The sequence below is a fragment of the Carettochelys insculpta genome, chromosome 5 (genome assembly GCF_033958435.1).
Source record: "Carettochelys insculpta isolate YL-2023 chromosome 5, ASM3395843v1, whole genome shotgun sequence".
NCBI classification, from domain to species: Eukaryota; Metazoa; Chordata; order Testudines; family Carettochelyidae; genus Carettochelys; species Carettochelys insculpta.
Window position 1 is genome coordinate 43,786,840 of NC_134141.1, and position 72,089 is coordinate 43,858,928.

Genomic DNA, 72,089 nt, shown 5'->3' on the forward strand with positions numbered 1-72,089 from the left:
ATCTCTGAACCCCAGAATTTGCCTTTTGCTGAATAGTAGCTTACGTGTGGTCTGCTTCCCACTGGAGGAGGAATTTGTGATGTAGAGTCTGGGTATATTCTAAATGTAACTTGAGTTAGTTACACTCCTAAGTCATGCCTTTAGAAGAGGTAGCCAACATGTGTCCAGGAATCTCAGTACAACACCAATCCCAGGTTCTCAATAAACAGTTTTGCCTCACAAATGGCCTCTAATTGGAGCCCAAGACAAAGAACAAACTGTTCCTGCTGCTCCAACAGTGCCCTTTATCTTCTGACGTATGGTCTTGCCTAACCAGAGCTAGCACAGCATGTCTTTCCGAGAATCAAAACTTGCTCACAAACCAAGAAAAAAGATTTGTAAAGCTGTGGGTAAGCGTGCCACATGCCATAAACTATCATTTCGGCAAATATTTGGTAAAGGTGCAAACGTGGTATAGTTTGGGCATCACTTGGTTTTTAAGGATCCCACTAGAGCGATGCAAATAACTATAATTTGTATTGCTTGCCAGCTGAATTGGAAAATAAATTGCTTAGGGTTGACCAGAAATAATTATAATATTCTTTAGCAAACAAAATGTTGGCAAAAAATTCAAAATTGTATTTTCTTTCAATACACACAATTGAGAGTTTTTTTGTTAAATGAAACCTCTTTGAATCAAAACAATATATACGGTGCAATTTTTAAAACAACAAAGCAGTCAAGTAGCACTTTAACGACTAACAAAATAATTTATTAGGTGAGCTTTTGAAACCAATCGTGCTGACTATGGTGGATCTGAATTTGTATTTTGTGTGACAATTTCTGTTCATGATAGATCTTACCAGTGCTCATTAATATGGCAGGTGATTGTGCTTTTGGTTGTGTGAGCCTTGTAGTGTGGAACTTGCTACCTACTCATTTCTTATTCCATCACTCTTTAGGAAAGCATCTTAACACTGCCTTCCTACCCACAACTGTACAGTGTTTTTTTGAATACTTGAACTACTTTTCTAATCCAGTTCTTTCTTCTGTTAAACTTTGATCCTGCATCTTGAAATTTAGACTTAGATAGGCCCCTTTTGCTGAGATTTCCATTGACTTTAGTTGGACTTGGTTTATCCGTGCATCAATCCCTCTGACTGAATCCTTTCTTAAACTGGAATCTTTCACTAGCTCTTACACATTTATATTTTAGAAGATGGGGTTTTGTTATTGTTTCATTGATAGCAGCTGTGATGGGAGGTAGAGAGGAGGCAATATCTAAAACGTGTTTCTAATTCGTAACCCTTTTTAATGTTCATCTTTATTTAACTAGGGACACTCTGATACTGAGCAAAGAATAATTTAGGATATGGTCTGAAACTATGCGATCACAATAGTCTGAATCCTCACTCAGTTTTGTGTGAATAAGGGCTGAGCCCAGAATGAATGAGAACTACAGGATTTGGCTTGGGGGCCAAAATATAGAACTGTAACAAATCACTTTTACCAATGGAGCCATATAGAGAAGCCTAATGGCAACCACACTGACATGACAATCGCAGAGCACTGCAAAGTAAATGCACCATACTACAAATGAACTATCAGTTGGAGTATGGAGTATGTGGTGCTGTGGAATGATTTGTGCCTCTGCATAGTGGTAATGGTTTGATTTAATAAAATTTCCAGCACAATATTTTTATGTATTTGTTAACCATTTGCTGAAATGGTTTGAATTCTATAGCTCTCTCTTTAAAACTTGCATGATTGATATTGCTGCTCTCCAATTCTGTGTGTAATCCTGGGTGGTGGAAGGGGTGGGTATATGAATTCCACAGAACTAGAGTATTTTGCAGTCAGTCAGAAATGTGAGTGGAATATTGTTTGCATACGCATCATACAGTTTGATGGAGAATACTGGACGTGGACTTGAATGTTGTAGGCCTAGTGTTGGTATTGGTGAGAAAAGGTTTTGGGAACTGTCTTGACAGGTGTAGTATTGTGACCTGATTTTTACTCCTGAAACATGGAGGCTGGCATTGAAATTTCTATTAGCCTAAGAAATTGTGTGTCTACACTAGCTAAAGAAGGCCAATTGCTGATACGCAATTCTAGCGACTTACCTGGCCAACCTCACTGAAGAAGGTTGAAGGGAGAATTTCTGCTATCGACCTCCCTTACTCTTCTGTCTTGTGAGGGATACAGGGGTGGATAATGACCCCTGCTTGGTAGGGAAGCATGAAGTCAACCTGTCATGCAAAATCAAACACCAGAAGACTGACTCTGAGTGGGTCAATGTTCTGGGGTAGTGTAGGCATAGCCTTATACTGGAAAGCTTATTATGGGTATATTGGGCTTATTGTATCCTAAAGTAAAAGGATTATACATATCTCAATGTCCTCTATTACTGCAAATATCCATTCTTGCTTCCACTAGCTCAAATTTAGTTTGCAGCATTCCTTCTGTGAATATTTGTGTTTTAATAATGTGTGTTTAGCTTTGAATGCTTCCTAGAATATAGTACCTGAACCTAGGAGAAATACCTTAGAATAACTGAGGACTGTCTAAAGGGCCCCTCCTCAGTGAAGAAATTTTGTCTGAGGTCCATTACAGCTCAACTATTCCATGCCCCTTGACAAAAGTTAGTTACACTAGGTATTGAAAGAAAAGAACAAAGGTAACTTTGTTTTCCTTGAAGTGTGGGCTCTGTGTGAGCTGTTGTGCAGTTTTCTAAGATCAATAAGCAAAAAGTCCATCAGCAATGACAAGTGAATGGGATAGTTAAAGCACAGTAGACGATTGCTGTAAACACGCTGATGGTAAAAATGGCGTGATTTCACTCTTCCATAACAAACTCCTGATCTAATAGCACTAAAATGTTTTGGCTTTATTTCTCATTGTGAAATACTTTTTGATTCTCTCTCTTATTTGAGTCAAGGGAAAGTAGAGATGGGAGAGAACTCTGTATGTATCCTAAACATTTACTGTATCCTCTGTGAGAAATAATCTTTTAAACAAATACTAAGAGAGATGGAAGGGATACAAGCCTCAAACCAGTGCTTAGACAACAAAGACCAAAGGCATTTGTGTTTGTTTCAAGATAGTTGAGACCAGAGTGGAGGTCTGGTATTTTGCTGGTGACTGTTGAAGATGGATTTGGCTGCTGGCAGAACATAAAGCAAAGCTGACAACAAAGCTTTCCTTTCATGCTAGCCAAATGAACACATTTCTAATCTGAAATTCAAATACTTGACAACAGTGAGCCTGTGAACTGGGCTTTGAACAGGAAATTGCTTCATGGCTTTAGCATAAGGAATTAGGCAGTTAGACTAAATCCATTTAGAAGGCATAGAACGCTTGCAAGGTCCTTGAAAGAGCTAAAAACCTGGCTAATTTCCTAAATTTCTCATGACTTGAAAAAATCTGAAATGGTCTGTGCAAACGTGCTTGTTCTGTTTGACATCTAGCAATACACACATTCTTGTCGTCTATAACATATGATCTGGAAATAACTGCACATATTAAATGTTAGAATAATAAAATGCTCTAAATAAAAGCTGGGACATATAAAAATGTCATTCCTTTTAACAGTATAAGTGCTGTAATTAATCCTGACATTTTCTGTTGGTCAGTTGCACTTTCTGTAGATGCAACATTAGGCTGGAAAAGAGACTGGGTGGATGGACACCAATAAAATCAATCCACGGGGCTCAGTTTACGCTCTTGTGTATCACACTGATAATAGACATCTTCAGTTCAGTGTTTAGGCTACACTTGGACTAGCTTGTCATGATTGTCTTCACATCCCTTTAAAGGGACTAAATAGAGTCAGTGTCACAGGTAGCAGCGCTAGAGATGCTGCTCTGGAATTGGGAATGAGGTTCTATTGTTTCCTTTGTGTATGATACTTGACCTTGGAAATCATTTGGCAGCTCCACTTTGGAGTGAAATGTTCCATTCTTCTACACTTTGCTTAAAGCAAATAATCTCAAACAGTATAAACTAGCATGACAGTGTTAAATTGCATCTGTTGTTTGCAGAAATATTTTTTTCATTGGTAATGTCCTGCATTTTATAAACATGCTTTGGAGAACATAGAAAAATTCTCAAACTCTTGTTTTCTGATTCTGTACTGCCAGCCCAGAAGACAGACTTGGAGTAGAGGCAATAGCATAATTGCACTTCAACAAAAGCACACAAATAGATAATAAAGCATGACATTCTTGTATTCATAACTTACTAGGTATCACAGCAGAGCCATTTTGTTCCCCATGGAAACAAACCACATAAATAAATGGATTTTATTTTAACACATGGTCTTTAACTTTCTACTCAGAACACAATACAGTGGAACAGTTCTCGTTGGCATAGTGATAAAGGGATTTATGATGGATTATTTTCTGGAAGTTTTTTAAATAAAAATCATTGAGTGTCAAGCCTCTAATTAATATTTACAGTTAAGAATGTAAAGGAAATCTGTTCTTTCTTGCAGCTGCTAAATATGAATTGGTCTTCTCCCCTGCCCTCCCGCCATCCTTGGAGATGCATACTGAATATATGTATACAAGCAACTTAATAGATGCATGATGAATTAAACTGAGGAACACTGACATTTAAATGCATTAGGACTGTGCTGAGCTGGAATAATAATTATCTCCAGCAGCACAATATAAATATTTAAAGATACTGTACGTATTCAGAGGCTGCTGAGGAAACAGTCTGAATATATCAAAACTCAATTCTGAGTGATACCTCTAGCAAAAAAAAAAAATTGGAAGGGAAACATCTTTGAATCATTAATATGGAAGAAAATTTTATTTTGTATTATGTGTACTCCTAGATACCTGAACAAACAGCGTTCCCACACTGAAGCTCTTTAAATAAACAAAGGTACAAATATTGGGCAGTGCGGACCTGTTCAGCTTTTCTTCCTTTATTTCCCAAACGGTACTTATTGACCAGAGCAAGGGAGGCAAAAGAGTGAGACACACAGGATAGATTTAAGCATCAGGCTGAAATGTTAGTAACTTAGGACTGGAATAGGGACCATCCACTCTGCTCTCACAAACCTGATCTTTAAATGGGTCTAGTTTGGAGTTACTAGGCTCCTCCTGTGCAAACAAAACACTTAGGACTCCACTTACTTCTGAATCTCCAGTACAGAGGAGAGGTTAGAAGTTACCTCGGGGGGGTGGGGTGGGACTTCAATCCACACAGACTCCAAATCTCTCCTTAGCCTATAGCCTGGGAGAACATCCACCAGTGAAATCCAGGGTCTCCTTTATCCCTGGGCCCTGTCAGCACTGATCTGCTTTAGGCACTGGATGAAAGTTGTGATAAACTGGACAATCTGTTACTAATCTTTTGAAGTCCTCTTGTTTTCAATGCAACCGTGCGTACGTGATCCTGAAGGGAAGGCAACTGTCTCCACCAAATTTTTGCTTATTTGGCCCAACGGGAAAAATTAGTTCCTAATCCCCGAAAATGTGGTGAACAGATTTGCAACGCAACAGAAAACCATAGCTTCCATGCTACAACTTGGGGGATGGTGCATGTGTACGAGAGAGGCCCCAAATGCAAAAACCAATCCGTTAAATCTGTCTCCCCTTCACAGCCAATCAGAAGGCAGCAGATCTTAAACTGGGGGCAGTCCTTGTTAGGCATGTGCTTTCACATTCCTCCTTCTGGATGCTGTGCTGCAGCCCCTGTAGTCCCGTGGAAGTCCCCTTCCACCAATTTGATGGCAGGGGAGAGGGCCATTTGTATACATTACTTTAGATAAAACTGCATCCAGTGTGCCCCTTATCAGGCAGTTCCAGCGCTGCCATTTAAGAACTAGCTGTGAAGAAAATTGTTAGAGTAACACTTTCCCTTACTTTCTTGTAGAGATGTTGCATAATTTTACTGGAGAATAGTGTGTGGCAGGTTGCCAGGCAATAAAGTATTCATGTATGCTAGTATAAGAACAATTCATAAAGAAAAATACAAGGCTATCTTGACTATTGACAGAAGGCAAAGCATCCAATTTAATGAGCAGCTCCAATGGCATTTAACTTTACATTGCACTTTACCACACATCACATTTCTGCCTTGTTTCCTCTGAGTTCTTGTGCCTAGAAAACAATTTGTTTCATGACTGTTAAAATGGGCATTCTGTAGAAATCTGTCGAAATCAGCCATCTGTTGAATCCCTTGCTCAGGCAAAACTCCTACTGAAATAACAGGGATTAGGTTGAAGCTGATGGGCATTGTCTGTATCTGTGGCCTGCAAGGTTGAGTCCAGAATCCCCATCTTATCGTGATGTCTTAAAGCCAAATCAAAAGATAATGACTGGATGCTTAGGTTACAAGGAAGGCCACCGTGTTACGTGATGAGATTCTGAATGCTGTCAACTTCAGTAGTAGCAAGGTCACTTAGCACCTTTCATGCAGGTCACAGTACATCATAGTATTGATGCTAACAAGAATTCCAACCAGAACAGCAACCTTTCATATGTGAAATTCTATCTTTTGGAACTCTCAAATAACCAGCATTTTAATCACAAGTACATTTTAGTTACATTTTCCGTAAGTGCAGGGTAATGAAACTAAATAGAGTAAAAGTTTACAGTATACAATTCTAATGTTGGTAAATAAAGTAGTTTGCTTATATTTTTGTTTCTTAATATCTAATCTTGTTTTTCTTTTAGTTCTATACGTTGCCAGGTATACCTCTCTCTTATCCACAATCTTTGAATATCCGGCAACCTCCCGGCCCGGGGCTGCCAGATGTGAAAGAGTTTACTGTATAACTAAGAGTCATGTTTGCCAATTAGTTGCATTTTTAAAAAAGGTTGTAAGGAATATTTTCCAGCACTTTTAGATTCTTAATCTGTTTTAAACATTAAAACACACCAAGCTACCCTTCATTTTGCTTTGCTGCTGGGTGCTTAATGTGAAGAATCAATGATGCCAGCATTAGTGAAAGAGATTACCACCTTTTCCTTCTATCTGACAGAAGTAATTGTCTCTTCTGCCTTAATTTATCAAATCAAATCCCAGTGATAAAATTTCTGAATAAAATACTGGCCATTAAAGTGTGGACATACACTATTTTATTTCTAGATTTCTACTGCTTACATTGTTTTCTAAACATTAAATGGCAAAGTACAGCTATACCAAGCCATAGTCCTAGACAAGTGAGACGCAAGTATTATCTTTGGCACCACCTTGTAACCGTGACTTGCATGAGTACTCCCATTTGAGTTGGGAAGAGAGATTTTGTGCGGCAGCAAAGAATGGGCAGCCAAATAGAAGTAGGGGGCTTTACAGCAACATCAGCTGTCCAAATCCTGGGCTGCCATGTGGACTGGCTATTCCCAGGATAATTTAAATCTCCAGGGTTGTCTTTAGGGCACTTTGGTATCCTTTGCTATGGGGTAAGTGGCAGTTGTCTCCTCAGACTTTGATTTGCCCTCTCACTTTTCACAGGCTTATGTGGTTCATTAGCTCTTCCTCCCCATTCCTGTCAGTTTTGGGCATAATCCTTAGGGAAGCCAACTTTGCACCTGCTCCCAAAATTTTTGGAAATAAATATTTCTGTCACCTGGGCTGCCTTATCAGTCGCAACACAACCTAGAAACACTGACGTGCTCTGTGCTTCAGCCTTTCCACCGACACAACTACTCTGTCACATTCTCTATCCTGGGGCTTTTGTGGGGTCTCTGCAGGAGAGTTGTATGGCTGTTTTCCATCCTACCTGCTCTGGGACAGCCCACATCTGCCAGAGCTGGACCAGCGGGGCCCAAAGCAGCGTGTTGACAGTGGAGGCTATAGTCAATTGAAGTGCCAGGCCCTGAAGGAACTGGGCTCAAGGAAACTGCCTTGCCCTATGGCCAGGCCTATATCCAGCTGAATGTTATGTATTGGCCATTTTACATGCTTGGCTCTCTTACCCAACATCAGGGAGGTGGGGCAGTGAGGTGGAAAAAGGCTGCATGGTCAGGCCCCAAGTCACCTAAGGTATCTGTTGGCAATACTGTTTGTTTTCTATAGTCCCTTCTAATATTTTGTTAAACCTGAGAGTGATTTGCCTTCTACTTCTAAGTTCTGGTTCCAGAGCTATAAGTCAGTTTCTTCCTTTTACTTTTAGTGTCAACTTATACCAAACAATTATTAAAAAAAAAACACCTCATTTCTCAAAAACTTGTTAAAATATGGCTTGAGAGAGAATTTTGACTTTAAAGAGCAAAAAAAAGTTACCAAATGATTTAATGTGTGGGGTATCACCGTCTGCAGCATGCTATAGTGACCTTATGGAGGGCAAGTAGGTGGGCAGTTGGGTCAGTACCTTTTGTTTCCCCGGGACTGAGGCTTGTCAAGGATTAGGCTCAAGAAGCAGGCTAATCCAGCCCCTGGGGCCAATTAAGGCCTAAGGAACCTTTTTATGAGGCTTCCCCTCAGGTAAGGGAGTGGGCACAGAAGAAAGGGGATGGACCAGGAAGGAGGGAAGAACATCAGAGGAGAGCTTGCAAGGAAAGGCAGCAGCCAGTGGTAGGTACTGAGGAAAGTGTCTGGGGAAGTGGCCCAGGGAGGAGGCTGGTGCACTTTGGGCTGAGGGAGAAAGTCCCTCCAGCAGCAGCTACCTAGGGTCCCTGGGCCAGAACCCTGATCGAGTGGGAGGGGACCAGGTTCCCCCCAGACTGCCTCACACCCTTGGGGGCAGTTTGGAAGGGGCAGGAGGAGACCCAACATCCACAAGGGACCTCCCCCTGCCACTTATGACTGTGCTGATAGCGAGAAGGGATCAATAGGCTGTGCCCTGCCCTGGGAAAACTGGGAGGTAGGGCAAAAAGGGAAACAGTGAGCCTCTGAGGCATCTCTTTAATTGCCGCAAAGCACAGAACCCACAAAGAATACCTCTGGACTTTGTCACACATCTTTGACAAATCTGTATATTGGGCAATCAGGTTTTGGGAAATATAATAAAATATCCCCCTGTCAGCAGTGAAGATTTCAAATTAAAAATATTAATGTTCCAAAGCACACAGCTTTTTTCTTCACATTGGAAATGTTCATATGGGGGAAAGTTTTGATTTAAATTTTCCCATTTATTGCAGTTAATATAGCCACATGTAAGTTTAGACGTGTTTGTTACTGACGGTAGAAAGTTAATACGTTTGAAAGCTAAATATATGTTAAAGAGAACTCCTTCAAAGCAACTCAGCTTACTAGTGTGAGATGATCTGAATTTTAAAGCATTTCAGTAAAGCAACCTTTGTGGCAAATTTACTGTAGTGTTAATCCAATACCATCCCAGACTGATTAATTCATTAAAGGGAATTCTCCTTCTGTCTGTTAATTGTCAGAAATGTTTAACAGCTTAGAAATCAAATAACTACTGCTGCAGAAAAACTTTCAAGAAATACTAGAAGAGAATTAAAACATAAAGGTTATACGCAAATATCAAATCCATCAAGCTGGTAAACATTGTTTAGCAGTAGCCCTGAGTACTTCTTTTTTTTTTTTTTTTTCAGTTACAAAATGTAAATAGGTTTATAAAACCGCTTACTGGTCGGATGATGGATAGGATGCCCGTAACGGTTTAATTAACTCCAGTTTCCTACATGTTAAAGGTTGCTCCAGTCCACTGGCTCATGTAACAAACCCTCTTAGGATTTCATTAGCTGTTGCTTGATATGAAACATGGTATACCTTCTTAAGGGGTTACATTTTGCCCTGGCCTTCTGCTGAACTAGATGCCTTATCAAAATACAATCTCCTGTTTTCTTTACAAGTACTCAGGCACTTTAAAATTTCAAATGTAAGTTTTCTTTATTTTCTTTTGCTTTGTATTATCAAGCTGAAATAAAAATCAGAAGCATAAGTACTTAAACTGGTGGTCTGTGAACAACTAAGTTTTTTGTAAATAAGTGATTTGCATGCTAGTAATGAAAGCATTTTCACTATATGGGGCAAATTCCTGAATTTCAAGGCAACCTTGCTGGATAAAAATTGGCACAGAACTTACCACATTACCTTCTCTCCCTCTCTTTCTCATAGAACTTAGACAACAGAAGAGAAACCTTCCTTGTTCCAACCAGATGAAAGTGAGTGCAAGAGAATTCACTCTTAAGCAACAATAAAAATGATTTTTCTGTAGATAGTGTGAAGTCTTCATTTACATTTCTTCCCCTTATCAGTTAAGGATATTGTATGTGTTCTGTCAGCAGTGACAAATTTTCATTCAAAACAGTAGGTGAAACTGTAGCTGTGGAGGGCTTTTCTCTGTGTTTTGAAAAAAAATGGAAAACAAATGTATTTAAAAAAATCAAACTAAGTTCAGTTGGGATTTATCATTTGTAAATAAACATAGTATGTCTCTCTTAACCTCACCAGAGTAGCTTGATGTTTAGGTTAGAAAAGTTAAAAATAAACCTGTAGCAACTTCAGGAAAATTGTCCTTGACTGCTATTATAGAGGAAAAAAATATATAAAATCTCAATTAATAAAGATCTATTTACACAGCTACTTAAAGAAGCAGACTATTATAATGCTCATTAACACCATTTTCAAATGTTCCCATGGGGAAGGTTATCAAGCTGTCTGTTAAGGACTTGCTTCCTTTACACTAGTAATCACTGCCCTATGCTGTGCAGAGGCTATTATGAGCAAGTGTGTTTTGATTCTGTCATGGAATCATTTTGTTACAAGATGAAATGACAAACGTATTTCACGTGCTTTGGCGATGGCTTGCAGACGCTCTGTTTAAGCCGCTTCCCAATATCTCCGGACTTAGTCAGGAATGCATGATGATCCCTGTAAACAAAAATTTAGAGGAAGAAATTTAACACTCCAGATATGCTGCCTCCATGTGTCAATAATTTTGTACTTTCCTTGCCCCCTGCTATATTATCAGTCATTTATGACGCATGGGAAATGCTGCAAGTTTGAGGTTAAGATTCCATCTCCAGTGATTTATCTTTTAGCAAACACAGTAGAGTCCCAAACAAACCTTATCTGCATTGAAAGCAGCCATAAATAGGGACAACTGGTACAGCTTTCTTCCCCATTGACACAAATGTTAAGATTAATACCTTCTTTTATTTTTGTTTTGGCCTTTTTCCAGCACTAATCAGTAAGTTTAAATTGTGTTTATATTAACCCATTTAATCAGAACAGTATTCTGATAGGGAGAGGGGTTTGGGATGAAGATCCACATCTGTCACCTTGGAGGAAAAATAACTCATAGATGCAAACATGTTTTTCTGACTCCATCACCTTCATATTTTCCTATCAGACACTTTTTAATTGTACAAGAATCAAATGTGGCTCATAAGTAAGGGTATGACTACTCCTGTTATATACCCCATTCCTTTGAACAATGGTGGAGACAAACAGTAGTACTCAGGCATATCTCTTCTCACAGACCTCAGTCCAGAAACCAGTACTCAGTTCCCAGGGAGCAACTCTGCCCCAAGTATTTAATCCGTGTGAAGACATCAAGAATGAGAGTAAATGCTTGGGTTATGTCTACAGGAGAAGCATCTGGTGACAGAAGTGACTGTCAGAAGGTATTTCCAAGCAAAACCTCTGTCGACAGATTTTGTCTTCACATAAAAGCGGATTGAAAGAGCAATCTGCTTTTTTGACAGAGAGCAGCCAGACTGCTTGGCCCTCTCTTGACAGAATGGCTGACTGGCAGCTCTGCCTTGTGAACCGGAAGCCCTACCTGTAAACAAAAGGGCCCCAGAGTGTCTGCATGGCTGTTTTTGTCAACAGGAAACTGTTGAAAAAGGCATTATCCCTGAATACGAACAGGTATAATGCTGCCAGCGGACGTGCCGAGTTTCGTTGACACTGTTGACAAAGCACACTTTGGTTGCGTCTCCGCTTGCATTCCTGTTCTGAAAGAGGCATGCAAATGAGGGAAATCGAAAATGCAGTTAAGTGTTGGTTTGCATATCTGTTACCTCATTTGCATGCTCTTTTGAAAGAGCTTCTTTCGAAAGAAGAAAAGCAGTGTAGATGCAGGTGTTTTGAAAGTAAACGCCATCTTTGAAAGAACCTTTCTTCTCGTAAATAAAGAGTTTTGCCAGAAAGCCCTCTTGAGTAGACGTAGCTTGAGTATTTGTCACAGCTCTCCCAATGACTTAATTGGTATCAAAGACGGTTGGTTAAGTAGAATATTGATATGGCTTTTTCAGGAAAGAGAGGCACGGTGAAAAAGGAGGAGATGTTACAGTGTATATCCAGAACATATATTCTTGTTGTAAGGTCAAGAAGATGAAGAGAAGCAGACCAGTTGAAAGGGGTAAAGATAATAGGGGAAACTTCATGGTAGGATCAATTATAGCCCACCAAATCAGCAGGAGAGGGATGAAGCATTTTTAGAACAAATGGAAATATCCCAAAAGACTGGTAGTTATGGGAAGACTAACTACCCAGGTACATGTTAAAAGTAATACAGCAAAACGAGAAAGCTCCAATAAGTTCTTGGAATGTACTGGGGACGTCTTGTTTCAGAAAGTGGAGAAAGTAACCTGGCTGACAGCCATTTTATACTTGAGTCTGACTAACAGGGAGGAATTGGTTCCAGCTGGTAGAAAGCAGCATGATCATGAAATGAATAATTAAATGGAGAGAAAAGAATGAGAGCAGCAGAATGAGGACAATTTCTTTTTTTTTTTTTTTAAAAAAAAGCAGACTAACTCAGAGACATTGTAGGTAAGATCCCATGGAAAGAAAACACAGGGAATTCAGGACAGCATGCATTCTCTTACGAAGACCCCATTAAAGGCAAAACAGTAAACTACCCTGAGGTGAAGGAAAGCTGGAAGAGGCCAGTATGGCTTCATCAAGAGCTGGTTCGTGACAAGGTAATAAAAAAAAAAGTCCTATAAAAAGTGGAAATGAGGAAACATTGCAAAGGAGTATAAAAGAATAGCACAAGCATCTAGGAATAAAATCAGGAAGGCTAAGGCACAAAATGAATTGCTTCTAGCAGATAATGTAAAAGGCAGTAAGATTTTATAAATACATTAGGAGAAGAGATTGGTGGGAAGGAGAGCTGCCAATTGACCTCACAAAGGTCAAAGTCATTTTTATTTTGCTTCAGTCTTTAAAAATTTATTGTCTCTGGTCTCACTTGACAAGTGGGTATGAATTCAGGCCCAGTTGGGGGAAGGAACAGGTTAAATAATATTTAGATAAAATAGATGTATTCAAGTAGTCAGGTCCTGATGAAGTTTCTTAGTATTTTTAAAATGCTAGCTGAAGCAATCTCAAAACTGTTAGTGATTATCTCTGATAAGTCATTGGGATCTCACCTGACTTCCTCAGGATTGGAGAAGTGTAAAGGGAAAAGTAGTAATCTTGCTTTAAAGAGAAATGTGAAAACCTGGAAAATCACAAGCAGTTATTCAACTTTTATACTAGTGAAGATAATGGAACAAATGATCAAGCCAACAATACTGTTAAGCTGTTGGTATGAGCCAATATTAATATGTCAAGCAAAAGTCTTTCCAAACTCACTTAATTTACCCCTTTAATGGGTCTAGTATATGGGGTGGAGGGAGACAGCTGTAGCTGTGATATTTCAGTAAGGCTTTTGATATAATGCAATATCCCATTCTCATAAACTAGAGAAATATGGTCTAGGTTAGTGTTCCTTAAACTTTTTGAGACCATGGAACACCAAACAATGTTTTTATGCAGAACAGCTATGAGAATTTTCTTCAAAAAATATTGTCAAACAGCAACCTATACAGCAAAAACAAAATGAAGAAATTTTAATTGGGTATCACAATGTTACTTCATTATATCTGGTTTTAATAACAGAAAATATATATCATCAGTGTATGATATCAAAAGTGCCAGACTCTCACAGCACACCTGTGAGTAGTTCACAGAACATAGTTTAAGAAACAGTGATCTAGATGACACAAGGGGGTGTCATGCCTGGAACATGGGCAGTCATATCTAGTGGTGAAATAAAGAGCTGTCAGTCAAAGTCTGAAACAGGCCAGTGACCAGATCAAGATCAGGTATCAGAAGGCAGGCTGGATCAGATTACCAGGAGATCAGGATCAGGTGCCAGACTAGATAGTAGTCTAATAGCAAACTCAACAACAAACCAGTTGAAAACTGTATTTTAGGGTCTATCAGTAAGAGGAGCAGGGAGAGAGAGAGACATCCATCACCTGTGCTGTTGCTGAGACAGGTCCCCTTCATAGCTTCCATGCATCTGACAAGGTGGATCTTTGCCCACAAAAGCTTATGCTCTAAATTATGTTAGTCTGCAAGGTGCCGCAGGACTTCTTGTTGTGGTTTTAGTAATTGTACGAGTCAATCAGTGGGTGGTGATTCCTGCTGAACCCAGCCTCAGAGTCATCTTGTAGGAGCATGCTCTACGCCTCCATGGGTAAGGCAGAACTATCAGTGGCCCCAAACCACTATGGTTCTAGGTTCCAATTCTGTAAGTTCTTCAGTAGGTGCTCAACTAGCATAAAAAATCCTTTTGCAAATGGTTGACTGGCAGAATGGGAGGGAATATCCAGTTGAGTACCCCAGGCACCAGCACTATTTAGTATTTCAATTCATGTGTTGGGTAAAGGAATGGAGAGTGGGCTTATAAAATTTATGGGTGGCACAAAGCTGGGAGGGCTTGCAAGCATTTTGGAGGACAGGATTAGTATTCAAAATTACCTTGACAAATTGGCAAATTTGGTCTAAAATCAGAGAAAATTCAATAAGACCTGTGCCAAATATTAGACCTAGGAAGAAAAAAATCAAATGCATAACTACAAGATGGGTAGCTAGGCAGTCATCCTTCCAAAAAGTATCAAAGCATTTTAGTGGATCACATTGAATATAAGACAAAAATGGGATGCCACTGCTAAAAGAGCTAATATCACTCTGGGACGTATTAACAAGAATGTCATATACAAGATATGGAATATAATTATTCTGTTCTACATGTTATTGGTGAAGCCTCAACTGGAGTGCTTTACCCAGCTGTAGGTGGTGTACTGGACAGACTGGAGTCCACAGGAGAGCCACAGAATTGACTAATGGCTTAGAAAACATCATCTCTGAGGAAAGGTGAAAAAGCCTGAAGGTTAAAAAGACCCAGAAGATTGATGGAGAAACCTGATAACAGTCTTCATATCTGTTGGAAGCTGTTCTAAAGATCATGATCAATTGTTCTCCAAGTCCACTGAAAGTAGGACAAGTAATTAACTTAATCTGAAGCAAGGGACATTTCGGTTAGGTATTAAGGAGGCGTGGAGTAACTATAAGGGTAATGATACACTGGGAGTGGGGAGGTGGAAAGCTTCCACTATAGGTTGTAGAATCTCTCTCCTTAAAAGGGAATAACAAACTCAGGTCACATTTACTTGGCCCTGCCTCAGTGCAGGGGCTGGATTAGGTGACTTTTTGAGGTCTTTTCCAGCCCTGTATTTCTAGGATTCTATGAATCCCTTACCACAGAAATAGATAGGACTGAGCCTCCCTTTAACATAGTTTCTGATATTGATGAAAAAAAAAATCTTACACTTATCAAAAATACCCACACAAAAGGTGGGTAGAATTTTCTCAGTCTGCTTTGCAAATAATTTCATCTAGACAATACTGACATAGTGAAGTTTGTTTATCATTACCACATGAACTACTATTTTTTCCCCCAAGGAAGAATAAGAACTGGGAACTTTGGAGAAGAGCATTGATTCACAATGTACCCAAGATGAGTATTAACTTAATTGTGCTACTATGCAAAAATATGAAATGTCAAATCTTAACAAAGCTATGGGTATGAATTAATATGAATAGACATTTGTAAGGTTATTTCCAAGTCACCTCACACATTCAGAAAGGAAAGGTCAATACGTCACAATCATTAATGTCTCCCTTGTGCCATATTTGCATTTTTCAGCTATGAGTGATTTGCTAATTCCATATAAATTTGCAATTTCAAAGCCACCATTAAGTGAATAATTTCTGTCTCTGAAAAAACTGAGATTATTTCATTCTCTTAGGGATTTCATTGAAATAGAAATGACTTTCATGTTGTTCAGTGCCTAATAGAGCAGCCATTATTATCAGAACGGTCTTAACTTACTCATTTTATAGGAAGTGTTCTTAATGGATGAGCAACATGCAAATCCTTGGCTATGTTTACTAAATATCAAGAGAGAAACATTTTTCTGTTCAGCAAATGAGTTCAAAGATGGAAGTGTTCCACAGACTTGGACCATTACAGTTTCATTGTAACGATTTGTAGATATGTTGAAAAATATGTTTTTAAAAAGGCATTTTGGAACTATTACTGCATGAGTCGGGAAGCAATAAATATGAAGTAGCTGATAGTCCATCTTCAGAGAGAATGGAGTTGATGTTCAAAGAAGTTTACTGCTCTGATAAGCACATGAATAGGAACTGCTCATGCAAATATGCTAACATACACCAAATTGCAGGTTGTATAACCAGGTGGGTATCCAGGTCTAGTATTTTTGAGACACTAGTAGCTTTTTAAAAAGTCAGTGTTTATTAATGGAAGGACTTAATGTGTAGGTTTTCCATGCACACAGCTGTCATTGCCTTCCGTGCAATTGGAGGGGCAGCAGGGTTGGACATAAGGACTGTATTGCAAGGAGAGTTCTTTGTAATCGCACACAATCACAGAATCTTAGGGCTGGAAGGGACCTCAGGAGTTCATCTAGTCCAGGCCCTTGCTTCAAGCAGGATCAACCCCAACTGAGTCATCCCAGCCAGGACCTTGTCCAGCCGGACTTAAAAACCTCAAGGGATGGAGAATCCACCACCTCTCCAGGCAACGCATTCCAGTGCTTCACCACCCGCCTGATGAAGTAGTTTTTCCTAATATCTAACCTACACCTTTCCCTCTTCAACTTCTGACCATTACTCCTTGTTCTGCCATCTGACACCACTGAGAACAGTTTCTTACCCTCCTTTTTAGAGCTCCCCTTCAGGAAGTTGAAGGCTGCTATTAAATCACCTCTAAGTCTTCTCTTCTGTAAACCAAACAAGCCTAAATCCCTCAGCCTATCCTCATAGGTCTTGTGCTCCAGCCCATTAATCATTTTTGTTGCCCTTCACTGAACCTGCTCCAGCAAATCCACATCCTTTTTATACTGGGGGGGCCCAAAACTGGACACAATATTCCAGATGTGGTCTCACCAGTGCCGAATAAAGAGGAATAACTACTTCTCTAGATCTGCTCGAAATGCTCCTCCTATTGCACCCCAGTATGCCGTTAGCTTTCTTGGCTACAAGGGCACACTGTTGACTCATATCCAGCCCTTCATCCGCCATAACCCCTGGGTCCCTTTCCATTGTACTGCTGCTGAGCCATTCGGTCCCCAGCCTGTAACAATGTTTGGGATTCTTCCGCCCCAGGTGCAGGACTCTACACTTCTCCTTATTGAACTTCATCAGATTTCTTTTGGCCCAGTCCTCCAATTTATCCAGGTCCCTCTGGATTCTCTCTCTACCCTCCAACGTATGTACCTCTCCCCCTAGTTTTGTGTCATCCACAAACTTGCTGAGGGTGCAACCTCATCCAGGTGATTAATAAAGATGTTGAATAATACCGGCCCCAGAACGGAGCCTTGCGGCACTCCACTTAAAACAGACTGCCATCCAGATATTAAGCCATTGACCACTACCCGTTGGGCCCGACCATCAAGCCAGCTTTCTATCCATCTTATAGTCCAAGGATCCAATCCATATTTCCTTAACTTATGGATAAGAATGTTGCAGGAGACCGTATCAAAAGCCTTGCTGAAGTCAAGGTATATCACATCCACTGACTTCCCCATGTCCACAGAGCTTGTTACCTCGTCATAGAAGCTGATCAGATTGGTCAGGCAGGACTTGCCCCTGGTGAATCCATGTTGGCTACTTTTGATCACTTTCCCCTCTTCCAAGTGCTTCAAAACGGATTCCTTGAGGACTCCCTCCATTATTTTCCCAGGGATTGAGGTAAGGCTGAAGGGTCTATAGTTCCCTGGATTGTCCTTCTTTCCTTTTTTAAAGATGGGCGCTATGTTTGCCTTCTTCCAGTCATCCGGTAATGAGGATACTCACCTTTTTATGTTAGAGAACATTTTCTCTCTTATATATTTTTGTCACAGGTATGTTTGTGTCTAACAAAGATGTTATCCCAAATATATTCTGGCTTTCATATTTTTGTGCCGGGACAAAAAGGAATGGGATAATAGACTTGATTTCATATGGTCCATCATAGGGTTGCTATATCTGAACTTTCAGAAAAGAGGACGGTCCCAAGATGGAGTGTATCTGTATCAGCATCTACCAACTCATGTTGTATTAATGCTTATAGTATCTATGGTACATTAATACAATGTGAGTTGGTAGATAGTGATACAGATACGCTCCATCTTGGGACTGTCCTCTTTCAAAAAAAAGTTCAAATATGGTAACCTTCATCTATAGCTACAGTAACCAGATGAATGCTCTCAACTTCTATGCAAGTCAATGGGAGAAGAAGGTGCCTACTAATTTTGTGGTATAGGTGGAGGATATTTTCAGGGTATAGTCATATTTAAGAACTATTTTAATATACTATCAATCTGAGTTGAGTTTTTTCTTTAGAAGTGAAAGTAAAGCTGAGTGTTCTAGAATGAATCTGAGAGAATGGAGAACTGTAAGGAGCTATGCATAGGATAAAGCTGTGTTTACTTGGGAGCCCACTTTCAAAAGGCCAAAATCAAAAGCTAGTAATCGAAATCCAGGCTTTCAAAAGCATTTCACCACACACCAAAAGCGCACCGCAGGTTAGACACATCCCCACCCGCCTTTCAAAATTCTACTCCATTCTTTTCAAAGGAAGCGTCCACACGGGTACATGTGGTGTTTCAAAAGCACGGAACTGGAGATTCCACAGATGGGATCATGTGGCTGCCTAGCCCTTCTGGGGCCTGCAGCTAGCAGCATCCTTAAAGTGCTCCCCCAAACACCCCCACCCTGCATGAGCTGAGGCCTGCCAAACTGCCAGAACCACTGCAGACCCCAGTGCAGCTGCAACATGGCTGACAAGAACCTGCTTCTGGCTCTGGATGTGGAGATAGTGGACACTGTAGCCCACCTGATGTGCACAGTCACTGCAGCCATGCCCTCCTCCTTGGGATACAGAGCAGTCCCCGGGGGATGTCTACACCCCAGCCTGCACTCTGCCCGCTGGTGCCCCAGTGCCTTTAGAGCCACTCCAGCAGCTCAGACTGGTGGCATCAGCTGGTCCTTGAGCAATGGGACAATGCCACACACTCACAAGAGCGTATATCCTCCACACCATAAATGTGATGCTCTTGCATCGGGTCATTCATGTTGGGGACCTGGATGCTGCCATCAGGGGATTCACAGCACTTGGGTTCCCAAACTGCTTCAGCACCTGGATGGGGGACACATCCTGATCCATGCCCCGCCATACACTGCTGGCCATTATATCAACCGAAAGAGCTACCACTCAGTAGTCCTTCAGGCTCTGGTAGATCACAAAGGTCAGTTCATGGACATCTATGTGGACTGGAGAGGCTGAACACACAATGCCTGGGTTTTCCACAATTCTGGCCGATGCTGGTGCGTGGAGGCCAGCACCAACATCCCCCAGTGGGAGCTTCTGGTAGGGGACACAACTATGCCATTGTGCATGGTGACAGATCCCTACTGCCATGGCTCATGAGGCCCTATACCGCCCACCTGGACCTTAGCTGGGAGGCCTTCGACACCCACCACAACCAGGCTCAACATGTGGGCCTTTGGGCTCCTGAAGGGGTGAGGGTGGTGCTTCCTCACATGCCTGGAGGTCAGGTGCCTGACGTTTCATAGGTGGTGGGTGCCTGCTGTGCCCTCCATAACACTGTGAAAGGTAAGGGGGACATCTTCATCCAGGGGTGGGTGGCTGAGACTGGCTCCGGGTTTGAGCAGTTGGCCACCATTGCCAGGAAAACCAGGACATGATTTGGGTCAGGAAAGCCCTCCGGGGCAGCTTTGCTCCTGGGCTGCACTGACTCTACCCCTGCAGCTCCACCTGTCACTGTCCCCCTATGCATCTCCCCCTTACCACATGCACAACTCCCTGCTACAAGATCATCGGACACTGGCATAGGTGTGCAATGAAACCTTTATAACATTCAAACTTCAGTCAGTATGCATCCAAACTAAACTATTTGCAGTGGGGGTGGGGGGGGGGGTGGGGGGCCAACTATGTACATTATGGGGCTGAGAGGGGTCTGAATTGGGAGAGGGGTGGGGGTTGCAGGCACAGAGCCCAGTCAGCCTTAGGATCCCCTCCCTCCCTGGGTTTGGGGTCTATGGTGAGGCTGGGATGCTGTGGGAAGCACCAGCAGATAGGGATGTGGGGTGGCCTCAGTGGGAGCTTGGTAGGGGCTTCTGTGGGAGCCTGGTTGCGGGGGCATCACAGTGGACTAGGAGGCATGCCACATTGTTCATTTGCTCCTGGAGGGTCCGATGTATGTCCTCCAGGTGGGACATCATCTAGTCCCAGGCCAACCTTCTCCACCCAGAGGTGCTGCTCCACCGCCTCGGCCTGGCAGAAACTGGAAGCGTCGTCCCCTGACTGCCGCTGCAGTTTCCGGCTGTGGGAATAGCATGATGGTGCCCCTGGAGATGCCTGGCCCCCGGTCTGCCTCCTCCAGGGGGTTCTCCGGGACCACCAATGGTATGGGACCATGCTGGCCCTCAATTGCTGCAGCTGAAAGGAGAAAAGGATGACATTAGGACTCTGGACCCACTCCTCTGTCCCCCAGGGCATGGGATGGGCATGGTGTCTGAGTGGTATCGGGGCCACACAGGGGTTCCCCACCTGGTGGGACTGTCCCTGGGTGTGGCCCAGCCCCACCTATGTCTCACCGTGCGTCTGGTGCATGGAGCTGTCCATGGGTCTGGATGCTAGCTGGCATGGGTGGGCGTCATTGGTGTGCTGGGGGCTATGGCTGGCCAGGATATCTGGCCCTAAACCACTTGGCTTGTGTGTGGCCCACTGGCAGCTGTGTCACCCTGGCCCACCTGGTTGGGGTGCACACCCTGTGGTGGACTTATCAGGGGGGTCCCATGATGACCTCCAATGACACCTGGCTCCCCATTGCCCATCTGGAAGACCACAAGGGGAAGTCGATTATGAGATTGCCTTCCTTGCTGGACAATTCCAGGATGGCATCCGGCCCCTGGCTCACACTGCCTGGTCCCAGCTCCTCCAGGGCCTCTGGCTCAGGCTGGTCCACAGAGGTGTCAAGGACCACTGGTGATGGGGAGCCTTCCGGGGGCCCCAAGATGGAGTGGAGCTCCTGGTAGTTGGGGCAGGTGGAGGGACCTGCTTCTGAGCACCCCACCTCGTCCCGGATCTGGGCATAGCCCTGATGGAGCTCTTTACCTTTGCTCCTTACTTGATCTGGGGTCTATGCCAGGTAGCCATGGCTTGTCAGTCCCTCAGCCAGGCAGGCAAAGGTGGCGGCTTTCCTCCACTTGACTCCCATCTCTTGGAGGAACCCCTCCTCTTTCCACAGTCTGAGGAGGTCTTGGAGCTCGGGCTCCATCCAGGAGGGGGGTCTTTTCATTCTCCAGGGCTGGATCTGTCATTGGGTTGGCTGTGAGCAGCTTGTGCTCTTGCTGCTTGCCCACTCTGCGCTTCCTGCCATGGGGTTTCAGGGTCTGTGCAGCTTTGAGAGTGCCTGGACGCAGGGATCATAGAGCACTGCTGTTGCAGAGCGGGTCATCTCCGTGCTCCAGCTGGCTGGTGCCATGAAGGACTCCTCTTTCAAAAGAGCGGGGTGTGGAGCGTCTACAAGTTCCTTCTTTCGGAGGAGATTTTCTAAAGGGGGTGCCCTTCCTAATATGGGGTTGAGGTCTGGCTTTCGAAGTCTGAGCTGCAGTCCTCCGATTTCATTTTGAAAGAGCACATTGTACATGTAGATGCTCCCTGTGCTCTTTTGAAAGAGGGTCCATCTTTTCAAAAATACATGCACATGTAGACACAGCCTAAGAGAAAAATGAGGCAGCCGTTAACATCTTGGTAGTAGGCGTACAGAGATATGTGATACACTTGAGAGTTTCATTTTGCTTTAGAAAAATCCAGATCAGTTCTTCACCAACATTTTCCTTTCCTCCCTTCTTCCCAGAGTGCCAAATATATTAATGTGTGCAGTCAATCATTTTTACTACTTTGTTGTCTCTTGTGTATGCAGTTTTGTATATGTCAGATTAATTCATGTCACAGGACATAATGCAACTTGATGCAATCAAATATTTTTTAAAAAAAAACCTGAATTTTTAATAATTTTATGTAGGAATTCTCATATACTGTAGTTACTACTGATACTGAACCTTTTATTTTTAGGCTTTTTAATAGCTACACTCTTGCACACCTTTAATTTTTTTTTTTTTTTTTTTTTTGCTGGTGTAGGTGTGGGTGTCTTCATATGACTCCTACACTTTCAAGGGTTAAAAATGAAAATACTGAGTTCACATTTCTATGTTAATTGCTTTCCAGCTCATGTTAACAGCTTACAAGTATATTGCTTTGGCAGCCAATAATGACAGGTAAACATTATAAAAAGTACTTAAAATTAGGTCTAAAATATAGTCAATAACACAGAAATTAAATTTTCAGAGCATTTTTCATTTTAAAAACATTCATCTATATGTGCTGCTGTTTCATTTAATTTAAATCTAAAGTTACACTCTAAATAGCATATTAAATGTGTCCCTCTGTGGAGGAAAAAATCAGTTTTAATTGAACATACTTTTTTCTCATTTTTGCCTTCAGGCTGTTTTCTTTTTCTTTCTCGAATGCAAACTTTAACAAATACTTTCTTTAACTGCTTAACTTTTCTGTTCAAATTTTAATCAGATAATATTTTAGAGAATTGCTTGAATCTCTGTTAAGTAGTTAAAAGCTTCATCACATTGTAGTAAAATTTAGAGAGGATTACATGGTTCAGGCAATTGTAAGCTGTCTATAAAGCATTTCTTCTGTGACTCAGTTCTGGAAAAAAGTTAGTCATTACTGAGCTTCTGGAAACGATTTGTCCATATCGGTATCACACTGGTTTGCAATCTAGACAATGGACAAAATGAGAAAAGAAACTGAGATATACTTTCACCCACCGAGACTGGAAATGAGTCTCATGGGTAAGGCAGGGTTAGAATGCTTACATTGTTGAAGCCTCTGGTGTATTACAGATGATTCAATAATGGAGGATGAATATATTTGCTAACAAATATCTTGAATTTGATTTGCTTTTAACTAATGCAGTTATACTGTTTGTTATTTGCAAGTATTTGTAAGGTTGCTAGTATTTGTGACAAGGTATGCAGTCCCTAAAGTTTTACAGGTTTTGTACCCAGTTTTGTAGGATGCCATATGCATTATTGGCTATTTGTCAAGCTCCACTGAAAAGGCTGGAATTCAGTCAGGGGCAAAAAATATACCATATGACCAATCACACACTGTGACTAGTAAGTAGTTAAAGTGAATACACTTATCCCTCAATTTACAAATGCAACTTAGTCCATGAAAACTGTTTGTAAGAAAATTCATAAATTGAAAATGACTGGTTCCCGACTCCCCAAAAAATCACCCAATATTTTTCCCACATATGTTACAACACTATACAATCCTAAAAATAAGAACAGTGCTACTTTATTGCTGCTAGTCAGTTCTTAGATAGCATTGAAGAAGATGATGTTGATGTGAGTTCCATGGGATCATCTGCATCATCATGGGAAACAGCTCTTCAGTGACTTCATCCTACTTAATTGGGATTTTATCTTCAGCTTTTGAGGTTGAGGGTTGTGGATCAGCTGACAGTGATGGGGGTTTTGGATGAGGTGATAAGGTTGAGGGGTGAAAAATGACAGCATTGGCATTTGTACTGCAGCCCTCTTTTCTGTCGTACAGCTCCTGATAGCATCATATGATTTCATGAATTTGTCACTGACATAGTGGACTCCATTCTAAGTTTGGGTCTTTGTCATCAAGAATGTGTGTAGCTGCCTCCAATGCAGTGAAGAATTTTGAGAGCGTTTCTAGTGCCCAGCATTTTTTGTGGTTCATCCAATTCTTCCTCCTCCTTTTCTGATAATCTTTCTGCATCCAGCTGAATTAATTCTTCATTAGTCAATTCTTCACTGTGTGACAATACCGGATCTTGAACATCATCTGTGTCTACCTCACTGAATCCTGCTTGGGTTGTTAGCTACGTAATAGAATGTGAATGTCTTTCACTTCCCCCTCAAAAACATGGAAATCATGAACACATTTTGGCAATAGTTGTTTCCAATCACCATTCAGGATACTTTGGATAATTTTATTCCATGCAGTTGTGATATTTTCTATAGCCATATTGACAATGTAGCTCTTCCACAACTGCTTAATTGTTGGTTTGTCTTCACCGTCCGATGCAGATATGAGATAGTAAACTTTAAAAGTAGCAATGATGCCTTGATCCATTGGCTGAAGGATGGACTTGGCATTTGGGAGCATAAAAAAACCCACGCACTTGAATGTTATTGCTACCATCTTTGACATTGATAGAGTGACTAGGAGCGTTATTGATGATCAGCAGACAATTATTATCCAGATTATTTTCAGCACAATATTTAGAGACGAATGATGAAAGGTAGCTTGTTATGTAATCAGCAAAAACCTGCTTAGTCATCCATGTCTTTTGAATAGAATGCCAGATCATAGGTAATGATGCCTTCTTTAAGTGCCCTCTGATTTTCTGAATGGTAAACAAAGTGAGGCTTCAATTGCACATCTCCTTCTAAATTTTCACCAACAAGAAAAGTCAGTCAGTCCTTCAAGGCCTTGAAACAGGTTGCTTTTGTTTTATCCCTGGAAATAAACATTTGAGAAGGTGTTCTTTTCCAGAGAAGCCCCACATTGTCAACATTAAAGATTTGTTTTGGTGAATATCCACCTTCATGAATTATTTGTTGCAATGGAGCTGGGAAAATGTTAGTTACCTGAACATCAGCAGATGCTGCTTCACCTGTAACATGCAGACTTTGATAACGTGATTTCACTTTAAAGCACTGAAAGCAATCATGACTTTCTTTGAACGTTACTTCGGCAGACCCAACTTGCCTCTCTTTCTTGTGTTTCTTCTTCAGGTACTCAAACAAAGACAGGGCTTTCTCCTTTAGGATAGGGATTCTGAAAGGCATGTTACGTTGTGTTGCTATCGATCCAATGTATTAAGTCTTTCAAGTGTACCCATTATTGTGTCCCTGGCCTTTGTTATTTGATGCAACTTTTAGCCCCACCAACATACGTTTCTGCCATTTTAAAAAATCTTTTCTGTCTGCATGAAGCTTTGCATGCACTGTTGATGCTGCCAAGTTCGCTGCCAAGTTCATTGCCAAGCATGTGTCTTTTGATTGCTGGCCCTCTTCAATTCTTTTAATAACTTCAAGTTTGGTATCCACAGATATTGCTTTCCTTGGTTTCTTGCCTTAGTGACAGCTCCTGAAGAAACTTTTACGTCTAGAAACCATGATGATCACAAATAATAAAGATATTTGAAGATTAATATGACTCACAGTGAAGAGGGACATGAATACAATGAAGCATGTGAACCAACTGGGAAGAGCTAGGTGGCAGAAGGAAATGAGTCAGCCTTGCACTGTGTACTGCTGTATTTCTCCACGTTGTTACTCATGAAACGGATGCTTAAGTGAAGTTTGGTTCTTCTGTAGTGAAAATATGTTTGCAAATTGAAAAACAGGTATAAATTTACATTGTAGCAAAAATTCATAAACTGAAAATTTGTAAATTGAGGGACAGGTGCAGTTGATGACAAACCCATAGAAAAGCATTCATCTAAACTATATATTACTTATAATTATATTGTGGGTTGGTTCTTTACAGGCATAAATTTCATCCTAGGTGGGCTATTCTAAATAATGCAAATAAGACAGACATGAGTACTTGTGGAAAATAGATCTGTTTCCCTTAGTGATTTAAAAGTTTCTCCTTGTATTTTTCCAAGTGGCAATTTTATTTGCTGTTCCCAGAATTTTTCCCCATGGACTGCCATATATTGTATATACTGTACAATTACGGTAGAATCTTCTGTATTTGTACTGCCACAGAGTGTAGCACACTGCTGATGCAGGACCAATTACTATACAAATGCAGTATATAAGTAACAGGAATGTAAACATGGATATATCTGATCTGTTGCTTCACTGGTGAAGTAAGCACTGACCACTCCTGCGTACCAAAATTGAGAGGTTATAAGCTTGTATTCCAGTTTTTTTTCTTGCTTGTGCATAGTTAGTGTTGAATATATTATTGTCAAATCACTTGAAAATCACGAAAACATTTAATAAACCCTATCTCATTCAAGCAAATAGTTCAAAGATGAGATCATGGCTCCGTACTCACATATTACATTCTTCATCTATGGTGTAAAGTCTTGCCTATGAACTCTGCTGGAGAGCCACAAGGTTTGTTAGATGATTCATTTTCTGACTACTATTTAGATCTACCTTGACTTATAAACAATATGTATGTTATGGGTTAAATATAGTGTATGCATAGCAATTTCCATGGAGCTGCACTTATTTATACCTTGACTGAATTTCTGACATGATAGCCTATATGTATGTGGCTGTGGAGATACAGAGCTATATCTCTGTATAGGTATAGATATACACCACACAACCAAACACCACATACAGTAAACTCTTGAATTGGGCAGATTCAAGTTGTGCTTAACTCACATAAACGTGAGTTAAGTGCAACTCAGAATCCTGTGTGGCCCTGGTTCAATCCCCATCTCAGCTCCATTCACCACCTGTGCACGGCTCTGGCTCACCCCCAACCCCAGCTCCTGGTTCTGGCTCCAGCTCACTACCCCTCATGCATGACTCCAGCTCATCCTCCGTGGCTGTCCTCACCACCCACACACGGCTCCAGCTCAACCGCCCCCTGTTCCCACTCCCCTCGCATGGCTCTGGGTCACCACCACCACCACACACAGCTCTGGTTCAACCCACCACATGCGGCCCTTGTTCAACCCCCACACGTGGCCCACCTCAGCACACCTGCCCATGGCTGTAGCTCAACCCCCCTGCCTCCATTCAATCGTTTTCCCCCCGCACATGGCCCTGGCTTTCCAGCCCCCATTCCCCTGCAGCCCCAACCCACCCCAGGTTTAACCCCCCTGCCCACCATGCATGGTCCTAGCCCACTGCCAAGCTCAACACTCCCCAACTGCATCCCCAACCCCAGGACTTACCTTCCAAAAGGAGCTCCAGGTACTCCTGCTGCTTCCCCGGATGCTGAACGTGCATTCCGCCGGGGAAAAAAGCCGCCCCTTGACTTAAGCAAAATTCGAGTTGTGAGGCATGTGGGAATGCAACCCTCACATAAATCGAGGGACTACTGTATAGAAAAATCAGGACTGGGCAATGAACTAATTGTATATTTGTCTAGACACTTCTTTGCAAAGGAGGGCAGATCTACCTGCTTGTGCTCCTGATCAGGCTGGATGATCCAAAAACTTGTTAATGAAAAGCCATGTTCTGGCAATTGAAAAATTTTGTGGAATATTTTTGACTATTGAAATGTTTCCATTTTTGACAATTCAAACTCTCACATTTTTTTCATTTGAACATTAGTGTTTTTCTGAGGGTGGTGGTGATCAAAAAATGAAAAAAAAAAAGCTGGAGAAAGGACAGAAGCATCTAAAAAGGAGAGACAATGGAGAAGAAGCACAATTTGGGGGGTATTATCCAATTTTTCATTGAAAAATCAAATTTTATTACATGAAAAATTGAAGAAAAGATTCACATTTTTATTTCATTAACTATTTTCATTGTACCTAGTTTTCAATCAGTCCTACTTTGTCCTTGTCTCTCTTCTTGCCTTCCTGCTCTGCCTTTAAACGCAGGAGTGAGATGGATACAGGACAGAAAAATGCTCCCTATTGTGCCTCCATAAGTGAGCACATCTATCTTCATGTGATGCCTTGACAGCTGAGGCCAGCTTAAGGTGCGTGAGCTCATAGTCCACGGGTATATACATAAAGAGGCTACAGGCAAATGATCTCACTGAACAGGCACTTGACTTTGAAATCTGCTTCCCGCCTTAATCAATGGAGACTGACAGGCCTCATCTACATATGAAAGTTAATCTGGAATAAGATTCAATTTGAATTTAAAACTAATTAACTATTCCTGATTATATCCATGTGTAGATGCTCTTATTTTCAGAACCAGCGCATGCACATACAGTTCATAAGCAATAGCTATTATGAAATAACACTGGAACAAGACAAGCTGCAAGTAAACTGACTTTCTGCAAAGCCTGTCTGGATTCCCAGAGTGTTTGAGAATGGGTTAGGTTAGGGAAAGTGGTAGTGATGTAATGCACTGTGTCTCTATGGTATGAGTTGGATTCATATTTAATTTATGCAGACATAAATTAGGAGTAGCTGTACTAAAGCTGCACCACAGTAAAGAAAAGAGGTGGTTTATGCATGAAATGTCTGTTCACTGTTGATGCAGCTAGCTATACATGACAAATTATTTTGTACCATTATTACATCTGAGTGCGCCCGTGATGGTCAAAGGTGTCATTATGTTAGACACTGTACCAACACAAACCAAAAGACAACATTGAGGAGGGCTTTAAACTAGGTTCAATGGGGGCAGGGGAGCAAAGCCTGCAGGTAAGTGGAGAGCATGGGTACCTGGGAGATGAACTTGAAATGGGAGGGAGTATGGGCTACACTGGGAGAGTAAAAAGAGGGCCAGGGCAAAACTGGGAGGAAAGACCAAATCAATGTCTGAGATGCCTATATACAAATGCAAGAAGTATGGGAAATAAACAAGAAGAATTGGAAGTACTAATAAATGAATACAGCTATGATATCGTTGGCATCACAGAAACTTGGTGGGATAATACGCATGATTGGAATGTTGGTATTGAAGGGTACAGCCTGCTTGGGAAGGACAGGCAGGGAAAGAAGGGAGGAGGTGTTGCCTTGTATATTAAAAATGTACACACCTGGACAGAGGTGGAGATGGACATAGGAGATGGACGGGTTGAAAGTCTCTGGGTTAGACTCAGAGGAGTTAAAAACAAGGATGAGGTCCTACTAGGTGTCTACGACAGGCCCCCTAGCCAGGTGGAAGAGGTGGATGAGGCTTTCTTTAAACAGCTAACAAAATCATCCAGGGCCCAGAATTTGGTGGTGATGGGGGACTTCAACTATCCAGGTATATGTTGGGAAACTAATACAGCAGGGGACAGACTGTCCAATAAATTCTTGGACTGCATTGCAGACAACTTTTTATTCCAAAAGGTTGAAAAAGCTACCGGGGGGAAGCTGTTCTAGATTTAATTTTAAAAAATAGGGAGGAAATTATTGAGAATTTGAAAGTGGAAGGATGCTTGGGTGAAAGCGATCATGAAATCATAGAGCTCACAATTCTAAGGAAGGGTAGAAGGGAAAACAGTACAATAGAGACAATGGATTTCAGGAAGGCAGATTTTGGTAAACTCAGACAGCTGGTAGGTAAGGTCCCATGGGAAGCTAAACTGAGGGGAAAAATGGCTGAGGATAGTTGGCAGTTTTTCAAAGGGACATTATTAAAGGCCCAAAAGCAAGCTATCCCGCTGTGTAGGAAAGATAGAAAACATGGCAAAAGACTGCCTTGGCTTAACCAGGAGATCTTGCATGATCTCAAACTAAAAAAGGAATCGTATAAGAAATGGAAACTAGGACAAATTACAAAGGATGAATATAGGCAAACAACACGAGCATGCAGGTGCAAGATTAGAAAGGCTAAGGCACAAAATGAGCTCAGGCTAGCTACAAGCATAAAGGGAAAAAAGAAGGCTTTTTACAAATACATTGGTAACAAGAGGAAGACCAAGGAGAGGGTAGGGCCATTGGTCAGTGACGAGGGAGAAACAGTAACAGGGAATTTGGAAATGGCAGAGATGTTTAATGATTTCTTTGTTTTGGTGTTCACTGAGAAATCTGAAGGAATGCCTGACATAGAGAATGCTAGTGAAAAAGGGGTAGGTTTAGAAGTTGAAATACGAAAAGAACACATTAAAATTTACTTAGAAAAATTAGATGTCTGCAAATCACCAGGGCCTGATGAAATGCATCCTAGAATCCTCAAGGAGCTGATAGAAGAGGTATCTGAGCCTTTAGCAATCATTTTTGGAAAATCATGGGAGACAGGAGAGATTCCAGAAGACTGGAAAAGGGCAAATATAGTACCCATTTATAAAAAGGGGAACAAGAATAACTTGGGAAACTACAGGCCAGTCAGCTTAACTTCTGTGCCAGGAAAGATAATGGAGCAGGTCATTAAAGAAATCATCTGCAAGCAATTGGAAGGTGGTAAGGTGATAGGGAACAGCCAGCATGGTTTTGTTAAAAACAGATCATGTCAAACCAATCTAATAGCTTTCTTTGATAGAATAACAAGCCTTGTGGATAAGGGAGAAGCAGTGGATGTGATATACCTAGACTTCAGTAAAGCATTTGACACGGTCTCACATAATATTCTTATCAATAAACTATGCAAATACAACTTAGATGGGGCTACTATAAGGTGGGTGAACAACTGGCTGGATAACTGTACCCAGAGAGTAGTTATTAATGGCTTTCAATCCTGCTGGAAAAGTATAACTCGTGGGGTTCCACAGGGGTCTGTTTTAGGACTGGTTCTGTTCAATATCTTCATTAACGATTTAGATATTGACATAGAAAGTACACTTATTAAGTTTGCAGATGATACCAAGCTGGGAGGGGTTGCAACTGCTTTGGAGGATAGGGTCATAATTCAAAAGGATCTGGATAAACTGGAGAAATGGGCTGAGGTAAAGAGGATGAAGTTTAATAAGGACAAATGCAAAGTGCTCCACTTAGGAAGGAGCAATCAGTGTCACACACACAGAAAGGGAAAGGACTGCGTAGGAATGAGTACAGCAGAAAGGGATCTAGGGGTTATAGTGGACCACAAGTTAAATATGGGTCAACAGCGTGATGCTGTTGCAAAAAAGCAAACATGATTCTAGGATGCATAAACAGGCGTGTTGTGAACAAAACACAAGAAGTCATTCTCCCACTCTACTCTGCGCTGGTTAGGCCTCAGCTGGAGTATTGTGTCCAGTTCTGGGCAATGCAGTTCAGGAAGGATGTGGAGAAATTGGAGAGGGTCCAGAGGAGAGCAACGAGAATGATCAAAGGTCTAGAGAACATGACCTATGAAGGAAGGCTGAGAGAATTGGGCTTATTTAGTTTGGAAAAGAGAAGATTGAGGGGGGACATGATAGCAGTTTTCAGGTATCTAAAAGGGCGTCATAAGGCAGAGGGAGGGAACTTGTTCTTCCTTGCCTCTGAGGATAGAACAAGAGGCAATGGACTTAAATTGCAGCAGGGGAGGTTCAGGTTGGACATTAGGAAAAAGTTCCTAACTGTCAGGGTGATCAAACACTGGAACGAATTGCCAACGGAGGTGGTAGAATCTCCATCACTGGAGATATTTAAGAAGAAGTTAGATAGATGGCTTTCAGGGGTGGTCTAGAAAGTGCTTGGTCCTGCCGTGGGGGCAGGGGGCTGGACTCAATGGCCTCTCGAGGTCCCTTCCAGTCCTACTATTCTATGATTCTATGACCTGAAAAACTTACATGATAATGTGTATCTAGAAACACAGGTCACGTCTGTCTCATCTCGTCACTCTACCTCTGCTTAGGTTATCTAAGCCTGTCAGTCAACGAAACTACTAGTTTTCATTACATGTTTTTGAACTCAAAATCGTATGTTATCATTTGTCTTTGCAAATATCATAAAGTAACACATTTTCATTTTTGCTTGGTGAATACAGTACTGAAGAAATGGTGAACTTTGACAGATTTGCCTTAAACAAGTATGTGACAATGTTGCTGGACAGTGGCACTATTTTGGGTGCAGATCTGAGATGGAACAAATTGTTTCAAGAGATTTTGTTTTCTTCTAGAAAACACAAGAATTTACTTTTTTTAAAAAAACCTTTCATATAGGCTAGCCACATCCTCCCTTTCTGATCCATATTTGACCTATTTATATGCTGTAGTATAATAAAAGGAATGTGAGCTCACTACTAAGCAGCATTTGATGGAAAACCACCTGTGTAACAAAGATCTTTGTCTGCTGAAGTAGTGCAGATGACTATAAACAAGGCAATATATGTTTCAGAGCAGTAGCCATGTCAGGGTTCGTCTACACAGCACAGTTATTTTGAAATAACAGCTGTGATTTTGAAGTAACTAACATAGCATCTACAAGATGTAATCACTATTTCAAAATAAATTTGAAATAACGATTGACTTATTTTAAAATTAATAAACATAATTTCAAGAGGAATAATGCCTATTTTGAAATAGGTGCTGTTAAGACAGGCTATGGCTATACTATAGCTGGTATTTTGGGATACAAATGTATCCTGAAATGGCAACTTCCTGGCTAAACACTGTGGTCAAAATAGCAGTGCTATTTTGAGTGAGGTATTCCAGTTCTGGCACCCCTCATCATACAAGGGGTACTGGAAACTTCAAAATAAGTTACTTCAAAATCAGTTATGCAATTTGTGTTGTGCAAATTGAGCAAGTTATTTCAGGTTATGGCTGCAGTGTAGCTGTAGCCACAGGGAATAGCGCCTATTTTGAAATAACCCATAGTGTGTCCACAGGCTCTATTTGGAAATAGGCTTTATCGGTCTAAACAGTCAAAATCTTCCAGAAGGTTGTGTCTACACATAAAACTTGGTCCAAAAGAGTTCCCTCTTCTTCTAGAGAAGCATATCTACACAACCACAGACGCTTTTCTGGAAGAAAAGGGAGCCCTCCAAGAACTCATCCCCGGATGGCGCCTCTGGATGGATGGTCCAGGCTATTCCTCACTAGGACCTGCCTCCCTGTCTGGTGCAGCAGGGGGATCCGATGATGCGGTCTCCACTGTGTTGTCGGGTGGGGAGGTGTCATCATCCGCCCAGAGGTTGTGGAGAACCCTGAAGTAGGGGCATGTTGCTGGAGCCAGCCCCAACCATCTGGTGCTGTCCTGGGCCCATATGTATTCCTGCCTCAGCTCCTTCACCTTGCACCAGACCTGTTCAGGATTCTAGGCAGGGTGGCCTGGCCAGTGGCGAGGTGAGTGAAGGCTGGGGCATTTCTCTAGTGGCTGGTCATGTCCCTCAGAACCTCCTTATCTTTCCAGAGCCCCAGGAGGTCCTAGAGCTCTGGTTTCATCCACGATGGGGCTCTCCTTTTTGTGCTCAGTTAGAGTCCTGGCTGCCCTCATCCAGCTCCTGGGGGCATGGGGTGGCTGGCTGCTGGCCATTGTGGAGGTCAGTGGTCACTGCAGGAGTGTGTAGAGAGAGGTGTGTGCTGCAGCACTGCACGTGCTGCTTGCCTCCACACCCTCACTTCCTACCATGGGGTTTGTGGGTCCTTGCAGCTTTAAAAGTGGCTGGAGCCAGAGACTATAGAGTCCCACTGGTGCTCACAAGGACATCTCCATGCTCCAGCTGGCTGCCACCAGGGCAGACTGCTCTTTTGGAAGAAGGTGTAGCACAGCACCTACACGTGTTTTCTTCTGGAAGAATCTTCAGGAAGAAGGCACTCTTCCTGGTTTGGGAGTGGAGTATGGAATCCGGAAGAAGTGCCGTGTTCTTCCAGATTCCTGCCAGAAGAGCACCTTTTATGTGTAGACACTCCTGGTGTCTTCGGGAAGAGCACAACCTTCTGGAAGATCTTGAATGTGTAGACACGGCCTATGTATTTGGACACTGTATTTTGAAATAGCTAAGAGCTATTTTGAAATTCATTTTGGCTGTGCTACCTTAGTCCCCGCCTTTCGAAAGGCGTATGCTAATAAGCCACTTTGGTAGATGCTAATGAGGCACTGCCATGATGGGAAGAAGGGGCTTTTGAAGTATGGGTGTGGGGGGGGTCTTTTCAAAAGGCACCTGTCTACAGGAGCAGTGTGCATTTCGAAAGTGGCACCTTCAAAATGCATGTGGCTGCCATTACGCAAATGAGGTGCTGCATATTCATGGAAGTGCCTCATTAGCATCTGCTGAAGTGGCTTATTAGCATACCCATTTCGGAAGGTGAGGCCTAGTGTAGCCACGGCCTTTGTGAGTAGCAGTGTTATTGTGAAATAAACTATTTTGGAATACCTATTCCAGAATAGCTTGTTTCAAATTAAGGCTGCTGTGAAGACGTACTTTTTAGTCTTTTTCAGAAAATATAGGACTTCTGTTGTAGCTTAAAGACTAATAAATTTATCTGGGCATAACATTTCATGAAAGCAAATAAATTTGTTAGTTATTAAAGTGCCAGAGGACTCCTCATTGGTTTTTAAGGCAATACATGTTGGTTTTCATTTTGGATTTTACTGCCAATACCTGAATAAGGCACTTTAGGGAGGTCAAAATCCTTCAAAGAATTATAAATTATATGTTAGGTTAATGAAAATTATATTACATTTATCCACCTTGTCTACATTTTCCAAGAGCATCATAGATGCTGAGTAGATGACAGTTTATTATATAATACTTATTTATTAATATAGCAAGCAAATTACTTCCTTCAGCTAAATGGCTTGTTTTTCTCTTAACATCATTTATCACTGCAGGACTCTTCTGCTTTGTCATCTCATTACTGTCACAGCAATAAGAGCTGTCATACAAGGGTTATCAATAAATCCAATCTACTTTTCTTTCTTTGAAAATGGTGGATGCTTAAAATCCTTTTGATAACCTCTTTATGGAGACTTTTCTTTCTGACCCCCTGCTTAACATCATATTATACAGCATGATTGATCGATTGAAATATTACCTTGCCTACTGCAGAGTAAACAACGTATCATAACTGTGGGAACCATGGGTGCAGGGGGATGCTGCAGCGGTCCCCAGATTTTGTGCCCCATGCCATGATCCCAGCCACCCCCAGGAGTCCTGCTTCTGCTGAGGATCTACGCCACCAGCTCCTGCCAGATTCCAGCTGCTGGCCCTGCAGACACTAGAACTGATCCCAGAGTACTGGCTGCTGGGGGCTCTGCTGCTGCCCTGGATCCTGACAGCTCTGCTGCAGGTGTCAGCATCCTGACTACCAGCCCCATCTCTGTGGCTGTACAGTTACCCACAGCTGTAGCCCCAGTCTGGGGTGGTGTGAGGAGCAGGTGGTATAAGGTGTGTTGGGGAAGCACCTCAGAACCACCACTCTTAAAAACTACTCCAGAGCCACTAGTAGGTGTTGTGCGTTTTCATTTGTCTTACAGTTCTGCGGATAATATGCATCCATGAGAAATTGTTTTAGTGACACTCATGGAAGTGGGCCACTGATTACTCTGGTCCTGGGTACAAGTGCTAATTTAGCAAGAATCACTCAGGATTGGATATCCTCCTTCACCACCTCCCTTGAGTCCTAGCAATCTGTTGCTGCAATGGTTTTAATTCTTATAACGGTTGTTGGAGTAGCATCAGAGTCCTCACTAAAATGCCTTTCCAGCCAGGGATTTTAGCATTCTTATTAGTTGGATATCTTGTACTGAATGAATATTCATCTTACTCAAAATGGTCAAACATTTGGGGGGAAATTTAAGTTCTTCATTGTTCATAAGATGACAGATTGAATGGAGGCAGCCACCAAGATGAGCTCCCTTCACATAGGCTATGTAAAATACAGACTCCATTCTGACTCTCAGGCTGCGTCTACACTACGAGATAAATTGGAATTTATTAATATCGATTTTGAAATTCTGGAATTTATAAGTTTTTGAATTTGGCCATCATCACTTCCCACGTGATCCTCACAAAGTCAACTCATTGCTGCCACACTCAAATTGGCAAACATTGACTGTTGCAGTAGTACGTTGTGGGAACCTATCCCACAGTTCCCTCATCCCCATAGCATTCTGGGTGTGCTTTCTGGCCTTTGACATCATCTTCCCACATTGCATTTTCCTCCTTCCCCTCCTGGGCTAAGCAAATGTTTATTTTTCTTATTGAAAGGAAGGAAAATTAGGGCCTCCACAGAGAGGGCAAAAAAGTTTACGCAAATGTCTCTCTTCTGTAGCTGAATTCTCAACTGGCCATCCTGTGATTGCATCCGATCCCTGAAAATACGCCAGTCCCTGAAAATAGTCCAGGGACTCTGACTGTATTCTCAAAGTTAGAAGAAAGAGGATTGAAAAGTCTAGGAAAAAAGAATTTTTGACTTTCCCCTACACTACACAGATAATGCCAACATGGTTGGTGTGAGTGAAATATCATACGCTGACCTTATCAGGCAAACCGGAATCTCAACTAGCCCTCCCACCCATGATTCTGAGACAGTCAAAGCATGAAGACAGATAGCAGATATTAGCAAAAAGATTTTATAAGCAAAATATAAAACCAGAAGGTGTCTGCAATGGACAGCAAGCACCCAAAAATATTTTTGGTGAGGTATGCAGGGGGTGCTGTGGTCTGTGGCAGCTGATGTAGTCCCCCTGAATATCTTAGCTTCTGGGGGAGACTGCCCCATGGTGGCAGCAAGCCCTAGTGGTCCCATGCTATGGGTGTGGGGAGGGGGGGCAGTTGAAGTGGTCTTCCCTGAGTATCTTAGCTGCCAAGGCAGACTTTCCTATGGCAACTACAAGCCTCCGAATATCTTTCCCGCCCTTGGATCCCTAAATGCACACAGCCTATCAATGTGCTGCCTGAAAGCATGGTCAGCACTGAAGGGCAGGCACATCCTTTTATGCAGTTAGGGGCTACCCGCGGATGTGGCTGAACGTGGGAAAGACTGAGACCGCATGGCGCCTGTGGAGGGGGGGAAGGGGGTTCGCACACGAAAGTAAACTGCTGAGAAGTTGTTTCTCGGCGTCTTATGCAAGAACGACCCCCACAACAGCCTTGTTGCCCTGTAGTGCAGTGGGGCAGTGTTTGGCACCAGGCAGCGCAGAAAAATATAACAAGTGTGGAGACAGAACCACAGTTTCCCTGCAGGGGCTATTTGTAATGGGTAGGTGTGCTCACAGTGCAAATAACAAAGAAAGAAAGAGACATTTCTCAAGCTCCCATACAAACATGAACTGACATCCAAAGGCTTGCTGCTCCTGCTTGGAAATTCACGGTCTTCCTGTTATTGGAGAGCAAAGGCCAGAGAGGAGCAGAGAAGGGCATTGTGGGTTTCATACGGGACACCTCTGGAGGCTAATAAATTTGCTTCTAAGATTAACTTCCACACTGGCCTGTAATTGAACTTTTGAATTCAAGCTTGATGCTGTACCCGTCAGGTAACTGCAATTTTGTAATCTTGATATTAGTGCTCCCAAAATCGAGCTAATGCTATTTACAGTGAAGACAGTCATGGTAATATTGAGCTAAATGCCTTAAATTTGAATTCATCGCGTAGTGTAGATGCAGCCACGATTGAACTTTCATGAGTGGAGACAGCCAAATGCATGCAAGTGGGCAGAATTCTGTGTGAGTGGTTTGGGAAGATGTACTATTTGGAGAATTTTGGAGCTTTGAAAAAAGTGCTCTGATGCCAACAAGATGGCAATTTATGTTGAATGATGCTGTCATTAACCGAATTTGGCTTTCTGTTTTAACCTGGGTTCAAGTCCCTTCCAAGAAGGGAAAATGAAAATTCAAAAGAAAAGGCAAAAAATCCTTAAATGAGGCACTTTTACTTTTTAGTAACATGAAGAATTCACAACTCTATGTACTTTACCTATTCCTAGTCCAAAGCAATATTTAGGAATCACAATGTTTATGCAGAGAAACAAAATAACAAGTAGCTCTTAAATAATAGCCTATCATATAATTCAATTACAATATAATTTCAATATAATCAGTTTGTACAGAAACACATTAAAAGAGAGAGTCTGTCTCATTAAAATTCAATGGACATTTCACTTTCCTGGAATAGGACTTATTTCAGACTCATAAATACTGAATTTTCAGAGATTACAAATATATGGGCTTACAGAAATTAACTATAAAATGTAAGAGCTGAAGTACTGATATTATTATGGTGGCTGCATCTGTATATTTTTATGACATACTACACATTGCCTTTTCAAATTTGAGGAAATTACAGTTTTGCCAAACCATAATTACATTGGACCATACTTGATGGTTGTATTTTATAATGCTGAGCCAATATTAATAAAGTTTTTTCTAAATTTCTTATGTCACATTGGTGCTTATGTGCTTTGAGTAATTATAGTTGTCTATGATTTTTCTTTGAAAAGACAGACCTCTTCAGTTTTTTTTAAAAAAGACGTCTCTTTGTATGGTATGCTTCCCAACACTGCAATTATAGCTTTTGCAGCAGTTATGTTAGCAAACAAAAGAAAATCACTTGCCTCACAACTTTAGGATTTTTGTATCAAAAGTTCTCTTTTTATGATAATGGATGGAGTCCATATTACAGGAGAGACACAGGGGGCCTTATGATATTGTTATCCAAGTAAAACAATGCTGAAGAAAGGATCTTTTGTGTCTAATCTTCCAAAATAGGCCTCTGTGTTGGTACAAAATAAATGTGACATCTACTAACAAACCTTTAAAGTGGGGTGACCTGAACTGGACACAGTATGCAAACTGAGGCCTCAGCAGAGCTCAGTAGAGTGGGATGATTACATCACATGTCTTACAGATTACACTGCTGTAAATAGAAGAATATTAGCTGTTTTTTGGAAATGCATCACATTATTGACTCATATTCAATTATTGATCAACTACAGCCTCCAGCTCCTTTTCAGGAGTACTTCCAGCTAGCCAGTTATGTATACCTGTGGTTCCCAAACATATTCAAGTTGTGGAACCCTAGAGTGCCAGGGCATTTTCTGCATAACACTTTCTTTTGTTTTACATCATACCAGCTATGAGGGACATTACTATTGGAAAATATTTTATAATAATATTAATTAAATTATTGTATGGAAAATGCAACTCAACAAATAATAATGAAGCCAGACATTAACAAAACAAATATATCAGGGGTGACAGATAAAACATCCCCAAATTATTTTTTTTTCCCTGAGAATGGGGAAAAGACTGCCATTACTCAATTCCAATGGCAGAGCACTTCCATAGCTCATGGAATACCAGTGTTCTGCTGGAACATAGTTTGGAAACCACTGATATTGTTTGGAGTTGTGCATTAGATTAAAAGGGAGGCCACCCCCACCGACAGTAATTCAGGTAATTAACTCCTTCTAGCAAGAAATAACTTCTCTGTTTAACTCCAAGAGGGGTTCCTGGCTGGGAATTGCAAGCAGAAATAGGCACAAAAGTCCGTAGCTGTATGTACATGCCCTGCCCCCGCCTTTTAGAAGGAGAATGCAAATGTAGCCAATCAAAATGCAAATAAGGTGCTAATTTGCATAGTGTACGACTCCTTAGCATAATGGCGGTCACTTGGTGTTCCGGAAGTGTTGTTTTCAGGGGGAAAAAAACAGCTGTGTAGATGGTGTTCCTTTGAAAACACACCCTATTTTCAAAAGATCCCTTCTTTCTATTTTTGTTTCAGAAAGAAGGGATCTTTCAAAAACAGGGTTTGGTTTTTGAAGGAATCCTATACAGGGCTGTTTTTTTCCCTGAAAAACAGCTGCATTTGCATGAACCTATCTCCCATTGACACCATCTACACAGCTGGTTTTTAGTCCCTGAAAACACTTCAGCCGTGTCTACACTAGCCAAAAACTTCAAAATAGCCATGCAAATGGCCATTTCAAAGTTTACTAATGAAGCGCTGAAATACATATTCAGCACCTCATTAGCATGCGGGCAGCTACGGCACTTCGAAATAGACGTGGCTCACCAGACGGGGCTCCTTTTCGAAAGGACCCTGGCTACTTCGAAGTCCCCTTATTCCCATCTGCTCACAGGAATAAGGAGACTTCAAAGTAGCCGGGGTCCTTTCGAAAAGGAGCCCCGTCTGGGTGAGCCGCGTCAATTTCGAAGTGCCGTGGCTGCCCGCATGCTAATGAGGTGCTGAATATGTATTTCAGCACTTCATTAGTAAACTTCGAAATGGCCATTTGCATGGCCATTTCGAAGTTTTTGGATAGTGTTGACACGGCCTTCCAGAACACTGAGTGACCGCCATTATACTAAGAGCCTTCCTACTTCACATTTGGGATGTTATAGATCCTATTCTTAGTTGCCTATAGCTCTCCTGGGCTGGGTCTACACGTGCCCCTTCCTTTCAAAAGGGGCATGTTAATGAGCAGGTTCGAAAGATGCTAATGATGCACTGCAATGAATATGCAGCGCCTCATTAGCATAATGGCGGCTGCGGCAATTTGAAAGTGCGGCTTTTTGAATCGCGCGCTGCCCGTGGAGATGGGACCTTCCTAAAGGACCCCCCCAGTTTTCGAAAGCTCATCTTCCTATCTGTGATCGGAAGAAGGGCTTTCGAAAACCGGGGGGAGGTCCTTTCGGAGGGTCCCATCTCCACGGGCAGCGCGCGATTCAAAAAGCCGCACTTTTGAATCGCCGCGGCCGCCATTATGCTAATGAGGCGCTGCATATTCATTGCAGTGCATCATTAGCATCTTTCGAACCTGCTTATTAACATGCCCCTTTTGAAAGGAAGGGCAAAGGTAGACCCAGCCCTGGAGAACAGCGGTCAGAGTGGAGCACTGAGGGGCATTGTGGGTCAAATATGGGACACCTCTGGAGGCTAATAAATTCGATTTTATGACGTGGTGCTTTCACGCTGGCCTTTAATTGAACTTTTCAATTGGAGCATGATGCTACACCCAGCAGGTACTGATGGTATGATATTGATATTTGAGCAACCTAAATTGAGCTAATGGTATTTACAGTGAAAACAGTAATGTGGTAATATTGAGCTAACTGCCTTAAATTTGAATTTATCTTGTAGTGTAGATGCAGCCTCTGAGAATTTCTTATTTTCAGTATTCAGCTTTTGGAAAAAAGCCTATAGAGGAGTCTGATTAGATAATGGAAATGCAGTGCAGAAACTGATGCTAACCAAGAAGGAACCACAGGAGGCACTAATTTTCAATAGGGATTGGGTGCCTGTTAAAAAGGAATTGTCTCTTGGCAGAGAGTGCTGGATGTCATAAATGTCATAAAGAGACTCTCTTTTCTAAAATCCCTCCAAACAGAGGAAAGACTGAAGCTATTTTCCTGAACCTTTCTGAAAAAGGAATCTGTTTGTGCACATTGCCCTGCCTCAAAGAAGAGAGCTTGCTCCTTTTGCCCGTCCAGGAAGAGCTCCCCCCCCCGGGGACGGGGGGAATGAAACCCTGTCCCTAATGCTGGACTTTAGACTTGATGGTTACTTAAGTTGCTCTTTTTCTCTTTTCAGTTCTTTTTTCCCTTCCAAACCCCATCTTTTTTGGTTGGCAGCCCTTACTCCATGGGGTGACAGGTTGTAGTGGTATCTTCATTGCACTTGCCTTTCAAAATTTACTTTGAATATGCAAGAAAATCAAAATATGGCAGTTTGATTAATGGTTAAAGAATAATAAATTGCCTAATCAGAACATTAATCCTCTCAAAATTAAATTCAGCCAGGCAAGGCATATTTAGTCTGTGTCTTCACAAACCAAAAAGCAGTCATGTAGCACTTTAAAGAATAGTAGCAGTAGGCATCCTTCAGTCTGCATAGACTGTGGATCGCGCCCTTTAAAGTTTCAATTGAGGACTTCATTTACAGCATCTATTGTGACTATGAAGACCCACATGAGAGCGACAGTCCTTGTTGCATCTCTTGCAGACGTAGTGGGTGTCTGGCAAGTCCTTATTGTGCTTTCTGTGCACTCGCTTCTCCTCTGCTAGGTGTCTGATCTTCAACTCGCCCTTCTGAAGGCCCTTATGTAACCCCTGCCTCCATCTGGTGCGGTCGTCTACTTTAAAGAATAACAAAATAACGTATTAGGTGATGAGCATCCATGGGGCGACCCACTTCTTCAGATCCAAAAGTGTGTCTGCCTCACGAAAGCTCATCACCTAGTAAGTTATTTTGTTCGTCTTTAAAGTGCTATATGACCGCTTTGTTTTAACACAACCGTTATGCAAAGGATTTTTAAATATGTAACATTGTTTTATTTTCAAAGGCAAATTATTAATATAAAGCAGGGGTGGCCCAATGGTTGCATACAGCACTTTGAGGTGCTATATGTGGCCCAGGAGACATTTTGTTTACTCTTGACCACGCGCAGGGTTACCAGATTTTGCAGGTTTTTGTCTGCATCATTTTTTCCTACCCGTCTAACAAAAATGATACATGCTTAAGGCAAGAGCACATGAAATGAAGCGCATATTGATTGTACTCAGAATTAACTGTGAGAACCATGTTCCTCCTGCATCCGATTGAAGTGCTGCTGTGGTTCATTCAGCGCACCCTGCAAGTTCTACATACTCAAGTGCAGTTAGCAAACTACCTTATCCCAGGGGACCCTCTTACTACAACAGTCTTAGGGCCCACTGAGACTGAGGAGAGCTATTCACGCAGCTCACTCACTAGCCTAAGCTGCCCCTCATTGATGGAGTTTGAATCCTCTTTTTTTTTTAAAATACCTCTGGTCATTCCTGTTGTGTGTTTCAATGGCATGCAGTTTGTATTAAGCTACAAGGCAACTATGTACTCCTCAGTTTTATGTCTTTAGCTCCTGTGGGTAAGGTAACTTTATCACATCACCAGTGCTATATAGATTATTTGTACTGTAGTGGAAGGAACTAAGAAACCAGTGAAATGCAGCTGCTTTTGAAAAAGAGCTGAAAATCAATAATGTTACCGTTCTCTGTAGCAGTTTGCGTTTCTCATACGTCCCCTCTGACATGTAGATATAGCAATAAATTAATTTAGTTTGAGACTTGCTCTGCAGTGACTAGTGAATGTGTATTAGTAATATAAAAATAACACAGCTTGTCAGGGTAGCTTTCTAGGAGCTGCAGAATACTGCAAGTTATTTCTATAGTTTAATGAGATATAGGCTTGTGTTTCCAGAGGGAGATGCAGTGAGCAGAACACTCTATAATTTACCATTGTAAAATGATCAGGATTCATGTTGTCTATAAAACATGAAAAACATTCTTCATTCCTTACCAATTAGATCATAGTTACAACTCTCAGTTCCTCTGAGCTTAAAAGAAATTTCTAACTGCTAGACATAAATGAATGCTGTGGTTAAATTAAACTCTTCAACAGCCCAAACAGGCTTGAAAGAAATGCCTTCTGGATGTTATTAACATGCATATTTAAGTGCTATTTTTAAAATTTAACTGCAAGCCATAGCAAGCACAAATGTTTATAATAGCTATTTCAGAACCATAGCATTACTTTGAAAGCATTTTCATCACTGCTAATTTCTGTCCAACAATTTTATTTCTGCTTTTACTATTAATTTTTTTTTTGCATGTGATAACAGGAAACGAATTAAAGGAACAAAATTTTGTATTTTGGCAGCTGAGAAACTGTTACATAGTTTTAACCTCAGGCCCTGATTCTGCAAATACTTGTGCACGTGCTTAATTTTGCTATGGCCATGGTTACGCTAGCCCCCGCCTTTTGGAATGGACATGCTAATGAGCCACGTTGGCAGACGCTAATGAGTCGCTTCCATGAATATGCAGCGCCTCATTAGCATAATGGAGGCTGCATGCATTTCAAAAGGATCCCCCTCCCCCCCCGGACTTCAAAAGCCCCTTTTTCACAAAACTAAATGGGAAGGAGGGGCTTTCAAAGTCCAAGGGGGTCCTTTCAAAAAGTCCCCATCTACATGGGCAGCATGCATTTCAAAAGCAGCATTTTAGAAATGTATGCGGCCACCATTATGCTAATGAGGTGCTGCATATTCATGGAAGCACCTCATTAGCATCTGCCAAAGTGGCTCATTAGCATGCCCCTTCCAAAAGGAGGGGGCTAGTGTAGCCACGGCCTACAGTAGTAGTTTTATTGATTTCAGTGAGTCTATTCACTGTATTAAAATTAAGCATATATAAGCGTTTGGAGGATTGGGACCTTTTTCTTGCACTAATAAGAACAAAAAAGGTGATTTTTTATGAGTTTATTAAAGTACTTGTGAAATGTGTATGGTTTGGAAAGTGTATAGTGACCACACATTTGCCAGTCAGTATGTTTTGTTTTGTTAATGGATGAGTCCCAGATTCATGATATGATTATACATGTGAAATTTGCTAGACTGTGTGCTCTCATGTTTGCAACAGTTTAACTGAAAAAAATAAATTACTCATAGCCTGCCCTGTAACAGTGAATGGCAAAATTAGTATAACAATGGGTAACAAGGGACCTAGGGTTTTTGAAGCACAGGTTATTGATGTGGAAAATCCTCTTTGGTTTAATGCTTCACTTTTTCAATGTACTTCTACTTCGGATACACTGACAACATGCAAACATTCCTTGTCCTTTCCCAGAAATGCTGATTGCTAGAAACGAATGGATGCAGTGGTGGCTGCAAAGTGACCTTGCAAGTCTTCTAAATATCCAAGTGTGCTATTTAAATATCCATGGAAAATAGCTTTCGTAGCCCACTCCGGGGCTTTGGTCATCTAGAAAAAAACCCCAAAAAATGTGCTTAGATCTTTGCAGATAATCCTTGCTCCCACCTCCTTTCCTGCTCTCCCTCACCACAGCTGAGTCCTGAGAACAGCCTTTAAAGGTGTTGCTAAGACAAATGTTTAGTGGGAGTTTCTGTGATCTGTTTGCTTATGTGATGTACTGTTTGGGTTACTGCAACCTGTGAATGAAGAGCTTATCTCAAAATATATGTGAATCAGCTGCCCTATTTAAGGCTCTATGTATGCTAGAGGGTTTTGTCAGCAAAATGGCTGTTTTGCCAACAAAACCCACAGAGCATCCAAATTCCCAAGGCATTCTGTTGACAGTAAGTTGACAGAATGCAGCACTTTTGTTGACAGCTGTACCCTATTTCCCATGAGGAATAACACCTCTGTCGACAGATCTGTTGACAAAAAGCTGGTCTGCACATTCCAGGGGAACCTCTGTCGACAGACAGGGCTTCTGGGACCCCGGGCAGCCCTGTCTGCTGTACTTCTGATTGGCTGTTTTGCCAACAGAGTGCTGGGCAGTCCAGACATGCTCTGTTGGCAGAGCAGATTGCTCTTGCAATCTGCTTGGAGGTTGGGTCATGATCTGTCAACAGAAGTTTTGTCAGAAGATATCTTCCGACAAAACTTCAGTCAACCAATCACTGTAATCTAGACATACCCTAAAAAGGGGGCAGGGAAAGAAACCAAGCAATTGCTGCATTACCAGACTGCCGGTGGGGTCTTCAAAATGGATAACCTAAGTTGCATGCAAATGACCACCAGCATGAACAGCTGAAACAAGCAGTCTTGAAAACTGATCCCTTGTCTCAGTTCTATATTAAGGGCCAGCATTGCGCCCTTGGTTTTCATGTCTACTAATGGTTAGGCCCAAGATAATTTTTAAACAAACCAATGTGTTATGGATGGGTTAATCGTGATCTGGTTTTTGGAGACCAGTGTTTCCTCTTCACAAACAACAGTTTTCCTTAACAATTTTTTAAAGGGGGGGAGGTAAATGATCTACAGCTTATGCAAAGCTTGAGCAAAATGTGACATTAAACCTATAAATATAAGCATTTTGAGATCACCACATGAAGATGCTATAGAAGAGTCAAGCATTTTGTGTGTGATTAGTTTACTACTGTGTTAACATAGTGTTTAAAATGTTTATAAGACTAAGTGATTCTCTCTTTTAATGCCTCTACCATATTTTAACTCTCATTTAAAATGTCAATAAATTATGACGCAGGGAAGAGAGGAGTCGGGCATCTGTGCTCAAGCATGCAATAATGTTTATGTATCCATGCAAGAGCTCCCTACTAGGGCTTACTGGTTGCACCTTTTGAAGACAAATAAGATTAACTTTATCTTTAGGATACTACTATACCTGATTTGCAGTAACTAATGAATGATACAAATACTTTGCACTTCTATAATGCCTTCCATCTGAATAGTTCAAAACACTTTTAAATGCTAATCAAGCTTCACTCTATCCTGTGGTATGAGCACATACATAATATTCCCATAAGCAAAACTGTCACCTGTGAAGCAATCCTGAGCCTCTCTTGCGTAGTGAAACAAGCCATGCACTACTTTGCTGTGGCCAGTAGAAATGATTACACTTTCTTTAAAAAAGCGAACCTTGCAACCTCTTTGAAATATGTGCACATCAGGACCCCTTTACATTACTCAAGGAGCATGAAGGGAACTTTCGTAAATGAGAATGTGGGCCACAGATTGAAATAACAGAGCATAGTATCGTTCACTGGGCTTATTTACTCAGCTTTGCATATCTCACTCTGGCTCCCTCTCACAGTATAACCAGAAGAAATAGCATGGCATTTTTCTCATAACATTTATTAGGTGAAATGTTAGACTGAGCGCATAATCCTACTAGTGGGGGACATTTGACCTCTTGGACAGAAGATAGTGCGTGTCTATTTTGGAACAGAGGCAGGGAAAAAAGAATAAATGATGGAAGTTCGTGGGTTTGGAGAGTAGAACTGCCTAAAGAATATGAAGTCAGCCAGGTGAAACTCTCTCTAAATATCAGCAGTCATGCTGCACAATAAAAAACTAACAAAATAATTTCCTAGGTGACGAGCTTTTGTGGGACAGAGCCACTTCTTCAGATCATAGCCATACCAGAACAGACTCAACAATTTTTGCACCTCTGTGCTTTATACATTAGCAAGTTTGGCAAATCAGAAGAGCAGAGAGATGTGGGGCAGGGGTGGTGGTGGTGGTTTGGGGTGGGGAAGTTGAGTGAGGTCAAACATCAAAATATGTAGAAGAGTCCTTATAATGGGCCAGGTAATTGCTGTCCCTGTTCAAACCATGTGTTAATATGCTGAATTTGAATAGGAATGTTAGTTCTGAGCATTCTTTCTGTAGACTGTTAGTTTCTTTTCAGTAGAACACAGACTCTCAGGTCTTTAACAGAATGGCCCACTGCATTAAGGGCCGGCTGACTGGTTTGTGTATTTGGACTAACACAGCCATCTCTGTCCTTTTAAATATGTGAATGGTGCAGAGAAGATTGCCCACACTCTTCCTTCATTGAGGAGTCATGTCTCACAAAAGAAGTCCACCATGAAAACTAGTTTTAGCTGTCACTGGCTGTACGGATAACACCTGCTTTGATCTTACACTTGCTCAAACAGCTTCTTCCTGTTCTACTTCAAAGTTGGGTTTTATAACTTAAGGGCATTTTAATACAGTATCTTCAAAAGTACTATGTTATTGGTCATAATATGAGGAGGCTTCACATCTTGCCAGGTGATTCAGTGGCAGAATCACAGGAAAGCTTGTGTAAAAATGAGCACTTTGATATCGCAGGAATAACTCTTGTTAATGTGCTTTCTTGGTTGTCCCTTTTTTATTTTTTTATTGTCATTCCTTAACTTCTGCTCCTGGAAAAGCAATGTTGTACATGCCCAGCCCTGCCCCTGCAACACACATACACTCTGCTCACCCTCGCCCCCGTCAAAAAAAAAAAAAGGTTAGAATGATTAAGTGAAAATAAAACAGAGGGAAAAGAAAGTATATGACAGATAGTTAATCAAAATTTGAGGTCTGGAAGGTATAAACCAATTGTGATGTGTTTGGTTTTCAAAAAGACCCAACTGATATATGGCAACTGAGAAACTACGAAGTGGTGAGGTTTTTGTAAACCAATAGAAAGGGTTTAGTTGAGTCCTGAAATGTTTATATTAAATGAGACATGGTAATTGATTCTACTGACTCAAAGCTAACTGAGATACACAGATCAGAGAGCTGTGGTTTTTTTTTTTTAAAAAGTTTGCATGCCATTAAACTAGGATTTCTTTTATTTTGCAAGAGCTGTGAAGATTTATATTGTGTATGTGTGTGTGTGTATTTGTGTGTGTGGTCATACACAAAATTTACTATGAGCCAAATCCTGCCTGCAGTTGCCCAATTTGTGGGACAGCAGGCCTGCTATATCTATTGGGCAAAATACAATAAAGGATCTCATTTTCAAAAGCAGACTTTGGGCATGAACATGTTGCTCTGATCGCCTACATCCCTCCTGAGTTTTGTTTCACTGAGATGTGGCTGTAACAGCAACTATCTTAGTTTCTTTGCTATTCAGCCCTGTTCTGGTTAGGAGTGGAGGATAGCATTGGGATTCTCATCAACATCTATCGTACCTGGTTAGAATAATCAATATCACAATGCAGTACTGCATATGGAGCAAAGCAGTGTGGCAGGTCAACACAATGCAGAGCTAAAAGGGAAGTGGGTGTGGAAGATGCAGGGTCAAAAGGAGAACTAAGAAAATTCGGGAGTGGAGCTCAATGAAGAGTAGGAATAGCAAAGTGCAATACTTTATTTCAATGCAAAATGAACTTTAAGATTGTATTCACTTAGCTGCATGGCTGCATTCTCTAACACTGAAGCATTTGTAATATATAGATATTCGTGCCAAGAACACTTTGAATTGGGTGTGCTTGAATATTCACTGAAAGCAGATTCTGAGTAGTAAAATTTAATTAGACTATACAAAATTTGTTCTGTGAAGATTGCCAATGTCATTTAATCAGGGAAACCCGCCAATAATACTTTATAGTTAATAACCACAGCATAACTGTCAAGGTGTAACTGTGGGGCTGCTTGCAAGCTATTCATGTTGTCAGACATATTCACAAATGTAAAATGAGTAAATCTGAGGGGTGTTAAGATTTGCCTGAGAACATTTCACAAGCAGAAAATGTGAAACTCGACAAATAAAACATTTACTCAGCTGCACAAGGATTATAATGAAGGGACACAAGGGAGTGAGAAAGACAGGGAGGTGTGACCACAAGCATGCCTGCATTCGCAGTCTGAATATTTTGTAATGCTGTATGTAAAAATATGCCTTGGGAGGTAGCTTTTGAAAACTAGTAACAGCTCTCCGTTCTAACTTGACTCCTGTACAATACTTATAGATAAAGCAAAAATAAATTAGATTTTAAGTGATTTTAAGGATAGGAAAGAGATCAAAGCAAATTACCTAGCAAATAAACAAAATACAAACTAAGCTTAAAATACTGAAGAGATTGGATGTGAATAGAAAACTCTCACCTGAAAAGCTGATAAAAGCAGGCTGCATTCTCAAGGAGCCAGCTGCACTTGCTTACAGGGGTCCTATCCACAGCTAAAAATCCTTTTAGCTTGTATCCAGCACTTGCCCTAGTTCATTCAGCCTTTGATCCTCAGGTGTTTTCAGGAATCTCTTTTGGTGAAGAGTCAGTGAAGAACCATGATGATGTCACTCCCCTGCCATAGATAGCTTTTACATATGGTGGGAATTCTTTGTTTCAAAGTTTGGTTCCCATGACAATGAGTGGCAAAACCAATGATATACCAAGAGGGAGATCAGCACCAGGTAACCTGGTTGTATGTCCCTGTAGTGTTACAGATGTTATGAGTCAGAAGCTGCCTGCAGCATCCGCAGAAAGTCTCCTGAGTGGGAGACAAGCTTCTTCTAACCCTTGTTTTTGTTAATGGCTCATTAACCTGAATAGGCATTCAGCCATCTGGACTGAAAGGCTTTTGGCTGGTGGGTGTTACTGAGGCTTGACTACATGTGAGATAGATACATAATCAATATTCATAAATTCACATACCCAACTGATATATGCATACAAATAGCATAATATTCAACAAATCATAATCTTTCCAATGATATCTCACACAGTCTTGCATAAAATACATTTTGGCATACTTATAATCATATCTCAATAACATCAATGATCTCACAGGCTACGTCTACTCTAGTGGGTTTTTTTGAAATAGCCATGTCTTTTTTGAAAAATTCTGTGGCACGTCTACACACAAAATGTGTTCTTTTGATATTAAATTGGAAGAACACGGTGCTTTTTCTGGTGGCCCTCTTCCATTCCCGGATGAGGAAGAGCACTTTTTCCTGAAAGATTCTTTAAGGAAAAAACATCTGTAGATATGCTGGGGGCCCTTTTTTTCAAAAGATCCATCCTCCATGGCACTGGATTTTTTGATCCGTAGTGTTTCCTGGTCCATTCTTTCGAAAGAGTGGCTGGGGTGTGGCCACTCTCTATCAAAAGAGCAGATAGATTTTTTTCAATTCTCTCTTTTGTGTGTGGTCACGATCTTTTGAAAGAAGTTTTTTGGGAAGAGATTGTCCAAAAGAACATCTTTTGAAGACTGCTGTGGTGTAGCCCTAGCCGCCTTGTCACAGAAGGGGTGAGATGCTCACAAGACAAATTAAAGAGGGAGTGGGTTTTTTTGATGTTTTTTTTCTCAGTTGTTGCCACTGTTCATATCCATTTGGACAATGAAGCATCACAAAATGGATCTGTGGAGTTTTGTATGACCGTAATAAACTTCTGGCAATTATATGAATTTTCATTGGTGCATGGGGAATGTTCAGCCATCAAAGATAAAAAACTGTCTGTTGAACTGGACAAAATCCATCATATTTTGCAACACAGGAAGCATTCTCCACTCCATGTTCTCTAAATCATTCATGATGCAAAGACGCTTTTCTTAATGTGTGGTTAGCTTTGAGGTTTCTGCTCATGCTGCTGGTCATAACTGCAATGATTGCAGCTTTTATAAGCACAGGCTCACTAAAAATGTCTTTGAGGGCCAATGAGAGGCTCACATTGCTTGTCATTTTATTGCTTGAAAATGCCACTGTCCAGACTTTGGATCTCTCTGACCCTGTGCTTTAGTTCACAAGGTTAAAAAAAAAAAAGTGAAAAAAATCTTTGAAACCAAAGGACCGGGGTTAACATTCTAACACCATTTAATGCTGGTCCACCCAAAGTTGGTGCACAATTCAATTACTTGATGTTAGTGCATTCCAGTTTTTCTTGAAATTCAAAAGTTTCTATAAGCTTAGAGGAAACTAGTTTTGCTTATATATGGCATGAATAAATACAGATTTAGAGATCCTAGCATGCAAATGTATCCTTTGTATGATGGAAGAATAATGATGTGTGCAAATCATGCATCAAAGCAACGAAATGGACTACAAATGCAATGAAAATAAGGTATTGAAAAGTTTAACAAATGGAAGAGAGGCACTGAAGATGCTCCTTGCCAAGGGCATCCTTTGTTCTGTTGCTGGCTTTGCATTTACATATCAGGTAAACAAAAATTTCAAGCTACAAGCGGGGGAGGAGGCTACATAGTACCTATGCTCCAGCGGGAAAGAAAATCTTTGTCTGGGTTTTAGTTTTTAAATACAGTGAAAGGTACACTGATTAATATAATTTTGAAATCCATGTATGAACAATATATGAGTACCTAATGATATGCTTTGAAGGCTGTGGCCAAACAGGGAGAAAAAGGTGGTCTCCCAGACAGGAGTAATGGCAGCTATTTATCGGTGTCCACTGAGATTAAGCAAGGTGTTACCAAAAACAATGGAAGCCCCGTATACTTAGAAATCAGCAAAGGCATGGGAAGCCCACAGGACGGGAAGAAGACCATGAGGTTATTCTTCTTCTTGAAACACAATTATTGAACTTTGGAAGAAACAAACAAAGAGAGGAGCCACCTTTGGCATCCATCACTAGATTGATGCAAGAGCCCAGAGCTCTAGCAAGTTGAGAAAGCTGGCTCCTTCAACTACACACAGACACCTAGGTTGTGACCGGCATGCTTGGTGCTGTCTGTAAGCATCCCAGACAGAGAGCTACAGTATGAAATCATGGTTAAGCATCTGTGTATGCAAGGAAAGTGGTGGCATAACTTTTTATTGGTCTGGTTTGCATTCCTGAACTCCATGATAGGAGGATAGCGTTTGAATAGGAAACCTGAAACCTGGCAGAAGACCTGTCAATGTCCTACTGGTTTTGACACTATGATAGAATATCTGGACTGCAGGGATTATCTAGACCCACAGTATCCAATACGCTGTTCGTTCACTACATGTGGTGAACTGAACAGCATGATGTGGTGAATGTGGCTCCTTAGAGCTGCACACGTGGCACACCCTCCACCCATCCACACAAGCACCCCACCACTTGGTGGGACAAGCTCATGAAGACAGCGGCTCCTCCTGTGGCTCAGGGCCACCGGGCAGTTTGGGGCAGCTGGTGGCTTGTGCAGCTTGGCTTCTCGTGGCACACGCCTGGGCCTGGGGCAGCTCACATGGCTCAGCTCAGGGCAGCAGGGTAGATTGGCTCTGGTGAGTCACTGGCATTTGGTGCGAGGGGAGGGTGCCTGGCCACAGGAGTGGGAGGGAGAGGGTGCCTGGTGGAGGTGGGGGAGGGTTGTGGGAACTGATCAATTTTCTTTGGACACCACTGATCTAGACCTCTAGGCGTCAGAGAATTTGTTTAACCATCATGCACATACATAGGTGACACATGGGGGTACACAGGGGGCCACATCCCCCACAGTGTCGGCACTTCCCAGTGTCAGCCCCCTCTCTCCTGCACTCAGCAGCAGCATGGCTCCACTTCTGATGAACATAGGGGCTTCCCTGGGAGAGGTGCATCACAAGAGCAGGATGAGCTAGGAACGACTCCTAGGCCATGAAGCTCGGGGGGCCGGGGGGGAGACTGCCTCGCACTCACTGGAGGTGGCAGGTAGGGGAAGAGCAGGGTGGGAAAGGGAGGAGAATGGATTGGGAAGGGGTTGGGCACACGGCCGTGCCACTCCTGCCATCCCTGCACCAGTCCCCTCTGTGCATATGGTAGTGCACTACTTGTATAGAGTCTAAGATAGGCATTTAATCTGACAAGAGTTTTATTAAATGATTTTTTCCCTTTTAATTGATCTTCTATGATGTATTTAAATGCAAGCAAAATACATGCTCTTTGATCTACCTTTTAAATTGCAAATTAAAAAGTTTTTTGCTTTTGGCACAAAATGGCACGTAATCTGTATTGTATGAGTTTTCTTTCCCAAACTGCATGATTGAATTCGGCGCACTGAAGGAGCGTTCTCAGTTTTAACCCCCTTCGCATGTTGTCGGATGACAATCTATACTTGTTTTCTCCTTCTTTTTTACACAGAGAGGTTGCATTGTATTTATTTTGTTAATCAGCATTGGACTTTGAGAACCTTCCTGAAATATATAATGGAATACTGCATTAATTCACTACACTGGTTCTATCTCAGCAGCAAATGAGAAAGAAGGTCTGTATACTGGAGCAGTATGCCAAGCAGGTGACATTTCTTTAAAAAGATACATTGTCTTACATTTTTATGTGGAGGAAGGATTCAAAATTATTCCATTATGAATCAAAGGCTTTGCCATGTTCTTAGATCTTTATCAAATACTCCTTTTGTGAGTCACTTTTAGAAGGTTCTGACTCAAGAAGGTAATAAGATGGTTCTCTTTGAAGAAAATCTAAACCCATAAATGAAAGAATATATGCTTTTGAAATGTTTAAGAGACCTTTTTATTAATACAGAAGAATGTTCATGAAGAATATCATCCGCTTGGATGCAATTATCATTTAATAGCTCAAAAAGCTGCTACTGAGAATTTATTTTATCTATCTAGATATAGATGTAAGCAGTGTAGACAAGCTCTCCCTTGACATCCAGTGATGAACTGGAAAAAAGATTTCAGGAGCTCACTGTATGGACACCCTCCTCTGCCTATATGTTTGGCAGGCAGGGCTACTTTTCTGAAGAGATCGGTTTTGGCTGCTTATTATTATTCACGTTAGTATTGAATGCGGTTATTCCAATTGACTGTGCAAATCCAATATTGAATGGATAAGCCACTAGAGAGGCTGCAGCCTCAATCACAGCCCATACATCCTCACCACCACTGTTAACCGTCGACTCTCAAAATGAAAAAGGGTCATTTAAAACAAAGCATTGAATGCAGCGTAAATAAATGTTGTTCTTACTGTACGAGTAGAGGGAAGGAGAAGTGCTCTTTGCATTTCCTGACTGAGGGGTCACCATTAACTGGGTTTCATTTGCTTAGCAAGGGGTAACAAGGCCAAATGATAGTGAACATGAGTAGGGGTGGCGAGAGGTGTTCCTATCTCATGGTGTGGATGCTGTCTAAAAAGTCCTAAGATTGCCCTATGAGAGAAGTTTAGATTGATGTAGTTACATCTTTCAGCAGTGTGAAAAATCTACATAGCTCTGCCTACCTACCCCAGGATGGACAATGCCAGGCCAATAGAAGAGTTCTTTTGTCAACCAGGCTACCAACTCTTGGGGAGGTGGGTTACTTGTGCTGCTAGGAGAAGGTTTTCCACGAATGTAGATAATGTCTATGGTGAGGTGTTAAAGAGGTGAAGCTGTGCTGCTGCATTGTTTTAAGTGTAGGCATGCTCCTAGACACATGTTGGCCACCCCCTCTACGGTATTTAAACACAGAGCTGATTGGACTCAATTGATAGGCCTTGTTCCTGTTGAGGGGTTACCGCAGCTGAAGGGACTGATGAACAGGACTAGCTGCTAAACCTTGCATCTCATGTTGGGACTGTGTTACAGTGAAAGACAGTTAAACAGAGAGGTTCCTCCCTACACAGTGAAATCAGAAAGAGCTGGGATATATCATGGATAAGCCGACTATCCGTCCCATATTGGGTGGGAAGGTCCCATATTTGGGACACCAAAAAGGCATCCCAACTTATTTTTTAAAAGGGACTCTTTGTCCTTTATTTGGCCCCTCCCCCCAAACACACTTCCCTGAGCCTCGGGGAAGTATGGAGAGCACCGGTGGGTGCCACTTCCCTGGGGCTTTGGGGATTGCTGGTGGCTGCCGTCTCCTTCCCAGCTCCCTGGGGCTTGGAGGAGCTGCCCCTCCCCCCATATCTCCCTGTCCCACATTTGGGACAGGGAGATAAGGTTGCCGTAATCATGGAAGCTCAGAACACAGCATTGCCGAAGTAGGAGAGAGCTGCAAGTCTCAGCAGAAGTAAGAGTGGCAGTGCACAGCGACAGCAACGGGTGACAGAGACAGCGGCAATAAGAGTGAGCCAGTTCAGAGCAGTAACATCTGCAGAACCATTGCTCAATACCCCTGACCTCTATCAGGTAGTGAGGTGAGCCCATGCAAACAAGCCTTTGAACTTGGGTCTTCACTGAGCAAGGGCAGCAACTGTGCATGAGGGGCAGCAACAGACAGTGGGCTGGAATGTTAAAAGTCTCTTTGTTTGTTCGGACTTTCACACTGCCCTATATAGGCTAATTAGTTGTCCCAGTTTTCATAGGGTCAGTCTCAATATTTGGGGCGTTTCCTTATATAGGTGCCCACTACCCCTCACACACGCTCCTGATTTTTCATACTTGCTGTCTGGTCACCTTAGCCGGGTGGGAAACTAAAGCAAACAACACTACCTAATGTACTGTGGGATGGCTTTTTATGTAGGGCTGGGTGCTTTGAGTTGTGTTTGTGGTGTTTTCCCAAACTAATAGTGGGATTTCTTTCCTTTGTAATAAAAGCTGAATTGTGTGAGAGGGGAAATATTACCACTGATTAAATATTGCCCACAGGCAGTGCTTAATTTCCTCAGCTTTCTGGGCAGGAGCTCAACATGGTTCTATTTGGTATTGTTAAAAAAACCCTCTAGATAGTCACCCAGCCCTTGATACTTCTGAGTCTACGTTGTAGAAGTTTTTTTATATATACATATATAACATTTACATTATGAGGATATAAAACTGTTTGACATGACACAGATCCTATTTCCTGGAGGCAGAGAACATGCCTGCAGTAGTCACAAGAGAGCCATGCAGCACATTTGTCCGATGAAAGGTATCTTACATAAAAAAGGCATTTCAACACAACGTGCAGTTACATTCATTATTTCTGCTCTGTGCTGAAGTAACTGAGATATAATCCATTACTTTTTATATGTTGGCAAAGAGGTGGAGGTGTGAAAGCTGGATGGAGTAAGTGAGGTGATACCTGGATATTGCAGAGGGAGAGGAAAAAGTATTTAGGTCTTCTGTTGAATAAAATTTCCTGGTAGTCCTAGGTTTTTCTTGCATCTCTGTGAGGTATCTACAAGGGAGACAAATAATAGCTTTTCAGAGAGGCAGCATGTTCTAGCTGATTGTGCATGAAGCTGCCTGGGACCTAAGCTTTTAAACCTGGCTGTCCTGTTGATTCATCGAGCAAGTCACTTAGTGCAAAATTCTGTTCTAATTGGCACCCTGTGCAACCTGATTGACTTCAGTAGGATAGAACAGGTATAAATCAGGACAGAATTTGTCCATTAAGATGTAAAGGCCAGTTTTTCAAGGGCTCATCTTGCACAAAGCAGCCACATTTTCAAAAGAAGCTTAGTTCACCTGGCAGCAGCTAAATAAAGACCAGATTTCCAAAAGTCCTCAAAATCCAGCAGCTCTCACTGTGACGTATGTGGAGAGATTTTCAAAAGAGCTCAGTATACTGGAAACTTTGTCTCTGTAGTCTACATGGGAATTACAGTCTCAAAAATCTGGCCCTGCTCATATATCTGAGTATTATCCATTTGTAAAAAGAGGGTGACCATGGGAGTGGGGTGATAACTGGGATTTGGGGAAGCTCAATTAGCTAATATGTGTTCAATAAAATGCATGATAATGTACATATTATCATTAGCACTCAGCATAGCGCTGTCTTTATTGTTTGAGCATAAGGAGCAAAGATTTCATTTTACTGCAAGCTCTTGTCATTGTAATTTGGTGAGGGAAAGAATGTGATTTTTTTTTCTGTTGCAATCTTTTCCTCCCAGCTGGGTCCAATAAATTCTGGTTTGCAATACTTCAGGAAGGATAATTGTCCCTCCCTGTCCAATTGACTTGTTTTTGTACCTCCCTGTGCAAAAGTTCCATGAGCCAAATGTAAATATCTTCCTTGAACTGGGCACATTTGTTGGAGCCTCACTGATCTCCCCAGGGCCGTGGAACCTGTTTATTTTTCCGTCTGCTCCCTGCCTGCCTGAAGCAGGGCTAATATACCCTAAAATACTGTGCTCTTGTCACTCAGCAGGATCATTGCTCAAAGCTAGTCTCCCCAGAGCGACTGAGGAAGGCATACAAATGATTTGTCTACATGACAAAGTTGCTCATTTTAACTAAAATTATTATTTAAAACAGTTTGGCTATATGTATGTAAAACATTAGTTTGATTTCAAAAAGGCTGATTATATGTTTCTTAATCCTGTCATGAATTGGCTTTGTTTATGCTAAAACCAACTAATAATAAACCAGCTAATAATAATTAATACATTACTAAGAGAATCTGGATTGGGATTTTCACCAGGGCTATGTCTACACTGCATTCCGCTTTCAGAAGGGGAATGCAAATGAGTGAGATAAAATGCAAATAAGCATGGATTTACGTATCTTGTGCCTCAGTTGCATATTCTTGCAGAATTGCACTTCCAGAAGAGACTTTTCCCAAAGCAGAAACAGGTGTGTAAATGGAGTTCCTTTGAAAACAAACCCCATTTTCGAAAGAACCTTTCTTCTGGAAACAAAATTGGAAGGGTTCTTTTGAAAATGGGGTTTGTTTTTGAAAGAACCCTGTCTCCACAGCTGTTTTTGTTTCCAGAAGAGCCCCTTCCGGAAGTGTGACTGTGTCGTAATATACAAATGAAGCAGGAGATATGTCAATCTGCATTTCATTTGCATTTTTCTCACTCATTTGCATTCTGTTTCCAAAAGCGGAATGTAGTGTAGACGTAGTCCAGTTTAACTACATGAATTTACCATAAACTGTTATTTAACTGGTATTTGAGTAACCAGCGTAACTCACAGCAGAGTAGCTCTGGTCAGGGAACACTGGGCGGGAGCGTGGAGAGAGCAGAGAAGCCTGCCAGCTGCACTCACACACAGCATGGAGGGATGCAGGGTGGCACTGAGCAGGCTGGCCCCCTCAAGCACTCTGTACACAAACCCCAGCCCTGATGTGGCTTCTGCGCACTCCTGCCCTGTGTCTGCTGAGCAGAGGAGAAACAGCATCACGGCTGGCACTTGTGTACAGATTGTGAGAACAACATCCCGCCCCTGATGGGGGCCAGCCTGCTCAGTGCTGCCCTGTCTTCCTCCGGGCTGTGTGTAAGTGCAGCTGGCAGGTTTCTCTGCTCTCCCACCCAGCATGAGCTACTCTCTCTTGTCCAGAATATTTGATTATTCAGCAACCTCCCAGTCCCACGAATGCTGGATATCAAAGAGTTTACTGTAAAACCTTTCCTAGACAAGGATTCAATAGATTTGGGAAAAATATAGAAGATCCAGATTCACTGAGAACTGAAAAAAAAAAAAAAGGTTATTCTGCGTGGAGAAGTGGAAAATAGATCAGAACTGTTTGGAAAAAAAAAGTTTTTCCATGGAAAACTTTAGTGGGGAAAAAAGAGGAAATTTTTTCCCTGGAACTTTTAGGCTATGTCTGCAGTAGAAGCATCTGTCCTCAGACGTTACCGTCGACAAGGAAATCTTGACAAAACCTCTGGTGACAGATTGCATCTACCCACAACTTGCTCTGTCGACAGAGAGCTGCCAGCCTGCACTGCCCTCTGTGCCAGAAAGCAGAATGGCAGCTCAGGAGAGAGGACTGCCTGGCAACTGGAAGCCCTATCTGTCGACAGAAGTGTCTACTCTGTACTTCTGTCGACGGTACTCTGTCGAGAGATTGTTATGCCTCAAATTTTTGAGGAATAATACTGTTAACGCAAATGCAGAGTTATGTTGCTAATCTGTAAACAGAATGCTTTGTGTGTAGATGCTCCCTGAGTTATGTGGACAAAACTCTCCAGTGTAGACCCAACCTCATGGAAAATAATCGAACTTTTGAATGAAGAATCAACTGAAATATTTCGGTTGAAAACAGAAGTATTTTACATTTGGAAATGTTACCAGGATGCCCGGTGCTCCTTTCATCTGCTCGGACACTAGATTCCCTGGTATAATTACCTCTCCCACAATGCATTATGACAGATGTAGTTCAATCAGCAGTGTGGGGGAGTATAAAAGAATAAAAGGTAGCTGCAGAGATAATTCCAGGTGCTAGGGCTAATTTATGAATTATTTTACAGCTGGGAAAGTTTATCCTTCTGAATCTCATAGAGTTAGTGGTTTTACTAGAGTGTGTTTTATTCTGGGTGTAGCAGTAGGAAAGGGAGAAGGTTGAAGGAGCTAACTCACTCTCATAATATTATGTACCCAATAATGTCTTTCAATATTTTCTTCAGAAAATAGGTGTTGCTTTACGAAAAAGAATCCAGTGGTCCATAATGTATAATATTCCATCTCTGACAGTGCCCTGTGCCATTTTCTTGAGAAGAAGGTGTAAAAACCACATACTAGACATCAGTGATATATGTCAGTGGGAGAAGTTTATTCATAACATCAAGTACTCCAGCAACCCACTACAGCATGAATTTAAAATGCAGCATTTATTTTTTCTCTCTTACTTGTTTCTGGGATATGGGAAGGAGTCTGCCTGCCTCCAAGGTTGTAGTATGTATGGCAAGAACAGACTTCCTGCTGCAGAACACTGCTTGTACTGGTGTAAATGGCAAAACTTCACATTCACTTCACTTGGTGTACGACTAAAGTGCAAAGTGTTGACACAGCGAAGGAGTAATCCCATTAAGTGCTTTGGAGTAGGGTTTAAGAGAGAATGTAAGACTAGAAATAGCTTAGAAATGTAACTAATGTCTGGAGATAGACATGTTGCTTCCCCTTAGTTTTCTTAGTCCAACTCTTTTTATTTGTTTTATGAATTATGGCAAATCTGGTATATATGGAAAAATAAAAAGTAATACCGAGAAATCGATTTTGCACACTGCTTTATCTACTTTGCACCCAGACACAAAGATGGACCAATTGCCCATTCCCATTTTTTCAGAGATGTCACTGTTGTATTTTTTCTTCTCTTTTTAGCTTTTTTCTTTTTCCTCTGCTTATTTTGTTAGGTATGTTAAATACACTTTAAGACTGATATTACAGAACTAATTTTGGAACAAAAAGCAGTCAAGTAGCACTTTAAAGACTAGCAAAATAGTTTATTAGGTGAGCTTTCGTGGGACAGACCCACTTCTTCAGACCACAGTCAGACCAGAACATACTCAATATTTAAGGCACAGAGAACCAAAAACAGTAAGCAAGGAGGACAAATCAGAATAAGATAATCAAGGTGAGCAAATCAGAGAGTGGAGGGGTGGGGAGGAGGGTCAAGAAGTATACTGAGTAACTAATTTTGGGGGTATTTCATTTGAACTGTCAACGTCAACCCAGAAATTTTACTTTGAAATGTGCTTTATATGTACTTTTGATTCTAGTGTATTTGTTTCTATAACCAATACTATTTCGAATTTCGGTTTAGCTTTTCACTTAAAGAAGTTGCTCACTTGGAAAAGGAAATAATCCTTTTAATATCCTAGATGACCAAAATAAAGTAAAGTCCTGCCAGCAAGTATATATGAAATAGAAACATTTTTAAAAAGTGCAAAAAGCATTCAGTTTGTGAAATGTCATCTTTTATAGACATTTAATAAATATTATTTTGCAAAGTTTAATTACAAACGAATAAAACTTTGACAGGTTTGGAGGCACTACTTTAATGACATGCCACTTTTTATAAATAATATATTTTAATTATTTGTGGGACTTTGCCATCTGTGCTGAGGAAACACTTTAATTTTTCTTAATTATTCCTTTCACTAACTATACAATAACCTTTTTCATGGCCAAAAATAAAGTGCCAATTCTCCAAAGGAACAGAGAAAGCACAGTGTGAATTTAAAAGCTGCATAGTGTTATTGCAGCAACCAGAGTTCTGAAATGATGTGAGACAGACCAGGGAACAAATACTAGATAGTTGATCTGGAAATTGGTATAATTAGCTTGAAATGTTGAGCTTTCTAAAGATGCTGGCTATTTTTCCAATCCTCTATGTCTTGTTTAAAGTATTATACTGTAATTGGTAAACATCCTACCAATTAAGTGGAAATATGGTTTATCTGAAGAGAAATAAGAATGCTTGTCTTTAGCTGCGTCTACACGTGCACGCTACTTCGAAGTAGCGGCACCAACTTCGAAATAGCGCCCGTCGCGTCTACACGCGTCGGGCGCTATTTTGAAGTTAACTTTGACGTTAGGCGGCGAGACGTCGAAGTCGCTAAGCTCATGAGGAGATAGGAATAGCGCCCTACTTCGACGTTCAACATTGAAGTAGGGACCGTGTAGACGATCCGTGTCCCGCAACGTCGAAATTGCTGGGTCCTCCATGGCGGCCATCAGCTGGGGGGTTGAGAGATGCTCTCTCTCCAGCCCCTGCGGGGCTCTATGGTCACCGTGGGCAGTAGCCCTTAGCCCAGGGCTTCTGGCTGCTTCTGCGGCAGCTGGGGATCTATGCTGCAGGCACAGGGTCTGCAACCAGTTGTCAGCTCTGTGTATCTTGTGTTGTTTAGTGCAACTGTGTCTGGGAGGGGCCCTTTAAGGGAGCGGCTGGCTGTTGAGTCCGCCCTGTGACCCTGTCTGCAGCTGTGCCTGGCATCCCTATTTCGATGTGTGCTACTTTGACGTGTAGACGTTCCCTCGCAGCGCCTATTTCGATGTTGGGCTGAGCAACGTTGAAGTTGAACATCGACGTTGCCGGCCCTGGAGGACGTGTAGACGTTAGTCTATTTCGATGTCGCAACATCGAAATAAGCTATTTCGATGTTGGCTGCACGTGTAGACGTAGCCTTTGTCCCAGAAGCAGTAGGAAGAAAGACAAGACACCAGAAATATGGTTTTAAAAGGCCACAGCTTTATTAGGTAACACTTCTGGGAACTCTTTGGAAATAAGTAGGCCAGGGCAAGTAATCCATCCTTTGTAATTTGTTCCATGTGGCTGTCAGACCCCCACCACGTAAACCTGCTTCCTGCATTGTTTGGGACTCCACTACCTTCAATTTACATGAGTATTAAGGGGTGGGGCCAGAGGGGTTGTCCCTTCACTGCATCAGTCATCAGGAACCCTGACATCATTTGCCACCTATGTTACAACAGGTCTGGCTTCTCCTAAGTTGCTTCCAATTCTAGTTTATTGGGTTATCAGAGTCACTCTTGATTAATTACTTCAGTCTTAAAGTGTAGATAACATGCTGGTCAGCAAATATAAAATTAAAGAAAACTGAAAAATAGAAAAATTCCTTCCTATCACCAGAAATGTAACCAAGCTGATAGCCACAGCAAAGCCTTCAAACCTAATCCTGTTCTGATTAAAAGGGAGGAAGAGGGAACTTTTTCTTCCTGGAGCAGAATTGTGTATCTAGGAAACTGTCCATGGAGAGGAAGGAATAGAGTGCTTTAAGGAGACCTGGGTTTTCTTTTCTCTGCTTGTCGAGACAAAGGCTCCTCACATCTGAAGCTGAGTATATGTGTGTGTGGGGGGGGCGGAACTTTCCCATCTCTGTAGTGCTTAGGGTGTGTTTTTTTTTTAAAAGCTATTTAGTTTTAAAAGAAAATGTATCCTAAATCCCTAAAATGTGAGTCTGCCATACACAGGTCCTTAAAGTCTGATATTCTGTCTTTGGCTGTGATCTGCACCTTATATTTTCAATTGGTAGAATAGCTTACAATGCGCTGTATAGTTGGACTCTGCTGTATAGAGAGTGTAAACTTACTTCTTGGTGAGAGTCTGTGATCAGTACATATGCTGAATTGTGCAGTTTGATTACTCTATTGTACTACACATAACAAGTAGATATGAAATTACATTACAAAATTTACATTGCCTTCAAATGTTTTAAATTTATCAGTCTCTTGCTTCTTTATGTGACTTTTGCTCTTGTATCATGAGAGATGGTTAGTTTAGGAGGGCAAAAGACAGACTGATTGCTTAGATTTCAGATTCCGTAATTCTGAATGTTGCTATCAGGCATCCTATAACCCAAAAACTGGACAATCTGGGTTGTGTCTACACTAGAACAGAGCAAATAATTGACTGTTGGGAGTCAGCCACCCAAACAGTTTTCATTGCAGATGGGCTTGGAACAAAAATATTTAATTTTTTTCTAGCTAAAACAAATAATTTTGGATCTAACATTTCATAGGGTCCAAGGCCAGAAGGCACATTATGATCATCTAGCCTGACACCCCGCTTCTCCCCCGAATAATACAGGCCATAAAACTTCCCCAAAATAATTCCTTTTGATTTTTTAAGGGTGAAGAAGGAACCCAAGATAGACTAACAATTAGAGCAATTTTCTAAGAGTCATGGTACAAATACCCTCATTATTCAAAATTCACACCTGATTTCATTTCTGAATTTGTCTAGATTTGATTCCTAGCCATAGGATTTTGTTATACTTTCATCTGCAAGAGCCTATTATCAAGTACCTGTACTCTAGTAGGTACTTAGGGTAGGTCTACCCAGCACAGTTATTTCAAAATAAGAGCTGATATTTCAAAATAACTATTCTAGCGTCTACATGACTCACCTGCCATTTCACAATAAATTCAAAATAGCGGTTGAATTATTCCAAAGTAGGTAAACCTCATTTCATGAGGAATAGCGTCTTTTTTTGAAATAGCTATCGAACTGCTCCTGCACCCAGTGGCAGTGAGGGTGGACGTGGAACAAAACAATTGGGAGCTGGCAGAGCAGAGCTGTCTGGGCTGGGTTGTTAACTGCTTCCTGCCACCAAAAATGAGGGCAGGGGAAGGCCCAATCCTTGCTGACAGCACCAGGCACCTCATTGATCCTCTAGGCCACATTGCTCAGAGGAGGGGGGTTGAAGGAAGTGGTGGAATGTAGGGCTGAGAGGGGGCTGAGCAGAGGTGGTGGCTAAGGGCAAGGGGTGGAGTGGAGGTGGAGCAGGGGCAGGAGAGGGTATGGTGGGGCTCTGGCAAACGGGGTTTCTCAGGCTCCAGACTCCCCTTGGGCCAGCCCTCTGTACACCCACTTAAGGGTTTTCCATTTACAAATACATTTTGAGACCTATCAGTTAGCCAGTTTTTAACCCATTTGATGTGTGCCATGTTAATTTAGCATCATCTTCTTTCTAATCAATGTCCACATGGTCTGAAGTCAAATGCCTTACAGAAGCCTAAGTAAATTTCATCAACATGTTAATATTATCAGTATTGTAGTTTCATCAACAATATTACTTTTGACATGATCTGTTTCCCATGTTGATTGGCACTAAATATATTATCATTTTTTATTAGTAGAGTTCTATATAACCCACTCCATTATGTTGCCTGGGATCAATGTCAGACTGACAGGACCATCATTATCTAAGTTGTCCCATTTACCTTTGTTAAATATTGGCACAATATTATCTTTTCATCAGTCTCTGGGAAGTTCCCTGGTGTTTCAAGACTTCCTGAAAATCAACATTAATGGTCTAGTGAGACCCTCAATCAGCTACTAAATACAATTTATTTGGACCTATTGGTTCAAAAAATGTTTATTTTTGTGTCTTCTATTTAACATCCTCCCAAAATGGGAGATGAAATGGACAGAGTGTTATCACTATTATACGATAAGACTATCTCATCCCCCTCCCAAGCAATCCCATCCGTAGGATGATTCACAGAGGCTGCCTTGGGCCCCATCCTTTGGGGGGGAACTTGCAGCTGTTGCCCCAGGGATGGTCTTCCATATTGAGGTTTGCTTCAGTCTCATCCATTGGGCCCAGGACAGGCTTGGGGAGTGGAACGACTTGGCTGGGAGATGGCAGGGCGGAGCAGGCTTCTGGATTACTCTGCTTCCCGTCACTCCCATTGCCTCAGTGAGTGCACTGGCCAGACCCCTGCTCCTGCCTCATGCCTGGCCCCTGAAAATCTATTAGGTCATGTCATTTGTGGCAGAGGCTTTGGGGAGGGGGTGCAATGGGAGTGGAAGAGGCTGGAGCAGAGGCAGGAAGAGGTGGAGCAAAGCTAGTACTAACAGCATGAGACCACTAGCATGCAATGTTTTTCAGTGTTTTTCATTTTTTTATTACCCTTTCTAATTTTATACACAAAATCTCATAGGCCATGTCTACACTAGAGGGGTTTTGTCGACAACACCTGGGGAGCATCCAGATTGCCATCGTGGTCTGTCAACAGAAATCAGCTGTTGACAGATGTATCCCACTCCCCATGAGGCATCATGCCTCTGTCAACAGAAAGCCAAGCTGGATGTTCTCGGGGGGGGCCCTCTGTTGACAGACAGGGCTTCTGGGACACCGGGCAGCCTTGTCTGCTGTGCCTCTGGTTGGCTGTTCTGCCAATAGAACGTCCGGGCAGTCTGCTCTAGACATAGCCATAAGCTTTAAGGCCAGAAGGGAGCATCATGATCATCGAGTATGACCTACACACAGCAGGCCATAGACCCACCCACTCCTGTAATAGAGCCATCACCTCTGGCTAAGTTACTGATGTCCTTAACGTATAATTTTGAAAGACTTCAAGTTCCTCCATTGACACAAGTGACCTGTGCCCTATGCTGCAGCTAACTTTGAAAATGAAATGTAGTTGCAAAATGAAGTTAAAACATTTCATTAGGAAAATGGTGAAACAAAAACATTTAGATTTTTTCAAAAAATTTTGGTTGAAATTATAGACCAAATTCTCAAATAGTTTATTGACCTCAAGCTGCAATTTTCAGTGAATAAAATATTTATCCAAAACATTTCTCCCTGCTCTTGCCTACTCACTAGCATTTTCCTTTTAAGCTCCCCACTTTTACAGCTCTACTAGTGCTGTTCCCAGTAGGAATGACAGCAGAAATAGCTCAAATTTAGCTGACCTGACAGTGTCTTAACCACTATGTTTTCTGCCCCGTTCTAGCTTGGTTCCATCTCCACTTGTGAAAGCTTAACATTATTACCATTATCCCAAATATTTGTTTGGTGATGCACACAGTGAGTCTGTGGTCTTAGTTCATTTCCCAGTGAGTAAACTATTTTGAAGCCCAAACATTTAAAAATATTAAATGGCACAAATTACGTCCCCCAAAAATCACGAGATAGGTTTAATAATGTGATTTTCAAAATAATGCATTTTGGGTGCTTATTAATTGCCAGCTTGTCTTGAAGCTCGGTAGCTCATTTTCAAGATTTTCAGCCAGCTAAGTAATTCACCCCCATCTTTCCTATAATTCTTTGGCTGTAACTCCCACCACTGTAGAACAGTAACAGAGAGATAGCCATGTTAGTCTATATGCTATCAAAACAAAAAAGCAGTCCAGTAGCACTTTAAAGACAAACAAAATAATTTATTAGGTGGTGAGCTTTTGTGGGATAGACCCACAGAAGAAGTGGGTCTATCCCATGGAAGCTCACCACCTAATAAATTATTTTGTTCGTCTTTAAAGTGCTATTGAACTGCCTTTTTTTCCCCCCACCACTGTATCTCTGTACCTCTCAAAAGGAAGCAGGCTGAATCCCTCAGCAGGTGACAGAGCCCCCTGCTTCTCCTGTCACTATTGACCACAGGCCCTTACCTTCTGTCTCTTTGTAATCAATGGCTGGCCAACGCCTCATGCACCCCTTCTCTGTTTTCTTCTGCTTGGACTCCTGCTGCTGCTCTTGAGGTGGAGCAGAACTCTGTGTTGAGGCTGTTCTGACTTTTGGGGAACTAGTGTTCTTTAGCTCCAAGGAGAGTAGAAAGGCAGGTTGCGAGAGTGTGATGCTCTCAACACTCCTATCTACTTTCCATTGAGGGAGGAACAAAGAATTGAGCCATTAACTGCCCTGCTTGTCTTTTGCTCGTGCCTGGATGCACTCTCAATGGGGCTGCTGGAGAGAAGGCTGAAGTGAAAGATATGATACACAGATTTCTGATTGACTTAAATAAAGAAAAGCCCCATTTTCTCAATATAACTGATTTTTAGCAACTTTATGAGCAACTTCAGCAGCGAGGTCAAAGATGAAACGGAAATGGATGTGTGGACTCCTCTTCTCCAGGAATGGCTTATCCAATGGGAAGTTTGCAGTTTTGTTCTGGGTATGCAGAACTTCAGTGTGCAAGTTTTTAAAAGTCTCCCCTAATTTCTCTTTTTTCTAAGCCAATTATTTATAATTCTTTAAAATTCCTGCTTAGTTCTGCCATGTGTCTTGCCACACTCATTGCTGTTTTCTGGAACCTTTCAAACTCTGCTATAAATTTCACTGTGTGCATTTTCTCTTCTCCTGTGTTTCCATCGTTTACAACTTTATCAGGAATGTAGGTATTTTCATTGAAGTTGCAATTTTTGGACTCGTGATTCTTAGGTGAGAATCTGTGCCTTTTATTTAAAAATAAAAAAAGTTTCTAGCCTTCATGGTTGTGGAGAAAATCTTGAAAATGTGAGGAGTAAAGTCCTCAACATGGAGAGACATGTTATAAGCATCCCCAATTTGTAGGGTATTTTAATCTAATAATTTTTAAAATCCTGATATTTTAATGCTTGAGGTCAGCAACAATGTTTGCTTAACAAGTTTAAATCCATATCATTAATTTGATTCTTAGCCAGTGGTTATTTAGTTTCTTTAATGGTCCTTTTAGAGTGCCCTTAATAAAATGCTTTTAAAAACTGAAGTAAATCATGTCTACTGGGTTACTTATAGCTATTTTTTAAGTTTTTTTTTTTAAGACTGTCTACGAGGTATGAGAGGCATGATTGTCAGCTTCAGACACTCTGCTGGTTTGACCTTCTCGTGTTATCTTTATTTTAGTCTTGTACTATCTTGTCCTTAATTAGACTCTCAATCAGTTTCCTCAGAAAGGAGAGCAGGGCTGATGGATTTGTAGTTTCTAGGACCTCCTGTGGCTCATGTTTAAAAAGCAGGCTCTGCATTAGAGACTTTCCAGTCTCCATGAGCTGTTGCTGTTTTTAAGGATTTGGCACAAGACATATCCTTTGAGCATTCTGTCTGCTTAGCGCTGTTCCCTTCAGAACTTTCATATGGATGCTTTTTAGTCTGGGGGATTTACCACAGTCGAGTTTCTCAAGCTGCTCTGTTACTTCCTACTTACAGATTTAAATCTCTTTCAAGGCCAAAATCTGATTTCCCTGCCCTTCTATGTTAGGAATGTCCTCATTATCTCCTTCTGTAAAGACAGAGGGGTACAATTAATTTAACTTCACTCTTAATTCATCACCCTCTTAATTGCTCCTGTCTTCCCTTAGAGGCCTAGAAGCCTAACAGTTACTTTTAAACCCTCTCGCTTCTAATGAGTTTAAATAAGTTGCATTATTTACCTCGATAGATATCTACTCTTTGCCCATTTTATTTTATTTCCAGTTTGCACTTTAACGAACAAAGATTTCCAGACACAGCTTGAATTTCTAGTATAATTAGCAGAGTGAAAAGTAAAATATGATGGATGGGATTTGATTCACATTCACAGAAGAGTGAATTTAATTACATATCCTTATATCCCACAATAACTTAAGCAAAGGGCTTTACTTGAATGATAATTCAATGTTGAGGTTGGATCATAAATTTGCATTGAGTTATTCTGGAATAGATTATTCTGGTGTTATTATTCTGAAATAAACTATTCCGGAATAATGGGTCCACACTACAAGGAAGCCCCAAAATAGGCAAAAATTATCCTGAAATAGTGTCCACACACAACAGAGCCTGTTTTGGATTAGAGTGTTTCTGGGAGCTCTAATCTTGGAGGTATTCATATGCAAAGATCATGGGGTTGCTGTTTTGGGATACAAATATATCCCAAAATAGCATCCACAGTGTAGCCATAGCCTTACTGTCTCTTTGAGATGGGAGCAGGAGACTTGCAGAGAGAGCAGAGCATGACCACCTTCTGACATGACTAGGGTGACCATCTGTCCTGTATTGGGTGGGATGGTCCCGTATTTGGGACACCAGAAAGGTGTCCCTACTTACTTTTTTAAAAGGGATGAATTGTCCCATATTTAGGCCCCCAGGGGCTGGGGGGGCAGGGGCGGGAATGTCCATGACTGTAGCTTCCCTGGGGCTCCAGGCGTGGGAGTGCCCACAGATGCCACTTTCCAGGGCTTGGTGCAGCTGGTAGGAGGAACCCCTCTCCTGCATATCTACCTGTCCTGTTTTTGGGAGACATGATCAACCTAGACATGACCAGCTAGAAATGAGCTAGGAAAAGAGAACAAACAAACATGCTGCCCTCGCCCTCCTAGCTGGGCAGTCACTGACAGGGGATAATCTGCCTGTTTAACCTTCCTAGCCTGTGGGTGAAAGGACTAATGGGGTCATAGGAAGAGCCAGCTGGAGCAGAACTTGTTTGAAGCCATACAGTGACCCAAATTACAGCCCAGAATGACAACTGGGATTCCTGTCTTACAGAGTGACTGTATAAAGTGAACCCTGCTCCACGCCTTGGGACTCCTGGACCTTGGGACCATGGGACCTTGGGACTCCTGGATTGGGGAGGAGGAGAGGAATTATCATCCTAAATTATAACCCAACTCCAAGGAAAGGAGTTGGGGACTTCCAGATGGAGGAGAGAAAGTGACCATTCAAGCACAACATCAGCAGTAGGAATGGAGATGAGGTGGGGGTTTTCCTGAATAGTGGCGAGAAACAGACTATGATTCTTAAATGGGCCCAGACTGAGTGTGAATGGGGCAGTTAACTGAGTTAAACTTTGCACGAAGACTTTAAAAATTGGATGCTTTGAAGAGGGTTCATGGTTTTAAAACTACCTATACTTGGAAAAGTACCTGAGGAGAGTGCAGTGCTGGCTTGAGGGGCCACACTGCAGGGCAGCAACCACTGCCTGTTATGTTAGGCATGCCTAGTCAAATAGCTGCCAGGGTTCTCATGTTTCAAAGAAGTCCTGAATTGTATACAAATATGAAAGCCCCTCATCCCTCAAAAAATAAACCCAATCTCAAATCCCTTGCACAACATATCTTTGGCCGTGCATGCTGGTGACATTCTTCCCAAAGTAGCAACTGCCAGCCACACTTTAGTTCTTAAAGGTACAAATAGGTGCCTGAAGTGATTTTCAAATGTGCCTAAGGTGTGTGGATCTTCAAAAGCGCCAGTTTGCCTCTTTGAGCACTTACATACTTTTTAATGTGGCCCTAAATAATTTGCCTTTCAAAAAGCCCATTGTTCGCCATGTGGGTAGCTGAGATAAATGAACCTGAGGTTTCTTCTAGAAGTGCATTCTTGTCATTCTTTCATGGCTGCCTTTCATTGCCCTGGCTTGGTAACTTGAAATCAGTCAGCTGAGTGCCCTTTACTCCTACATACGGCCCCTTAGGAACTTTTTACATCCTAGGGATCTTTTAAAAAAAAACACAAAAACCAAGAAATGGTATTTTATTTTATTCTGAGAAAATCACTTCCATTTCTATTCTGGAACAAAGATGTTTCAAGGGACTATTAATTTAAATCATGTTCCACTGTCTGAAGTTAAGTTATGAGCTTAATTCCCATAATTTTCCTTGTGTAATGACAATTCCATAGCAACTTTTCTCTCTATACTCTAAATTTAGGATTCGCTTTAAATAGGCAGTTCAAAAATGTAAATTAATGTTGCTGAAAAGGTCATATTCCCACCCACACCTGGAGACCATTTTCCTTAACCTTAAAAATAAACAAAAAACTGCACAAACAAAACAAACTTGAAAAGCTTGCCATAAACTATAACATATGGCTAGAATGAAGAGCTGGAGCGTTTCATTACATGGAATCGCTTCGCTTGATCATTTTATTTTGTATGAAAACATATTTATTGAAAAGTGAGCAGAATTACTTGTAGAAAATAGCTAAAAAGTAAGTCTACGCTTACACCAAATCGGAGACAGAAAGCAATGTGCCCAGATTCACAAAGGCCTCAGATACCTAAAAATACTGAGCTAGGTTACATTGTCGAGGTACCAGTGCCACTGAGATCCTCAACTCCACCCCCCGCCCCCCGATCCCTAAATCCTGCAGCTGCTTAAACTCCCTTGGAGCCTGAAATTTTGTTGTAAAAGTCCCCCAAGATGCTTAAATTTCAGCTGCTGGGCATGTGCACAATGCCTCAGCTTAGGTGCCCTATCTCAGCTGGTTCTTCCAATCAGGTGAAACGAGGCATTCCTCTACCTATGTTACCTGCTGGGCCCACTCTGGTAGGCTTTCACACAGCATGCCTTCTGCCACAAAGAATGGGGGGAGAAAGGGTAGTGGTGTGTAGCGTACTTACCTAGAATATGGGAGAGCCTTCTTCAAGTCCCCTTTCTGGCTGGTATGGAACAAAGATTTTAACTTGCATTTCACCTGCCTTAGCTGAGTACACTCATCAATGAATTATAAAATCGTTCTCTTTGTCTACCGCTGCTCACTAGCTTAGGTGGCTCCCACCAAGCATATAGGCTTTGGTGGATCCTATTCTGATACCCCATCTCACCCAATACATCCCATTGTATAAGGAGCTGTGATGATGTCTAACTCAGGCTTTACACTTTTCAGCGGCTGGACGTTAGGTGTCTCAAAACTGAGGGAAACACCCTAGGCATTGTCTCAGCTTCTAAGATTAAAGTGCAGCTGTGGCAGTGTGCTCATGGCAAGAAAGCTGTAAGTAAGCCACTACCAGGAGGGGAGTAACTAATAGCAGTAGGAAACTGTTTACACTGGGGGTTTACAGCACTGTAATTTGCTGCATTGTGTGTGTGTGTGGTCACATTCCCTAGTGACAAAGTTACAGTGTAGGACCTTGCCAGGGTAGACGAGCCCCAGGTCCCTTTGAGGGTTTAGGTCTAAGTCTCTCATTAAGTAAATATGATACCAGAAAAAGGTTCTGGTTTAATGTTCTGGAGGATGGAATTCCCTATCTGCAGGAAAATACAGCATGGGCAGTGGCTGAGCAAATCCCAGTTTATTGCAATTTGTCTAATGTCTGCTCTAGAGGTCTGTGGGAGGGCAGCTCCAGGTCTATGCCATTCATTCTTGGCCTCTGCTGAGGCCTCCAACCACTGTTATGTGAAGTGATGTCAGCTTCCTGAGAGATGGCTTGATCTTGTGACTAAAGCATAGTAGTGGAAATCAAAAGTTGTGGGCCTTATTTTTGGCTTTATCTCAAGCTTCTTGAATGAATTTGTGCAAACCATTTTACTTCCCCGGGCCAAATTCAGAGCAGAAGGTGATTTTTAGGAA